This window comes from Podarcis bocagei (genome assembly GCF_964188305.1).
Source record: "Podarcis bocagei genome assembly, chromosome: 8".
Classification (NCBI taxonomy): Eukaryota; Metazoa; Chordata; class Lepidosauria; order Squamata; family Lacertidae; genus Podarcis; species Podarcis bocagei.
Window position 1 is genome coordinate 34133871 of NC_138133.1, and position 53005 is coordinate 34186875.

The 53005-nt window shown below is 41.9% G+C and overlaps 1 protein-coding gene across 6 annotated transcripts; it reads right to left on the reverse strand.

Annotated features, from left to right (window-relative positions):
• Positions 1–2087: 2087 nt before the first annotated feature.
• Positions 2088–52684, reverse strand: KCNG2 (potassium voltage-gated channel modifier subfamily G member 2). 6 transcript variants are annotated; one of them, XM_081205810.1, is made up of 4 exons: positions 51224–51647; positions 50504–50548; positions 15614–16446; positions 2088–4817 (listed from the first exon to the last, which is right to left on the reverse strand). In XM_081205810.1, exons 3-4 carry the CDS (start codon positions 16367–16369, stop codon positions 3993–3995), a joined length of 1581 nt encoding a protein of 526 aa, XP_081061936.1. In that variant the 5' UTR covers positions 16370–16446; positions 50504–50548; positions 51224–51647; the 3' UTR covers positions 2088–3992. The 6 variants fall into 6 exon arrangements, with proteins under 6 accessions (XP_081061936.1, XP_081061937.1, XP_081061940.1 ...); XM_081205811.1 differs by lacking the exon at positions 50504–50548 and adding an exon at positions 50726–50930; XM_081205814.1 differs by lacking the exons at positions 50504–50548; positions 51224–51647 and adding an exon at positions 52664–52684.
• Between the last annotated feature and the right edge of the window lie 321 nt (positions 52685–53005).

The following is a 53005-nucleotide window of genomic DNA, read 5'->3' on the forward strand; positions in this document are numbered from 1 at the left end:
CCTTTGGCGTAGTACTGTGTGGATTAAAGCGGCAGCTGCTGCTATTATGCAGCAAAAAATAAGTATTTTATTAAATTCCTGCAACAGTGAGAGCCTTGTGGAAGCAGGAAAACACGATGCCCAACATTACCAGAACAAAGGAAAATGGGAAGTTACTCCCTCAGTGTCTAAAAGCAAGGAAAACATAATGATCTGAGCCATTAATTGTAGCCTAACTGAATTTCAAGAAGGGGTTTCATGTTTGCAAATTAAGAAAAGCGACAAGGAACAGTTAGGACTGGAATGGGGAAAGATGTTAAGGTTGGAGGCTGAATTCTTAGTGGTAATCTCATGGATGTCATGTGCCAGGGGTAAAAAGGGCTGGAATTGCTGCTTCCACCTTCTTTCTCCCTCCCACAAAAAATTGTTCAGCGTGGCAATCAAATAGGGTTGAGAGAAGGCTCCCATTGGTGTCTATTTGCTCTGTATAGGAGAGGCTGAGGGGCGCTAATAGAAACGTCAATCTTTTTTTTGGCACCCTTCAGACAGGCCTTCCTCAGTGACCAGATGAGCCACCAGAGTGCCCAAAATGGAGGTTGGGGCTGGGACGTACTATTAGCATGGAGTTTAACACCAAGTGCAGTGACACTGTTCCCTTTTGCCTATACTGCCAGACTCTGTGTAGGCTGCTGATCACTTAGTACTCTGATTCAGACCCACAGAAAACATCATGTCTGGAGGTATCCTTACTGTTGAACAAGGAGATGAGACCAGCTGGAGCAAGACTCTCATCTTTTATTATTATAGACACCATGGTATTTAGTAGAGCCCAATTGCATGGAACAACTTAGGCTGCATATAGGTGCATTTCACAAGATGTTTTCTGTTACAGGGTGAAGTCTGCACCTCTATTGTTTGCCTTTCTGCTACATATATCTGGTTCCAGCTCCAGCACTGATTCTTGTCCCTCCTATACCCTCCATGCTTTGTGCAGGCTTTTGGCTAATTTCCTCCCAACCCAGCTTAAACATCTTTGGTTTGTTTAGAATTAACATATAGCTTTGAACATTGTGAAGTGGCCCTTAAAGAAAATATACAGGACAAGGGTTGTGCCAAGGACTAAATTGGCCAGAAACTGGTTGCCTCCTTCACAGACAGTTGCAACCTTATGGATGCTGTTTCTCTCAACTACAGGATGTATGTAAATACAGCAGCCACACGGGATGAGCTGCTCGCTTGTCTACCTATGTTAGCATTCTGGTTTAGTGGGATTTAAAAAAACCACACCCACCCAAAATTGTGCTAATCTCAAAACTGCAAAAGAAGCACCATATTATTTATAAAACCATACAACAAAGAGAATTCCCTAAAGATTGGCTTTCACCCAGTACTTAGGATATGCAGAACTGTCTTACACATTAAATAAAAGCATCTATAGTTCAGGACAAGAAATTGGGAGTTTGGTTTATGCACGATATAGATTGGCTTTCGTAAGTAAAAAAGAAAGCACAATTAGATGGGGGTGCTTCAAGAGAATTTTATTTTCAAATATCTTGGAACAAGTGGTAATGAGAAACAGGAAATATTAATTCAAAGCTATGTTTAAAATAATTGATTATTATTTACTAAGGACAGAAGCATTTTGAAAAACAGTAGCTATTTTGTTAGTAAAAAAAACCTGAAATCAATAGACTTCCATGGTCCTGAATATGATCTGGAATGTCATTTTTCTCACAACCTTGCTGACCACAAATTAACTCATCTGAAGAGAAGCTGAACATGTGCCTTACTAGTTACTACTTTCCTCCACTAGAAACTAAAAAAAAACAAAAAAAAAACCCAAGGCTGATGATGTTCTTATTTTTTTGCTCAGATCTGAAGCACTTGCTTTTGTAGGGTGATGGGGAGAGGCTCATGGCAACTAAGAAGTGTGCCAAACTGCTGCTTGACTGTAGTAGGAAAATAGAGTGCTGACTCCTGTCGCTACTGCTCACTCTGTGTAGGACAGCCATGAAGAAATTGTTTGCATGCTCCACATGTAACCAAGTCTGTGGTGAGAAAGGAGTGTTCTGTTGATTTTGGGGCTGGGGTATTTTGTGTGTGTGTGTGTGTGTGTGTGTGTGTGTGTGTGTGTGTGTGAGAGAGAGAGAGAGAGAGAGAGAGAGAGAGAGAGAGATTTCTCAATCCTACTAGAGCATAACTTCTTTCAGAGTCTTTCTTCTACATCATAACAGCAGCTGTTGCATATTGCTGATACAGGAAGCAAAAAGCCTTGTGCTTCTTCTCTGTGCATCTTCACAATGTCGAAAGTTCAGCTTTTTCATATGCTGTCCTCTGCACCATGAGAACTGTGTGCCCTGTTCAGAAATGGCTCCTCGCTTGTGGAATGCTCTCCCCAGGAAGGCTCACCTGGGACCATCATTACATGTCTTCAGGCACCAGGCAAAAACAATCCTTTATCATTACACCTTTGGCTTTTAATTACCTACGGCTTTTATCTACTTTTTTTAAAAAAACCAATCAGAAAGGTTTTTTAGATTTCTTTTATTAATTTAATGTAGGCATGTGTTCATTTTTTGCTGCAAATTGTTGCTTTGAGTTGCATGGCAAGAAAGCTACTAATAAATTTAATAAATAATAGTGATACTGCATCACTTGTCTTTACTGTTCCTATTACATCGGGGATGGGGAAGCTTTATTTCCCCGAGGGCTGAGCAGGCAACACCAGGGGTTGGAGCCAAAAATGGGGAGAGCCAGCCCATCCGCTTTCCCTCTTGCATCCCTTGCCCTATCCCTATATTCACATCCACATACCTAATCTCTCTCCCCTCCTGCCTCATCCTTCTCTCGTTCTCCCACCAGGTACCCCCCATCCTGGTGGGGCAATTAGGCATTGGAAAAACAGCTCTCATACACACAAATGGGAGTTTTTGGCATGCCCACTGACCTGGGGGGGGGGGATTATGGGCTGCATCCAAATGCACTACAAACTGCCCCTGCTTTACAATTTGTAGTATCACCTCCCTGTTCTTTTTCCTACCTCCTCCCTTATGTTCACTAAGTGTATCTACTGGGGGGGGGAGAGCCCCACCCTGCCTTTTAGTTATTCATGGATGATGGGAGGGAACTAAATGTCCTCCAATCAGACACTGACCTTTCTTAGATATGTTTTCTTCAGTTTTGAAAATCTTGGCACCAACGGGCGCCACATCCTGAGAAGTGCAATAAGATACCAAACGTTGGAAGTAAACAGCATCATTTTAAAACAATATACATTCAAATCTGAGCAAAAAGGAACATATTGTATACGTCTGCCATCCAAGCTAGGATGCAAAAGCTTACTGTGGTAAATCTGCATGTTTTATTAAATAATGCATAAAGAGCTAAAGCACACGTCAGACCTGTCAGCAGGCAGCCAGAATTGTGGTTATTGATTTTCGTTCTATTGAAGAAAAAATTAAACAGAGAGGTAAACTAGGGGTAGCTTTTGTCAGAAATGGCCCTTTGTCCCCATACTTTCAAATTCACCTTTAACCCTTTCTGTGCAATACTCCATGACTTTTTACAAAACCATGAAACCACCTGTGGTACAGGGTTTAGGAAAAAAAATGTTCTTGTGCAATCTATCTCTTGCTCCCAGTCCTATGGCACATGTACTTTACCCTGAATTTGGGGCGCTTATTTAAAAACATACACACAACTGTTTTAGCAGTGTTATTCCCCCCTATGTGCACAGTGGAAACCTGTCTTTTAAACTGTTGTTCCTTCAAGATCACTCTTGAGTGCTGAAAAGTATCTTGTGTTCTAAGGATGCTGCAGATGAATTGTCTTCAGTATTATTTTAAGAAACAGGATTGGTCACTTAAGCCAATGCTTAAAAGGGCAGTCTTTCTCCAACACTGTGTTTGGCTGAGTACCCTGATATGGGCAGTTCAGGGGCTGTTTCAGATATGAGAAATATCTACTCGCCCTCGTTCCCATGGAGTTCCTACAATACTTCAGTTTCACTAGAGTCAGCAACTCTTAGTTCCCTGTTCAGTCTCTGCATGAACCACCTCTGCATCAACCTCTTGTGAACATGTGGCATCTCCTTCATGGGAACTGTCCTCATTCAGAGTTCTGGTGCTTTCTTCCACATGATGGTACTGTCTGCTAGCAGCTCTCTGCTGTTGCTCTTTAAGCTCGATGTACGAGCGGGAAAAAGTGTGGAATATGGACGTGACAGGGAAAGCCATTAGCAAAATGCCACTCAAGATGCTGCTCAGGGCGACCACCTGCCCAGGAATGCTACGAGGTACCATGTCTCCATAGCCAACAGTTGTCATGGATATGACAGCCCACCAGTAACTGCTGGGGACACTGGTGAATTCATGCTTGGCTCCCAATTCACTCTCCGCCAGGTAAACCAGTGGGGAGAAGAGTGCCATAGCGACACAAAGGAAGAGGACCAGGAGCCCAAATTCCCGCGTGCAACGGCGTACAGTAAGCCCCAGGGTCTGCAGCCCCAGTGAATGCCTGGCCAAGCGCATGACATACAGGATACGGAGGGCTCGCAAGGTGCGGAGGACAAGGCCCACTCTCTCCAAGTACTTGTTTCCACCACCGCTGCCACCGCCACTACCCCCAGGTTTGTCAGTGTTTTTGGTAGAGGCTGTATCTATAATCAAAGAGATGTAGAAAGGCAAGATGGCCAAGATGTCTATAATGTTGAGCGGAGTCTTCAAGAAGGCGCATTTGCTCTCTGCCTGGATGGAGCGCAAGACAAACTCAAAGGAAAACCAAGCCACGCAGATCGTCTCCAGAACAAAGATGTCATGGCACTTCTGGGAACATTCACCCTGTGGAGAAGACAGAAACTTAAAGAGTCACGTAGCACAGCAGCAACATTTCCAATTCTATTTTATTGAGTTTCAACGTTTTTAACATATACAAGTATCAAAACATGATGTCATCATTTTTGTCGACGTCCCACCCCTATTTCCCATGGAGTTATTGTTTCTCCCTTCTGCTGCAGCCTATCTTCTATCAAATCATAACCACAATAATATACCGTATTTTTCGCACCATAGGACGCACCGGACAATAGGACGCACCTTGTTTTAGAGGGGGGAGAACAAGAAAAAAAAATTCTCCCCCTCTCTGCCCAGCGCCCCTTCAGCAAAGCGGCAGGAGGCGCTGCGCAGAGAGGGGGAGAATTTCCCCCTCTTGTTTTCCTGCTCTAAAACAAGGTGCCGTTTAAGGTGCGTTCAGGCGGCTACCTTGGAAGCCTGGAGAGCGAGAGGGGTCGGTGTGCACTGACCCCTCTCTCTCTCCAGGCTTCAGGTTCCTTTCGACCTGCTCTTTGGGGCTGGCGGGGGGAAGCCCACCACCAGCCCCAAAGAGGAGGTCAGGGAGCAGCGGAAAGGCGCAGCGGAGAGGCTCCTGCCATAGCCGCGCGTCACCTCTCCAGCCGGGAGAGGGTCGCGGGGCTATGGCGTCTTCGCTCCATAGGACGCACACACATTTCCCCTTCATTTTTGAAGGGGGAAAAGTGCGTCCTATAGAGCGAAAAATACGGTAATCAAATTACTTCTGTTACTCATAGCTCAAATCCTGCTCACAAGTACATCGTACTATAGTATTTCTTTAAACAGTCCAATAAAGGCATCCATTCTTCCATAAAACACTCATGTCAGAGCTGCCCTAGGTCCCAGCTCACAAAGGACCAACGCCACTTCGTTGTTATATACAAAAGTCTTTATTGAAGTTCAGTTTGTCTTTCACATCAGCAGCGTGCAACTCTACGTCTGAAACTCTAGACCGCCGAAGCTCCGTCTGAATCTCCCCCCCCCCTACACCAATTTAAGACTCTAGCCTTGCTCCACCTTTTCCGCTGCTCTTTCCGCCTCTGGCTCCGCCTGTCAGCTGGGGTCTCGCCCTTCCTAGACTCTTCTGACGCTGAATCCCCTGACTCTTCTCCTTGCCTCCGGCGGGCTTTAGGACCTGGTTCCCAATCTGGGTTTTCTGCTGTCCCGCGCGCCCGTACATTTGAACTTGGCGCGCGCGCCCAGCCGGCAACCTTCCTCCTGACCGTTACACTGCTCCTGTCACTGCTTTCCCCTTCGGGGGGGCTAGCTGGACCCGACCTCCCTTCCGTTCCCTCACTCTCCGATGGAGGCGTGGTCAGCCCTGACTCATCTTCTCTCCCTGCTGGAGGAGACGCTGGCCCTGCCCCATGGGACTCTTCTTCCCCCCCACTACGCTCTGGTGGGGAAGCTGGTCCTGATTTCCAGCTGCTGCTTTGGGAGTCCCCGCTGGCCCCTTGTTTCTGGTGTGTGTCCCCCCGGGACCCCCCTTGCCCTGACCATGGGCGCCTCCTTCTGGGAATCTTCTGATTCGCTGGAGAAGCTCATGGAATCTCTCAGGTCACTGTCGTATTCCCCTACGCTGCCCTCAGATTCTTCCCCTTCGCTTTCCCTTTCCTCTCTCCCCTGTACCTCTGCTCCTGAGCCCCTGACAACTCATCATTAGAGTCTGTTAATTTTGCCAGTTCTGCATAGTCCATTATTATTATTATTATTTATCCATTCTTATTTGGTTGGAACAACTTCTTCCTTCCATTTCTGCGCATATAGAATCCTAGCTAGCAACATTATTTGTTGTCAGTTGCTACATTCACAGAGAAGCCCATGCTATGCCAGTGCATATTCATGTTTTTTGAATGTCATACAAAAGTAATTTCCTGTAGAATTAAAACTGTAATTATCTTGAATATGCAATGACCTTGTCGCTAAAGAGATGCTCCACCTTCTTTATTGCAAGCCCTTATTGCAAGCCCTACATTTTCAGGATTTAGTCTTGGTGGCAATGCTTTATTTTCAGAAAAGTTCTACCTGCCTCCATGGGGGGGGGGGGGAGCAGGTGACGTTCTAACCCTTAGTGTTGATAAGACCCCCTGCTGAATCTTTACATATCTTTATAGCAGCTATTTCCCCAGATCAAAATCCCACAGATGAGTGTTAAAGCACTGTCAAAGTAGCACACAGAAATAGTGTGTTTCATGTTCAGGCAAGAGACTGAGCGCAGTTCATGCATGAGTCCTGACCCTCTGCAAAAAAGCTGAGAACAACTATCCTGTACTAAAAAGTGCTGCTGTACTAAAGAGTGCTTCTCTAGGAGAACAGAACTCTATTAGTTCTGTTTTACAGAACAATTTCCCCTCCAATATATAAATTAAAACTAATCACTGCTATTTTATTTTATCTCTGGGGCAAAACCTTGCTTGAATGAGTGATTATCAGTTCCTTACTAGAAGACGAACAATGCCCTCGTTTGAAACGCAACAAACAAACTCACCTTCACAGCACTTAAGCACCAATGAAGAATAATAACGATGATTTTTTTCTGTGATTGCTCTTCCACTTCCAAATATACCTGCAATTCACTGTGAGCTTTTTTGCTATTAACTTCCCTAGGAGTGTTAATCACCTCCAGAAAGTAAATAGATTGTATGACAGATACAGTTTATTAGGATGATAAGCATGAGTTGTTTTCACTTACAAGTTTCACATAATATATTGTAATTCTGCCTCAGGTGAAGAGAGTTGCATGTATTTTAAGAATATAAAATGAGCCCTGCTGGATTGGATGAAATACCTACTTTCATCCTACTTTCACTGCAGCTGATCATGGGAAGCACATCAGCAGGGCATAAGGCCAATAGCAGTTTCAACTCATGGTACCCAGCAATTGGTGTTCAGAGGCATACTACCTTGGATGCTGGAGGTTGTACATCATGAGTTGAAGCCACTAATAGTCTTATCCTCCACAAACAGGGATATCAGGCTGAACTGCAGAGTTAATACTTTCTTGTATCCCTACACTAAAGCTCTCTACCCTGTGGGTGAGCTAAGATGCTGGGGGAGGGCATTACTGGGTGTGCCCAGGGTATGGTGTCTTTGTATGAAGCTGTGGTGTGACTACTCCTGAAAAACATGCTCAGAACTTGATAGGTATTTAACAACTACAGCCAGGTCACAAGCGAGGACAAGGTAGTTGGGAGGGTCATGGAGCCACAGCGGCAGGCATTCCTGGAGAAAACTGATTTGTCTCCAAGATGGTCCAATGCATGTGGCTTTTGAGGCCTTTTTTGATGGCCCTTGGCAACATCTGATGCCCCTTCAGCCCTCATGCTGCCTTTGCAAAGCAGGGGTAAGCGAGGTGCTGGGCTTTGGGAAGGAGGCATGAGGGCTCTGACAGGGTCCTGGAGTCCTTCCTTCCCAAAGCCTATTTAGTACATTCCCAGTTTTGGGAAGGACACAGGATCATTTTAGGACCCTGCCAGAGCCTTGCACCTCCTTCCCAAAGCCCAGCACCTCACTAACCAGCTTTGTAAGCGTGAGGGCTGGGGAAGGTGTCACATTTTTGCCTCCCTCCCGCTGCACAACAAAGCTGTGTACAGCTCACGAGTTCCCGTGGCGAAGTATTGTTGCGGCCCACTTAGAGGTTGGGCCACCCTAATCTAGACCCATCCCAATCTGGGTTCAGACTTAGGTTTGGGACTGAATTGGTCTTGGTTGCCCTGATGAAAGGCCTTTATCAGGAGAGGCCCAGGAGGAGTACAACTCTGTTGCTCTTAGTTCTCTCATCAGCTGTTGATATCATTGACCACAGTGTCCTCCTGTGGGAGATGGGTCATGTTCCTACAGTGGTTCTGGACTTATTTCCAAGGATGGTTCCAGAAGACAGTATTTAGTGTCAGGTGGTTGAAGTCTTTGCCCCCAAAACTCACCACGTGGGGGCAATGGCACCACATATGAATGTACAGATAATACTGTATACAAATAATAATACTAATGCACCCATATCATGGGAGACCTGATATCAAAGGAAATAGTAACCAGTGTATGTTTTGTTTAGCAAGATACTAAAGCCATTTCAATTACCACATGGCCAGGTATCTCTGAATTAACTTGATGTGCTTAGTAGTTGCCAGCAATGTTATTATGTTATTTTTGGGAGCACAGAAGAACAAACTTGACACATATTGCACATAGCTATGTCACAAATATGTCAGCATAAAGGTTTATAACATGCAGCTGTGCCTGCATCATGGTTATGTGCCAAATATCAAGCTCCAAATAAAGTATTAGATTTTACTTACAGAAAAGGTCTTTGAATAACCAAAGTTTGTTTATTTCTATCAGTATAAGAGCTGAAAGTTCTCTATTACCATCCATTTCTCCCAACATCTTTTACTTACAGAGAAGAGGAAAGAATTTGTTCAACTACTGAAAAATATATGGACCCGCAACCACCTGTATCGTATCCTAATTTCAGTTTCATTTCAGGTCAGGTCAGTTGAGGACATATAATAAAATTTCAAAGAAGGGTGGAATTCTCCCCTGCTGAATTAAAGTACAGTGGTACCTCCAGTTATGAATTTAATTCATTCCGGAGGTCCGTTCTTAAGCTGAAACCACATGAGGTGCACTTTCGCTAATGGTGCCTCCCACTGCTGCCGGTGCGTGGCTTCAGCTCGCATCCCGGGGCAAAGTTCGCAACCGGGAGCATCTACTTCTGGGTTAGTGGAGCTTGTAACCCAAAGCATTTGCAAGGAGGACAGTACGTATATTTGTGGAGCTTGGATTTGGAAACCAAATATCCACTTGCCTTACATTCATACTACATTTTATACAAAAGAATTGTGACCTCCTGACTTGGTCGGCCTGAATCTATTCTAAAGCCAGAACTTTCCAAGTGCTTACTCTGAACATTTTACAGGATGCTGGAGTTTGTGTTAATACACAATATTTGTTATCTGATATAACAAACATTTGCTTTAAATTGGAGGATCCTAAACTAGACTCTTGCTGCAGAGGGTTCTGCAAAGGTTAGTGATATTCAGACATCCCCGGAGGCCAACAAAATATATAACAGGAGAGGGATGAAGGGCTAATTACCCGAGGGAGCCCTTACAAAATATAATAAATAGGCAGCTCCAAGCTGAGTTCCAGTTTCTCACTGCCTCAATATAGTATAGCTCTAGTACTCTTGAGATGTCAAACTCATGGACAATGAATGCACCTGGGAGGGTTTTGAGGAGATCCCCTAACCTGTATATGTTCAGAAGAAAGCATGAATGGCGGTGCCTGGTGTTTTTTTTTAATCATTCTTCCTTATGAGAAGATCTGTGGCAGGCATAGCACTTTCTCCATAACGGTGAGATATGTGTACAAATACCACAGAAGTGAATGGGTGCATGCACATGAAAATGGGCAAAATATAGTGAGCAGGGGAAATCTACTCAGATTTCACAAGTCAACACTTGTGTGTGCATAGTCATAACATCTGAAAAATATGCCAGAGCTCTACTGTATATAGGCGTTCTTATATAATGAAAGGACTTGTCAGAGAACACCTCCACATTTTTTTTTGCCTTTGCTTTCTCCCAACAACTATGTTTAATCCTACTCAGAATGTTTTAAGCCACTTGATATTTTTTCCATTTAAACAGCAACACAAGAGCCAATAATATAATGACTGGATACAGCAGTAAAAAAAAATCCCCTTAATCCGTTCAGAGTAAAACGCCTGGTCCTCAATAAAGGTGATACTGAGAGCTGAACAGAGCTCATATACATACTAAAAGTCACCAGTTAAATCCCGAAATATGAAGTTTTCTGATTTCTTTCACAGTAAGTAGAACTGCAGCTGATATAGGAACAAAGAAGATTTTGCTGTGGAGTCTTGTCACCACTCCTCTTTCTCCCTCAAACTAATTGCAGCAATTCTATGATTCTGTGGTCAGCCTGCATAGGTCTCCGCATCAGAAGATGAAAATCTGCTCCTGATAACAGACACAAGGAGGGACAGAATCACTGTGATTTGCCACTATTTGTGCTCCACTTTTTTGGGGGGGGGGGTATGAAACCAGGCACCTTACCAAGAAGTACTAGCCTTTTGTGAGATTCAGTTCGCTCAATAGCACTATGCAGGCATTCCTGATGGTAAGGAGAGCAAGGGCGCATGGGCCATCCCATCCCCAACATCCCCACACATGGCGGCAGCACCCGCTCCAGCACACACGCATGGGGAATTGAGAAAAGGACCAGCCCACATGACCCTGCTCCTCCTACACAGTTGCTCTTTTTGTAACCATTGTCCCTTCCACTGTCACTTCTTCATTATATGGTGTGTGTGTTTTAATTGGCAGGCTTGTACAACGGCACAGGAATTCTAGGCCACTGCAATATTTGTCTGCTAGCGTAAGTTCAGAACATGGCAGCCCCACAATCCCGAAATCTTTCCGTCTCTTCTCAAGCCATAATGACCCGTCTCCAACTCCATTTTTTCCCCAGTCAAAGAAAGATGTATAGGTATATACATCATTTTCACAATTCATGTTTAAAAATTATACTGTGCCATTTTGTATATATGATGAGAAGCATGCAAAAGGAGGAACTCGTCGCCACACTAAGGTGACCCTTCTGTCAGGGCAAATGTTTTGGCTTGCCTGTCAAAAGAATCTCCCACCTCCTCTCCGTGTGTGTCATTCTGATGGTTCTCCCAACACTCCTAGAGTTGATTTTGGGAAGCACATGGGGGAGGAGAGGCGGGGAAAGCCCTGTTGAGCAAGCAGGAGTCCTTGGGCGTGGGTTCTGTCCGACAGGACTCATTAGTTGAATCCTGCTCAAAGATTATATCTGGCCCTGTGAAACTGTGACAAGTGTTGAAGTGGGCACATAATTATGTTCATATTTAAAGGCTTGGACTGAGAAGGAGAATTAGAAAATTGAAGTGAACGCAAGATAGAACTACTGTGAGCATGGTCAACAAACCCATATCAGAAAAACATTTGCTCTCATGGACTTTAGTTCTGTACAGTAAAACCAGTGAAGTGTCCATTTTGCTTTACGCTGATTACCTAGTCCTGCTCTCTTTCAACAAAACTGGACTCAGAAGGATGCTGGTCAAATTTGGCCAACTGTGTAAAAAAGAACACCTAAAAGTTAAATATGCCAAAACTAAGGTTGCCCTATTTGGTAGGAGGGTTACCGAGTCCAAGTGGACATTAGATGGTCATACACTCAAGAAAGTACATAGATTTAAATACCTAGGATTACTTATTGACGAAAAGATTTCAAGGAAACCCTAGCTGGATGCAAATAAGCTATTATCTGTCCCCTCCACTGGACAGCTATACAGGTTCTTCCACTTGAGGGCAGAGAATTTATGGTAATCAATCCAGCCATCAAGATCTACGTGTCAAAGATCATCGCACAAATGCTTTGTGGGGCTGAGATGTGGGGAAGCGGTATCAATCAGTAAAACCACACTCCTGCAATATCTCTCCTGTTAAAATCAAGTTTCCAGTTTCAAGATGGCAAAGTGTCCTGGATATTTGTGGTACCCTCTGTAGTTTAATTTGTATCCAGGAGTGTTTGCTGAAGCCAGAAGGATGAGGCTCTAAGCCATGCTTCCTGCCAATGAACTAGAAGCCTAACACTTCCTCTTAGATACAGTCTGTTTCAAGTGAGTCATCTGGCTCATGAGTGACCTACTGCATGAAACTAAGCAGCAACCAATCATTTTGACTGAAAACATACAACTGGAGCGAGCTTTGGCTTTGGTTCGCTCTTCTGTGCCAATACTGGCAAAGGCATTCCCTCCACCCAGCTCTTCTGTTAGTCCCAGCACTACCATTGAAAGGACACAAATTGACAGGAGCTTTCTCAACAAAGGTTATGAAGCAACCACTTGCCTAAAATGTTAGGCTGTCATTTTCTTTGCAAGGCTGGTTTGACAGAGCTGCTTCCACACTGTGGCAACTGCTTAAATCCATATTAGCCTGGGTGCAGTATTCTCACAAGTCTTCTATGTCCCAGCTATTAGTTGTGGTAAAGGGTACTTTAGCACTTCCTATTATTTTTGTAGGTATGGTCTACCAAAGCAGATGAAGATGGTAGGAATGCACAAATATGCCAACTTCAGTTTCTCATTTTTTGAACCCTAGATTCAATTCTTCACATTTCCGCATCAGTCTGAGATCTTTTTAAAGTCCTCATGAAACTTAACCAGTATTTGCATGAGAATTTATCCCAACATACACTTTTGTATGCAATTTCCCCTAAAATAATGCCTTTTTGCATGTTATTTTCACTAATATACACATTCTTATGGACACTTCACCCCAGTATATGCAGTTCTGTATACATTGTGTGGCTAGAGAACTGCATTAGAGAGCCAAGTCCAGGTTTACTTAGTTAAAGGCAGTTCCACATATTCTTATGACTTACCAGGGCACAGATTTCTGACTTCTTGGATCCTAAAATTATAGCCTAAACTGATTCACTTAGTTACAGTGGATTATATATCAAAATGATATATAAACAACAGAAACCATTTTAGTAAAATTGCCAGTTGGATGTGAAACAAGGTATGTGCTTGTTTTATGAAGCAAAGCTTCTAGTTCCCAATTCTTAAAACAGAGTACTTGTTTTCATATGCATCGCCTACCATGGCTGCTGCACAAAACAGGAAAACAGGAAGTGTAATAAAGTATGTGTAATATAATGCAATAAATAAAGAAATCCGACAGTATCAAGTTCTCTGTATGAGTTATAATGGTTAATACCTACAAATCTTCCTCCTCTAACATAGTGTCCAATTCAAGACTACTGAACCACATATTCCTATTAAAATTTCATTAATTACAACAGTTTTTCACTTGTAAGTTGAGAAAAGAATCTAGCAGCAAGGCTCCTTTAAACAGCATTGTTCCCATTATAATAAACGTTGATATGGGCACACAGTACCTTTCTCTGCATAAGTAATAGGCCAGCTAGGCAGCTTCTTCTTTCTTTCCTTTTTGGCCTTAGTTTGGGGGAGGAATTGGTGAACATTAAATGCAAAGTTTCTTTTGTTAACCAAATTTCTTCTTTCTCCCCGCTATTCAGAACCATATGCAGAGGTCGGTATTTCTTGAAAAGCAACGGGTAATCAAAGCCAAATCATTTTGGTAAAAAAAGATATCAGAACTTGCATATTGAAAAGATGTACTGGACTAGTAAAAAAAACCACCACCAGGCAGACAAATAAATACATTTAATTGCTTGTCAGCTGTGTAAAACAGTGGTCAGGACAGTTAAAAGCAAGCCATTATTACTAATCAAGTGAAGCAGGCAGGAGGTTGCTTAGTTGGTTTAAAGTATTAAGATGTGCCTATCTCTTCTATTAGTTTCCCAGTACCACCTTAAGTATTAGATGGCTGCCAGGGGTCTAAAAAGCAAAGGAGTCTTGCCCCCACTTTCTCAGGACAACAAGCCAATGGTTGCTGCTGAATCTGCAGTTACATGAGATTCTGCCACCAGCTGCCCCTTTACAGCAGAATCAGACCCCTGAAAATCAAACCTTTGTAGTAGGGCAGCAACAGGTTAGGATTTTGATATATGTGGTAAAATGAGGTTCCATTTTATGCTTTGCCCTGGCATATCAATAAGCAGTTTATCACTGCTCTAATTAATTAACTATTTGCCCTTTGTTGCTTGTCACCATCAGTTACAATAATATGCTGCTTCAAGGATATTACATTTTTATACCAGCTTATTATCATAGACAATTTGTTTTATCCTGAAATTACTTTTTGAAACTTTGTCAGCAGTCACTGCCTGAGGACATAATCACCTCTGGAGTGCTTCAGGCTGTATGTGTGGGATAAATCAGCCTCATATAACCAACATGCTTAACACTGATTAATGAATGAAGGGGTTAAGCACCATAGAGCAAGCTGTCCTGCTAGGCTTAGCCAGGTCACATCTGCTCACATTGAGAGGAAGGGCTACCAAACTCTTTGTTCTCCCACTTTCCACCATCCTTCTGCCCTGTGAACCTTACCAGTAAGGAGGTCTAAGCAGAATGCTCCAAGCTTAGACCACTTGGATCAAGCCATCTTTGTGTTTCTATACAAATAATTTAGAAACTCCTACCATTCTGGAACCTAAGCTATACTGCCTGTCTTTTCTTGCTGCTGTATAGGAAAGCCTATGAAATCTGAACTTTGAAGAGTTTGTAAGTAAACCGTTTTAAACTTACCAAACGTGTGGTCTTTTTTGTGCTGAGGGAAGCGGCAAACTTTGTAAGCAATTTAGAAGGGGATATTTTAAAGGTCTAACAGCATATTAAATTTTGTAAGGTTTTAAGTAAGAATTCTGAAAAACAATTCACTTAAAACTTGTCAGAATTTGCAAGTACTCAGTCTCCACTGATTCTAGAATGAACTGTTGTGTGTATGCAGCCTGAGTAGACACATGTTGGATCAAGGAGCAAGTCTCGGTCAACTCTGCTTACATAGACGGCATTTCAATTTCTCAAAGCTCTTTCTGTCACTAGAAGAGAACCTTTTGATCCAACCAAAGGTTGCAATACAACAGCAGCAGCTAGGCAACAGAACTTTGGGAGACATCTGCTCAAACTAATTTTTGAAATTTAGTATCTACGTAATAATGTACTAGGTTTCATCTACAGAAAACAGAAACTGATGCACCAAACATGGACTTATCGGGATGTATGCTGGGGATGAGGTGGAAACTTCACCAGCACTTTATGTTATTTTCAGCATCATTACTTTTTATAAAATGCATTTCTGTTCACTTACCCGGTCTTCTTCTTCTCTGAGATCTGGCATGGTGCTAATACAGAGACTAACTGCAGTGATGGCAACAAAGGAAACGGATATGCAAGCAAAGATCTTTCCAGGGATCCCCGAGTGAGGATTTTCCACCATATCCCTGAGCTTTCTCATGCAGAACTGCAAACGGCTACTGTCCTCGAAGGCACATTGTGGCTCTTCACTAGCTAGCATTTCCTCTTCAAACAGGGCAGCCTCCGCCATCTCTTCCTCTTTTTGCCGCAGCCTTTTTTTACAGCACCACTCCAGGTGTTCCTCTTCTATCCCCCAGTAAACCAGCTCATCTTGGAAAGAGAGGGCACACATTTCTCTCAGGAGCCTGAGCTTCCCAGCCGTCACAAAAGTCATGATGGTCCTGAAGGCACACGGGTTGCGGTCAAAGAAAAACTCGTTGCAATTGACATCATAGTCATCACAGATATCCATGATCTCTTCGTAGTTGTTACACGATTTTAACTTCCCAAGCCTGGTCAAGGGGCAATTCTCTAATGTGGTCCATGGGATTCTGTATTTGATGCCACCTACATTGATGATCACATACGCAGTTCGGTCCTCTCGGTGGGCAAAGCAACACAAGTCTTCCCCAGGACGCAGAAGTGTGGCCTTTTTGTAGAAGAATCCTTTCTTTGCCTGCACTTCGCATAGTGTCTCCAAGTTGTTGTAAGAATATGAGGTGAATTCGGGATCTGTGGGCCCAGGGAGCAATGCCATTTCCTGATACATTTGTTACGTTCATGGGGGTGCCTAGCCTATTCAAAGAAATGGTAGTTTCTTGACTGGTGGGGACACAAAAGGCCAGTCTAAAAATAAAGCAAGAGTGGCAGAGTTAGCATTTTTATATGACAAAACAAATCTCATCTGCATTTCTTAAAACTTTGAGCACCTCTGCTGGGATCATTCTAACTTCCAATTGCCCTTAGAGAAAAGGAAAACAGGATACAATAGACACACTGGACAAACATCTTGGGTTCAAATAGACCACAACTTTATTGATTACAAATGTAAGTAGGCTTTGACACAGGCAGTGGGTATGTACAGTGGGACCTCGGGTTACAACACCTCGGGTTACAAACACTTTGGGTTACAGACTCCACTAACCCAGAAGTAGTACCTCAGGTTAAGAACTTTACCTCAGAATAAGAACAGAAATCTCACGCTGGCAGCGGGAGGCCCCATTAGATAAAATGGTACCTCAGGTTAAGAATGGTTTCAGGTTAAGTTCATAACCAGAGGTACCACTATATCCTGAATCATTCAGCCCGACTGTTGGTTTAATATTTTGCAGGGTCTGTCCTGGGTTAAGAATCGCTATGTGACGTACATCCAATACGGGTGATCCCTCTAAGACCGTCATTCAGCTGGGGGGGGGTGTTTCCATGGCCCATTGGCCTCCTTTGGACATCTGGAGAGCACCTGCACCTGGACCCCTTTAATGGGTTAACCCCAATTACCTGAAGCAGGAGTGGGTGGGCTCCCAGCCCCCCCCTCCTAGATTAAGGCTCCAGCCCAAGGATACCCGCCATGACGTAAGCAAAACTTCCTGATAGGCCCAGTTTGTCTGCAGACAAATTTCTCCCTGGTTCTGAATATGCAACCAACTATTTTCATAGCAAGGTCTTATGAAGGACCTGCCCTCTCACCTTCAGGCAGGACTATATGCTACACAGGATGGGAGGGTAGGGAATCCAGGTCCAACTGAGCTGGTGAGTCTGGGTGATGCTTCTTTATATGCCTCATGAGCAGACCCAAGTGAACGCTAGGGGCTGAAGTCTTCACTCAGGTCCACAATGAAAGCCATGCCCCTTTACTTGCCCATGATAGCTCCATTTAAATACATGCCCCAGCAACCCACATGGCCAGAGGAGAAGGGAGTCTTGCCCCCCCCCAAGGCCATGTGGGATCAAAAGTCTGTCCCTGGCTCGGACTGCGATCATCCTGGGTTGCAGTCACCACTCACCATCAGTAAGTGGTCCTTAAAGCTCATCTACAATGACAAAAGGTACTCTAACCATCCATTAACTAGTGAGATATACTGATGTAAGTTTGTGGAATGTGATTTATTATATAGTGGTACCTCGGGTTACATATGCTTCAGGTTACAGACTCCGCTAACCCGGAAATAGTACCTCGGGTTAAGAACTTTGCTTCAGGATGAGAACAGAAATCGTGCTCCGGCGGCGCAGCAGCAGCAGCAGGAGGCCCCATTAGCTAAAGTGGTGCTTCAGGTTAAGAACAGTTTCAGGTTAAGAACAGACCTCCGGAACGAATTAAGTACTTAACCCGAGGTACCACTGTATTGTGTATTCTTTACTTTAAAAGTATTATTTGTACATGTACTAAAAATATTTTAAGCATTTAAAGTAATTTAATCAAACCATCTAAACAATAATGTTTACCTAAACTTGCTTAAACTACACAAGACGAAATAATGTTTAGTCACTGTGACAACATAAATGTATTAATGAAGAGACAAAAAGCTGCCCTAGACCAATTAAGTCACACAATGCAGAGCACAAGTGGAGTAGAAACAGCAAGTGTCATAACTGCAAAGTGCATGAAGAACAAACAAGTCCAGACAACTTACATTAGGAAAGGGCACTGTCAACACAATTGCATGCTTCGTCTAAGATAAAATATTCAGAGCTAAATATGTGGGTGCCATCTTTCCAATGTATTCCTTGCATTGTATCTCAAGAGTTGAGAAGACCAGAACATGATTTCTTTTTTCCATTTCAGCATACTTAGAACAAGTGTTCATGTATCTAAACACCTAAAAGAATATGTTAAACAATCTTGTTTTGGCATGAATACTGATGTGTGTATATTTTACTTTACAGGTATGTCTGGCTTGCTACTTCCATTCCACAAACAGTGACAATTATAGTCTTTCATTTGTCTATACAAACTTAATGACAAAAATGCATTAGATCTACAGCTGTTTTACATCTTCACTCGACAACCTCAGGCACTTGATAATTTAATTCCCAATATTTTAAAAACACAGGCATGGAGGAAACGCTAAAAAGTTGCTGAAGCACTTGTTGCTGTTATGAATGGAATGTTTCCTGCTGCCAAATATGACTCAAAATACAAAGGTGGGAAGCAAAATTACATCCACTGACCTATGGCCCCAACCTATATTCTCAAGGCAGGGGTAGCCAAGGTAAAGTCCTCCAGATGTTAGCTTACAACTCCCATAATCTCTGACTAATGTAGCCAGTGGTCAGGGAAGATGGAAGTTGCAGTTCAAATCCATCTGGAGGGTACCACATTGGTTCTAAAATACAGGAACTGCTATTTGCCTTTAGCCAGGGATAGCCAGAGAAGATGGGGACTCTCATGGAACTCTGGCCCTTTTTCTTCCTACCAAACAAGTTTCAGTCTTGGAGTACCTATATCTGAAAAAAATAATAATAATCCATTGCATTGCTAACAGATAATTGACCAGTTAAACCACAGAGCCTAGGACTTGCTGATCAGAAGGTCGGTGGTTCGAATCCCCACGGCGGGGTGAGCTCCCGTTGCTTGGTCCCTGCTCCTGCCAACCTAGCAGTTCGAAAGCACGTCAAAGTACAAGTAGATAAATAGGTACTGCTCTGGCGGGAAGGTAAATGGCGTTTCTGTGCGCTGCTCTAGTTTGCCAGAAGTGGATTAGTCATGCTGGCCACATGACCTGGAAGTTGTACGCCGGCTCCCTCGACCAATAAAGCAAGATGAGCGCCGCAACCCCAGAGTCGGTCACGACTGGACCTAATGGTCAGGGGTCCCTTTACCTTTACCTAACATGTTGATTGTACCTTGAAGTTAACTTCTTCATGTTATTTCCCCTTAATCTAGATCAAAAGGAGCATCCAAACAGTTCAGTTGGGCTCAGAGGAACTTTGCAATATGAATACTAATGCAGCACTATATTTATCAGCCACATACATGGAAGCCTGCATTCACATACAAATCTCTTTTGGTAGACCAAGGCAAATGTCTGTGAATAAGAGCCATTCTACTCTTAATATGACACTAACCTAAAACAAGCTTGAAAGTAGATACATAAATTGCAGGTTAACATACAAATACAATTCTTTCTCTAACATCAGAATACATTATACCGTAAGCCTGTTCAAGCTTATGAGCAAGAGTCCCATGGAAGAGAATGCATTTCAAAACACAGTTTATTTTATTGTGATTTAAAGCCACAAACATGAAACATACATAAAAACCAGAATGTGAGGAGTTCTCTCCAGAGAAATAGGAGAGTTCATTCGGAGTATATGGTAGCCTGCAGTGATTAGTGTCATATAACAGCATCAGCTAGGAAACATTATTACTCACAATAAGCAATTTCTATATCACACTGTCATAACATTGATTGATTCATGCCTTAGCACTAGCGAAACATCACAGAAGCTACCGTACTTTTCCATCTATAAGACGATGTTTTTTTACCTTAAAACAACACTTAAAAATTGGGGTAGTCTTAAACATGGGTAGTGCAGAGGGAAATGATTTCTGTCTTGAGTAGTAGATTGTCACTGGTGTTATTGCTGCGACAATGTCTGTTCGTGATTGGGCGCTGCTGCGACAATGTCCGCTTGTGATTAGGTGTTGCTGCGACGATGTCCGCTTGTGATTGGGCTCTGCTGTGACAATGGCTGCTGGTGATTGGGCTCTGCTGCGGCAATTGGGCGTGGGACTGGTGGCTGCTGGTGTCGATCGGAAAAATGATAGGAGGTTTCTACGTTGCGTTCGATTGCAAGCGTTTGGAATTTGGGTGAGCTTTTTTCCGGCATTTCTCCCATTCTGGATAATCTCCCCCCATTTTCTTAATATTGAGTCCCAAAAATTAGGGGGTGTCTTATCCATGGGGATGTCCTATAGACAGAAAAGTACGGTGATTTGAGGACAAACCTTGGGTAGTACTGAAGTTGCATCACTAACCTAAAATGCAAAAGCTTCCAGGTGTATCATATAGGATGCTGCAAATGAAATGGATTACAAGTAGAGATACCTGTACTAATAACATGCCCAGATCTATGCTAGCAGGACTTATTTTATTTTCTGGCACTGCTCCCCAAGATACAGTTGCATCATGGCACCAAATACTACCATACAATAATTCTATCACGCATCACATACAAGAAAAATAACTTTAGAGGTATTCCTACAGTAAACCTCAATCTAGTAATCTGAGCATTAGGGCATTAAATTATTTTATTATGGGTTAGAGCAAGTCTCCACTTTTTGACTTCTCTCAGGGAAAACCTTACTGCTTAGTGAGTTGGTCATCTGTACTGGGCCAATACAATTGGGCCATATTAACAACATGGAAACCCCAGGACTGGTTGACACTTGACGACTGACAGCTGTGATCTCAGTGTGTCTGAGATACAGACCAGGGTTGCCATCTTTTTAACAACCATCTTCTACCTTTTACTGTATAGTGTGGCATACACAAATTAAGCAGGTGAAGCTTTTCCATTAAGTTTATCAATATGCCTCACGAAAAGCCTCACTTGCTTCATTTGTTAGAAGCGCAATGTCACAGCCTCTGAGAAGTCATCAACCATAGTAAACATCTCCACATGCTCACCCACTAAACAACTGCCTGAGAGTGAGTCTTGTAGGCATAAACTACTTCGAAGAAGATGGCACATTAGAAAAATGTGAAGAGGAGGAGGAGGAAAGGAAAGTCTGTGAATGTGATTTTGTAGAGTGGTTTTACAGCAGTCATTCAAAGAGCTTTGTGCCACTGCTATGCCCAGTATAATCCCTTTCCAAAAGGCCACATTTCAACTGCCCTGCAACAGTTGCTGGAGTTGGAACCAGAGGCTAATTAATAATTTGTGGTTGTAACAAGTGAGAAGAGGTCATGGCTGTGTTTCTGCAGACCTCCACAGGCCAAAGGCCAAAACAACATGCTTCAGGCAGACATAGCTAGGCAAATACCTCATTGTTGCAAATGGCGGTAGAACTTCATTCTAGCAACATCAGGGCATAAGTCGGAAGCATGTCATATTCTCCAGGGACCCTTGAAATAGGAAGGTTACCTTGTAACTGATGAGTTTAGAAACAAATCTTCTGGTTCAAGGAATAATCAGGGTCTTTCACAAAACACAAGCTGATTATTCACATTTCACCTATAATTTTCAAGGCTTCATTACTAAAGGGGCATGCCCTCTATACAAAGAGCACTCATCTGTTTGGAAATATTGCCTTCCACTTCCAACTTGGAATGCAATAGGATGGAAGAAAACATCATAATTTCTTCTTTAGAAATAACAAACTGAACCTGTTATAGAGGCCTTTTTTTGTAAAAATCTCTGTGAGTGACAGGGTTTTGTTTCTGTGCATTTATTTTCAGCTGCAAAGAATATGTTGTTTCTCAAAAAGCATATATTGTTCTGCTACACATATTGAAATCACTCTATGTCAGTTCAAAATGCCCCACTTCATGCTTGCCAAGGTTTTTATTCCTCTCACCCCATCAATGGTGTCATGTTTGAAAATCCTATTACAATTGGGGGAAAATAATCTGTGCTTTCAATTCCTTCAAACAAAAAAACCAGCCAAGCACCTTCTTTTGAACAGATGTTACTAAGAGATATGCTGTACCATAATGTGAGACCTAGTTCATGATATAAAAAAGAGATGCATTCAGAGGAATCTGTACCAAAGGCACACACACATCCATTCAGCAACCATGACCTGGAAAATCTTTAAGTACACAAACTCAAAAACTGTCATCTGATCTTAGAGACAGTTCTTCTCCTTCCATGCATGCACATATATCAAGTGTGTTGTCTGAATCAAATGTCTGTAGATGGGAGAAATCAATTTTTTGAGAAAGGTTTTAAATCACAACATAAATGTGTTCAGCTGACCCTAGCAGCAAGAAAGGCTCTCATGAACCTGAAACAGCTTGCATGCAGATTAGGCTGCATGCACAATCCTATTTACAGTGGACCACCAATTATGCAAGGGTTCTCTGTCTCTTGAGAAGAAGCAGTGATGCTACTGGCTAGAGGTAAAGTGAGTGGAAGTGCCCCACCATGCTTTTACTGGCTACCTCACCACTTTCCCCTTTTTGGAAAGGAAAACTCGGAAAGCTCCTACTTCACACCCCTGATAAGCATCAGTTAAGCAGGGAAATGAGCTCTTGAGTTGGAACTAGGGGTGGATAAATTGGTCAATTCTTGTTTCTAATTTTTCCAATCTGGAGATCAGTTCTTCCAAATGTGCACATCAGTATGCATTTTAGGTTTTTTTTAAAAAAAAGTTCTCATGAAAATTCATCAGCACTTTAGGGTGGATTTCTCCTACTGTATCCTTTCTGTGTTCAATTTTACCTAATGCACACATTTTTTCCAAAGCAATTTCCCTTAATATAATGCATTTTTAATGCTATCTTCACTGTGCATTTTTATGCACACTTTAGCATAGTATGTACATTTTTGTACACGTTCTTGCCCCTCCTTTCCTTTATCTAAAGAAAACCTAGGCTGTCCATAAAGTACTGGTAACAAACTACAAAAACAATTCTGCACATTGCCAACAGAGGTGCAGGTTTCCACCCCACCCTACCCCAGTATTTAGCACTGTCCGTCACATATACAGCTATCTCCTTGGTGGGCAGAAGTTCATTGATGTGTCCAAGGTGTAAAGAGATCCTGGCCCCCTTGGTAACAAATTCGCATGGCATGGAGAAAGCGGATAGAGAAAATTCTCTCTCCCACTCTCATAATACCAGAACTTGTGGACATCCAAAGGAAGTACTCATTCATGCAGGGCATAGCTAAACTATTTGCTTTGTAATTGAGACTGCCAGTGTGGTGCAGCGGTTAAGAACGGTGGACTCGTAATCTGGTGAACCGGGTTCGCTTCCCCGCTCCTCCACATGCAGCTGCTGGGTGACCTTGGGCTAGTCACACTGAAGTCTCTCAGCCTCACTCACCTCACAGAGTGTTTGTTGTGGGGGAGGAAGGGAAAGGAGATTGTTAGCCACTTTGAGACTCCTTTGGGTAGTGATAAAGCAGGATATCAAATCCAAACTCTTCTTCTACGGAACTCGCTCTCACAAAAAGGCAGTGATGGCCACCAACCTGGATGGTTTTAAAAGAGGAATGGGCAAATTCATGGAGGACAAGGCTATCAACACTTGCTAGCCACAGTGGCCATGTTCGACCTCCACTGTCAGAAGCAGTATGCCTCTGAATATCAGTTTCTGGGAACTGCAAGTGTTCAGGGTACTGTTGTGCTCATGTCCTGCTTGTAGGCTTCCAAGCAGGCATCTGATTGGCCACTGTCAAAACAGGATGCTGGACTAGATGGGCCATTGGCTTAACGCAGCAGGTTCATTCTGTGGCAGAAGAAGTGCATTGCAAAATTCAGAGAAGCATGAATGTTGAAGGATGGCTATGTTTTAGAAAGTGTGAATTAGGTAGGTTCACCTTTATATGTGAACTGAATCAAAATTTCCCCCCAACCCTAGTTAGGACAAATATCTAAAAACCTAAACAGCGCCTGCAGAAAACTTGCGGCTTTTGCCTAAGGAATGTAAATTATGACACACTTTTAATCCCATTTTTAATAATGAATAATTTTAATTGTAAATTCTATCTTACTGTTGTATAGGCTGATTTTTTTAGATTCTGCTTGCCTCACATGTGTCAGCTCTATTAGCTTAACCTAAAATCTAAGTTACCGATATGGTAACTTAGATTTCCTTTCCATATGCAAGGACAGAAGGAACAAAAGCAGTTAAATGTTGGGCACCCTAATCTTTCACTAAAAACAGCAGAAAAGTACTTAGAGCCCTGTGTGCTGATTCTATATAGTTAGCAGTGCACATTATGACGCTAGCTGACATTGTAAAAACTGAAATGACTTCCTTTTCAAAAAAACAACAACAGGGAGAGATGTGAATGCCTTCCCGTATTTTATGGTTCACGAAACTCCTACAGTAAATTGCTAGCTCTGTGTAGTGCTTATGGGGGCATTTTTGTGGTGGTAAATGATAGCTGCAAGATCTACGAGGGAACCAAAGTGCGAAGAAAATAGTGGATAAAAGTGGATAAGCTTACAATTATTTCAAAAGGGAGTGGGCAGAAAGAGCATTCTGCTAAACCTCTGGTGGTCAACTAAAGAATGCAATCTGGAAGTCTGACATATTATAATAAGCCAAGATCCTTTAGTGGTTAGCAGTGTACTTACAGAAGCTGTCACTATTAGTGGGAAGGGAAACAACAGGCAAGTAATCTCATGAAAAAGTCTAGGAAGCATGCATCAGTGAGGAAAGATGATATACATGAAGAATATGATGTTTGATGGGAAATCAGTAGAGCTTATTTCCTAGTAAAATATATTCATGATTGAGCCATAACAATTAAAGCCTACACCCTATATTGAAGTCAATTGTGAAACTCCAGGGACTGAACCATAACTCTACTAAGATATTTTACAAATTATAACCAACCAGCATTCTTGCGGTTGCCATTTCTCTAATAGGTGATATACTCTCCTTCCCAAGCACACCTCTCAAAGACGGCTGCCGCAGAGGAAGAGATAAGAAGCAGGACAATTCCACTGGCTCTGCTGAGACACTAACGACCTTTGACTCTACCTCTCGCTAAACCGTCACCTAGCAGCAGCCATTCCACCAGGTTACAGAAGAGGTGGACGGTAGGGTTATTTCCCCCTGAAAATGCACAAATCTTACGAATCCGCATTTCATAATGCACAAAGCCATATTTAATAAAGCACAACAGCTTGAATTAAAACCCATTTAACCATTCTAAATAAATCTGAGTAGCTAGACATAAATGCTACACAGGACTGGCTATAAGAATGTTGGTCTTAATCTTAACAGTCCTATGTACTTTTTACATAGTTTAAGAGGCACACGTAACCTCTTAAAACGAGGACTGCACTAGGCACGAGAAATGCATTAAAATTTATCTTTTCCATTCCTGTTTTCTAAACCAAGCTGCAGGCTTGTAAATATCATTATTTATTCAGTAAATGTAAAACATAGAGAAGCAAATAAGCAAGCAGCTCACATTATGTCCAATAGAATATCAGTTGCCAACCTTTGGGCCCATTTCCAAACTGGATAAACTCCCATGAACACTACATTCACCACAACCTATTCTGTTGGCCACAATCAAATGCTTCTTACAAGCCTTCTTTTTTGGACCATAAAGAAGGCTGATCGCCGAAGAATTGATGCTTTTGAATTATGGTGTTGGAGGAGACTCTTGAGAGTCCCATGGAGTGCAAGAAGATCAAACCTCTCCATTCTTAAGGAAATCAGCCCTGAGTGCTCACTGGAGGGACAGATCCTGAAGCTGAGGCTCCAATACTTTGGTTACCTCATGAGAAGACTCCCTGGAAAAGACCCTGATGTTGGGAAAGATTGAGGGCACAAGAAGAAGGGGACGATAGAGGACGAGATGGTTGGACAGTGTTCTTGAAGCTACCAGCATGAGTTTGACCAAACTGCGGGAGGCAGTGAAAGACAGGAGTGCCTGGCATGCTCTGGTCCAGGGGATCACGAAGAGTCAGACATGACTAAACGACTAAACAAGAACAACAACAAGCCTTCTTTCCATTTTCAGCAGGGAGAGGGGGCACAGGGTGTAAGAGAAAGCCTCTACAGGCATCCATAGGTACCATGTTGGCAATCCCTAGAGAAGAATATGAATTTGAGACACTTTGGATATCTGACACAAATACCTTTTAAATGCATGAAAATTGCACAGCACCAGACCTTGCAGGACTGAGACTTTCATCTATATATTTTTGGAGAAATTTAAAAGGGGTTCCTAGGCTGGATATAGACATGTTGAAGAAGTGATTCAGTTAAACGCATTGTAAACTCATACAGGGAAATCTGGTAGGGAAAGACGGGACTCCACAGCGCCATCTGGTACACAGTGTTATATCACATATACAATGCATATAAAACACTTTTTCTTTACCAATCTAGCTGAGTCCCTAGATTGGAAGTATCCCTCACTGGAACCCAAAATAAAGGGATGCATGTTCCAACTGAAAATATAGGCCTTGACTGAAAGACAAATGTGCATAGGTTCAGCCTCAAAAATAAGGAGGCGGTTGCGAAGCAATGTTTCTTATACACTCCCCAAATACACCTGTGATTTCTAATCACCGATCAAAGGATCACAGCAATCTTAGAAGTTGTAACCCAATGTCACCATCCTAAACCTATCAAAACCATTTAGCTCTTCAGAGGAGCCCTCATCATAATATCATCTAATCACATATACTCATTTTTCAGTATCTCTATTAAGATTTTGACTAATTTTCCTCTTCATTAAATATTAACCAATATCCTCTTTCATCTGCCTACAAAACAATTCAAGATTAAGCACAATTGCCTTGCCCATACCGCTCAGAAGTCCCGATTTAAGTGGGACATCCCGAAATTATAGAAGCCAATCCCAGCTTCTAATTGGATCCTGGAATGTCCCATTTTTTGGTCTGGCACTCTGGAACATGTCAGCTGAATGCCAGTCCAGAAAAAAAGTCCATTTTTCAGTACAGCGCTCTGGCACAAGTCAGCTGGCTTGTGCCAGAATGCCGGACTGAAATGTGCTCGTTTTTTCCTCTTGATTTTTGGTCTCGCTCAGGATCTTCCTAATTTTGGTTCCCAGGCTGTTGGGAGGGTATGCATGCCTAGCTGACCCCCCCCCCCCCGGCATGCATACAGTGCTCACTATGGATTCTAATCTTTTCAGTGTTCCGGAACAAACACCCGCTAAATGCAGTACCTGAAAGCAGCTAGTTCTATACTGTAAAAGGTAGGCAGGGGCCTTTCCAATTTAGCTAGGCCATAGGCTCAAAATAAAATGGAATCATCACAACAATGCAGTTTTATGAAATTAATATTTTATCCATCCATGCAAATAGATATACCTACAAAATATTACGGAACAGGGTTTGGTTTTTTGGGGGGGGGAGTGTCCCTACCTACCTACAGAACATTCATTTTATTTACTCAACAGATATTCACATTATTGGGTCCACTTAAAACACTGCATGCTTCCATTCCAATCCTAAATCGGCACTGAAAATACCAAGGATGTTATCTCAAGTGTGAGAGATGAATGCAAAGATGGTGTGTCTACCATCCAGCTCCTAGCTTTCTGCATAGCAGATGCCTCCCATTGGGACACAGGAAGATCTAAAATGTTTTAGGAGGATAGATCTTTTTAAGAAAATCAACTGAAGCAGCAGCTGCACCACAATATGACATACTAGAAGAATCGAAGTCTTTCAGGCAAAAACTCCAGAAATTAAATCCTAGATAAAGAAGGACAAAACCCCAGACTATACACTATTGATTTTTTAAAAGCAATGTAGTAGATAAAAAATAATATCAAAAGAATGCTTAACAAAGAGGTGCTTATACCTCTAGTGTATGATGCTTGACTAAGAAGAGTAACATTGGCAAACATGCACCATGTTCTGTCAAATCACTACTCACCCATTTAACACAGTGCTCATTCACTTCTACATAAACTGTAATAGAAAGCATATTTTGCTGCAGGGTGTGCATCCAAGGGACTGATACTTTCTCTGTATCCTGAGTAAGTTGCAGATGTTTTCTTGTTGGAAGGACCATGAATAGAAAAAAAGTGTGTGTTTTGCTGGCATTCACTTAGGCCTCATTCTACTTTTACACATGGCTGTTGCTCAGATACAGCAGTAATATGTTCTATTCAGGCATGCAGTTATTATTAAATCTAATGAAATGCAGTTTATTTGAGAAATTCAGATAGGAATGGACACCATGAAACAACAGTAGCTGAAATTGTTATTTTAGTCGTGTCCGACTCTTCGTGACCCCATGGACCAGAGCACGCCAGGCACTCCTGTCTTCCACTGCCTCCCGCAGTTTGGTCAAACTCATGTTGGTAGCTTCGAGAACACTGTCCAACCATCTCGTCCTCTGTTGTCCCCTTCTCCTTGTGCCCTCCCTCTTTCCCAACATCAGGGTCTTTTCCAGGGAGTCTTCTCTTCTCATGAGGTGGCCAAAGTATTGGAGCCTCAGCTTCAGGATCTGTCCTTCCAGTGAGCACTCAGGGCTGATTTCCTTCAGAATGGATAGGTCTGATCTTCTTGCAGTCCATGGGACTCTCAAGAGTCTCCTCCAGCACCATAATTCAAAAGCATCAATTCTTCGACGATCAGCCTTCTTTATACAGCTTAGGTCTAAGATAGCATAAAATTTATTCCCAATTTTCTGATACTACTATCTCTTTGTTGTTACAAATAAAAAATGGAGATTAAAAGAAAATCTGGTGCTTTCTCTGCACTGCCATTCTTATCGTTTTAAACAGCCCTGCTTATCATTTTGTGAAATTTCCTCTGCTAAGATCCAGTGCTACTATTTCCCCTTTTCTAACATCAAAGTCTTACTAATTCTCGTATTTGTGCCCCTGAGAACAAAAAATATATAAACTGAATGTGGGCCCAGCGTGCATTCTTATTTACCATCTTAACTTGCCATTAAATATATTTATCTCACATATATATTAGCTGTACAAGTGAAAATGCAACCATTTACAATGAATTATTCCTTACAACAATGAGATGGCAAGGAAGCTACTGTCATATTCAAAGGATAAAGGACAATTGTTACCTACTTAATATTATTAATTTCATGCTGTGTAAGCACTATAGTTAAACATGTCCAAAACCATAAGTTCACTGCTATTCATAAACTACTTCATTACATTTCTCATTTCCTAGTCTTGCTTTTTATTTCTATCAAATATCTGTAAAGCTGCCCCTATCATCACCTTCAGATTTTCTGATGAAGTAATGAGTTATGCTAAATCTGTGGCCCTCCAAATACCAATGAATTCCAGTTTCCATCAGCCCTATCCCAGCATGGCTGATAGGAATAATGCAAGTTGTAGTGCCACAGGTTCTCCAACATTGCCATAAAGCTATATCCTACATATGCACATAACATTTTTATTATTATTGTGGAATAGTAAACAAATGTTTTCAAAAATACTGACACCCCCCCACCCTTTTGGAGCTAAGAGGCAGCTTATTTACTTGAGTTATTTATTGAAGATATTTAGGGCGAAAGCCCTCTCAAAGCAGCTTACCAGATAAAAGCAAACAATAAAACACAACTAATAGATAAAACCAGCAGTAAACCACGAAACAACAGCAGCTCAACAAGAGCATTTCAAGGCCAAGGAGAACAGTGTATCTTCAGAGGTTTCCTAACACTAGCATTAAATACTAAACATGTATTAAAGCAACAACTAAAATATAATAAAATACAAAACACTAAGTCAAGAGAATTGATCGACAGCAGTAAGAACTCTGTACTCTGAACTCAAGTCACACCAAACATCCTCAAAAAACTAAAAAAATTGGAGACAGTCTAATTTCCCTCACCCCACAAGAGGAATTCCTAACGCATTGGTTGAGAAGGTCCAGTTCTGTTAACTCCACAACTGGGGGTAGGGGTAGGCGACCCAAATAAGAGCATCTCAAGGGATCTTAAAATTGAGTATATTCATGTGGGAGAAGACAGTCCTGGACGCAAAACACAGATGGCTACAAAAATCAATGCAGAGTGGAGCTTTCAGGACAGAACTCTTGGAAAGAAATTAAGGGCCCATTCTGAGCAGAATGAGAAGGGGTGCCCCCCAATTTAGCAAGGATGTGAGGAGGCCCTACCAGACATGGTGGCCAGAGATGTGTCATGCAGAGGTACAGTGGGAAGGGAAACAATCCCAAAATATTGCACCCCGTTATGGAAGATTCCCAATTTCAGACTGCTGACTCCCTCTCACTGCAGCCACAAAAACTGCAAAGTTTGGTAGGGATTTTCAAAGGAGCATGGGGGCTACAAAGGGGAGGGGGGAAATCAGTAAAGCCAGCTACTTAGGAAGGGCAGACCCATTAAATCTAGTCCTTGCTGCCTCTCTTCTGCCCCCATTTTTTCCTCTAAAACTTTTGAAAATAGCTGCTCATACCCTGAGCAGCTAGCACAGAGGATTCCTTGCTGCCATTAACCTTGCATGAACACAGTGTAAGTCCGCCTAGAAGCATCCCATCTCTCCCAAGGCCAGACTGTATGGGGGGGGGGGGAATAGCTTTCCCTATGTAAGCATAGGAGGTAGCTGTGCTTTTTTCTGCATAATTCTCTCCGGTAGTGACAGGATGACATCAAGCCTTCTTATTCCCAGGACGACTTGCTCCATGTTCATTCAAGGCAGCTGGCAGTCTTGTAGGCTAGCTGCTCAGGCTGTTGATGGCTGGTAACACGATTTTCAGAATTTTTAAAGGAAAAAAATCAGGGGCGGGTGGGGAGAGACAATGGATGCGTGCAGCTTTATTTGAGAGATCGCCATAACATTTTTGGAAAGTAGCTTCATATAAATAACATCCTGTTTTAGTTTGTATGTCTTGGAGATCGCTAGCTCAAAGGCAATCATTCTGTAAAGAAGAGAAGCTTGTTTTTCTTTCCAGCTTTAATCTCTTGCAAATTCCCTGAAGGATCTTAAGGTCAAACTGGAATCATCATCAGTAATAACCATCTGCAGGTCAAAAGCTGCCTTGCTATTCTCCATATACATCCTTCACGAGGCTTGTACAATCATTTTTCGAGTGGGGTTGCAAAGATATACCTAGGGGCATAATTTCACAAAATTGAACCACACAGCTGGCCTTCCCATAATATACAAGCCATATAGTACCTCACTGCTAAGTGATAAAAGTGTTCTAAGTTTAAAACTTCTGTTTAAGAAACTTTATATACAGCAAATTAGTATATCATGTCTATCTTTGATTTGGAGCCCTCTCAAAGAAGCATCTGAGTCCATCAGTCGTATCAACAAATAATTTTTAACAAGATAATTAAGCCAGCATGGATAACTGATAGGAAACTGAGATTAACTATGATTGCTAAACAATATAAACCAAGGAAATACAGAATTGATATAACAATCCAGATCTTCTTGTTCACCTTGCAGTAGGTTCACAGGTACTTTGGTTGATTTCCAGGGCTTTTTTCCAGCCAGAACTCACCGGAATGCAGGTGGGCGCCATTGCCATTATAAGAGAACTATAAGCACTCTCTATATATATTCCAATAAACTATTCAGTACAAGATCTATAAGGACTTATAAGCTACACCATCAGCAGAACAAGGTAACAAAGGTGTGATATCAGAGTGGACAGCAGGAGGTTGGGCATTTTTAATGCTTCCTCATGTTAACAAAACAAAAAAACCCACCCAAATTCCTTCCTATATGAATTACATATAAAACTATCCGTGTGTGTGTGTGTTATCAAGGCCTAGACAAAAACTCCTGTCTGAGAGCCATCTTTGAATGTGTGCCTTCCAAACCATACATCATCCTGTTATTGTACAGTAATCTAGGAAAGCCATACTACTAATGGAAGGTAGACTCAATAAGGCATTTTAAACTACACTTTAAAAATGCCTTATTGAGCCCATTTTGTAAAAATGGCTTTATTAGCCATTGCTCCAAGGGACACTAGACGGCACACGTAGATGGATCCCTGCCCATCCTCGTTGCCTTCACAAGAAAGATAAGATAAAGCTAAGAGAGAGTTAACTTGGCCCAGTTTGTTCTTGCTCACTGGGGAAATATCTAGAAACTTCTAGCATTTTCATGATTTTGCCAAAATGACAATGGAAACCTATTAACTATTCATGATTATGTTAACAGTAGACCATTTTATGAAGAGAATATAATATAAACACAAGCTTCAGCACATTGCAAGAAATCTGACATAGAACAAGTCTGAAAAGAAACAATAGTCACTCTTCTGAACAGCATATTTGGTAGTTACTATTTAAGAACCTCCGACACTGGCCCAATCTGTCATTTTTTCCATGACTTATTCACAAATTATGGCTTTTCCTTGGGGTTTATCCCTGAAGCCTTTCTCATGCATGAGTATAGGCAGCAGAGGCTTAGGATCAGAGTTTTACTTCTCCTAGATGGGTTACCTTCCCAGGTTGACATCTGTCCCTCATTACTCTCTGCAGCCTTCTTGACCGTTAGACCCACTATTGGTCTCATCTGCTCAATCCAGCATTAGAGGAGAGTACACAATACTTCAGGAATTGATTTACTTTAGAATACAGAAGTCCTTATAAAAAGTTTGTGGCAGATTAATGCATAGCAACAGTCCAACAGGGCCCAGGTTTTATAAAGAATTTTATAAATACAGTATTAGCAGTTTTAAATTTATATCCCTTGTTACACAGATGCAAACTTGCAAAGTTTGCCATCTATGCAGTTTATTTATAAGCAACCAAAAGCAACTAGCCATGTTTAAAAAAGAAAGGAACTCATTATACTCCTTCCTTTATTGTTTAAAGAATATTGCAACAGATGCTGTTTATTGGTAAAGCATACCTTAAGAGTTTGAAAACTGAAATACATGCTACTGTTAAGTAAAGAAGCTGTTGACGCTTTCTTAAAACCTTTTATTCTGAATTTCAGTTCACAGGCTGGGGGCTGAATGTGTCCCTTCTTAGTCCCATTGCTCAGATGTTATGGTTTTGCACATCAGTGAAAGAACTAGGCCAAAACTCAGCTCCATATCAAGCCTGCTTGCTCTTCTGAGACAAGAAACTTTTGACATATGGAGGAAATCAAGACTACAGCTCTCCCACTTCTGTCCTGAAGAAATGTTCAGTGGACTGAATGGCCTTTATATACAAAATGGGAGCATTACCCACATTGCTGTCACATCCAAACAGTACATTTAAAGCAATCTTATACCACTTATGCTACAGTTTCCCCAATACAAACATGGGAACTGTAGTTTGTTAAGTGTCTCCTAACAGCTCTCAGCACCCTTAACAAACTACAGTTCCCAAGAGTCTTTGGGAGAAGCCAGGATTCTTCAAGTAGTATAAGAGTGCTTTGAATGTATATTGTGGTCTGTGTATGTATGTAGCTCACTTCTAAACCAAGTACAGTATAAAGGACAATGTAAGAACATCAGACACCACGATGCAAAGGAAGGTATACCCACTGAAATTAATAAATATGACTAAGTTAGTCTTCTTAATTTCAACAGATCTACTCTGAGTTGAATGCCATTCAGTCAGTCACAGAATAATCGTAGAGAGCAAGGGAGCTAAAAGTTTACACAAATAAGTATATCTGCATACACAATATTTGCAACTGCATCATTTATTCTAAGATTAGCCCTCTTTAGGGAAGTTTTTAATGTCCGACATTTTCTTGTATTTTTAATGTTTTGTTGGAAGCTGCCCAGAGTGGCTGGGGAAACCCAGGCAGATGGGCAGGGTATAAATAATAAATTATTCTTATTTATTTCTTATTCTTATTATTTTCTTGTGGCAAAGAATTTAGACTTCCTATTTTGCAGAACATAGTAATGAAGGAGGAGGAACAGCAACAGCTGAGCCTTGTGTTTTTATATTGTAAACGGCCCTGTGATGATCCTCTGATGAAGGACAGTATAGAAATGTTTTTTAAAAAAAAAATCAAAAAAATCTTTACCATCCTTTTTATAGCACTTCTTGCCAAGGCACAGTATGATAACCTGAACTTCCGAAGGACTGTTAGTTGCATACAGGCCAGGCATTCAACAAAATGAAAAATCTATGTGAATACCAATTTCTGTCTGTCACTGTGAAGTCATCTTTGTGGCTTCGCCTGGGCCTGCTGTCTCTTCTAAGCAGATTTGGTTTAGATTGATGTGGCTTAGCCAAGGAAGGCAGACAGGCAATAACCAGGTTACTGACAAAGGAAAGGAACAAATAGGAAGACTGTTATTAGTTTATTGTAGCTTTTATGGTGAAGTTAACTATAGTGACTAATGTGCAATGGCAGCTACTTTCAGAGACGACTAACAATATGACTGTGAGCTATCTGGAATGTCTTAGAAACAGATATTAAGTTCACACTTGCCAAGCTATTAGCACATGAAAACAATCTATTATGGGTCACCACACTTCTGTGTTCTCCAGAGAGAACAGTGTGTGAACTTGAAAAGAAAAAAATCTGCAAAACTAACCAGGTTTAATGCTTTAATTTCATTTCAGGGTTTTATCAGCTGCTCTTCAATTTCCCTCTTGAGTAGTATTTGTTCCAAAAGCAATTATATTTTCAGAGTTAAATGTTAATATATATGGGGAGGAAAAATGTGTAAATCCTGCCTCCAGCAGCAGCAGCAGCAGTGAATGGCTGCCACTTGCTAACCAGCCAGTACAAAATGGCCTTGGAGCAAAGAATTCTGGACCAAAAAAGGCCGGTGAGGATTTACAGTATCACAAGGGGGCCGCTTGTTCTTGTGCAAGTAATTTTATATGCTTAAATGAAGGGGACACGTAACATTTTTAAATAACTGTAAACCACAGAGTCGTTCACATTTTATCATTATTCTAATTTATTTCTTGCAAATGACTTACAAGAAGGCAATGTGAATTCCTTGTAAATTTGCATCTGGCTGCAGGCCAATTAACACCATCTGTGTATAGATGACTACACAAATTAATCATTCCAATCTATCCATAATTATTTTTCCTGGACATCTTGTATGATTAACCAGAAGAGAGGAATCTGCACAGGTGCCACAGACTGATGTGGGAAGAAAGGGACGGCACAATAATCTCCAACGTTTGGTCTTGCCTGGGAAAAGTCCTTCGGACTATTCTGTTGAAGACATAGAATGAATGATGGTAAAAGTTCAGCCAAGCCAATCTCTCTCACCAAAGAATGTTCAGGGGTTAAGTGACTGTTGTTAACCGGTCTCTGCCAATCCCCCATAACTAACGATTTAAAGCAGGCAATATGATAATTCTATATTTTCTCCCAGACCTTCTGTTTCCATGAGGTCTGTGCCCTTAGATCCTAAACCAAGTTGTATGTTCTGGCTCACTTTCTCTTTTACGTCTTTACATTATTGCTAAATTTGTTAAAAATTATATGTGGGAGCACAAAACATTCTGTCATTTGTTAACAGAGTCCAATGTTATTCTTAACAATATTTTATCTACAAAGTTCTAGTCAGCAAATATGAAGACACAAACCAATTTCCCTTGCAGATGGAAACACTGAGGCAATATATACCCTGCAGCCAGTTTTTGGCATTCACTTTTGTTGTACCTTTAGGAAATAGCTTTTAAATGACTTCTCTTGAAATCTCTGTACATTTTCTATTAAAATATATAACAGTTTTTGATCCAACTTGTGATTTTATTATATTCAGGTAACAGGAAAAAAAATGGTCTTTGTGAGAGAAGAAGATGAAGATCTAGTTACGTAATAGACTTTATTTATATTGTATTGACAGTTTGTATCAAATATGCATGTTGTGGGATTTAAATAAGCATTCTACAGCAAACACTGGATAAATACAATGCTTATTAAAATTATTGGATGGACTTATTGGGATAGGAAAGCTCAGGGGGTTTGAATAATTTACAGCTATGAGACTACAGTAGATAACTATTTTATTATTTCCAAAAAATCTTATTGGAGCTAAAAAAAACACACCATACCATTATGATTTGGTAGAGAATGTTGTGGATGTGCTGACTGCAGAGAATTAGAGAAATAAAATGGGCAAAACAATGTATCTGCTGGTGCTCTATATAAGTTAGGGTGCAACCCTCCCCTTCCAAGGGCAGAGAGGGTGTTCTGCTGCTGGTATTTTCCCTTAACTGGCAGTGGAAAGCTCTGCCACCATGGATGCTCCATTGGCAATGCTCCATAGAGAGGCGAGTTTCAGGAGCATGTCTGGAGCAGATTCAGGGACCCCCAGGACAGGGAAGAAAAGGAGCACTGCCCTGAAGGTGGTGTGGTTATTTCCCTGCCCTTTGGAACCAATATTCTTTGCTATTGCATCTACAAAAATTATTAGATTTGAAGTCTGCATCATGTAATAGCAGCATTAAAGGTAAACATCCTGAACTTTAAAATGCACATTTATATAAATTAGAGAGAAACTTTTAAACTTTTCAGTATGACTGCAATGAGGCCTTCCTAAGTCCTGCTTGTCAACAAACCTGGTTTTGAGGTTCATATGAGGATATGCCAATACCACATAAGAAAAGCCAGTGTAGCAGGTGGGGAATGGAAGAGAGGGCAGATCAAGGTCGTCTATTGCAGAGGGTAAAGGGTATATCAGTAATAACACAGAAATATAACCAGGTATGTAGGTCTTCCTACATTTCACTGATAAAGTTATTATTATTAATGTTCTTGTTAAACACTAGAAGCTGGAAGCCTTTGGCAACTCTAAAAGAAAGCATATTAGATATCAAAATTAAAAGCTAAACAGACTTTAAATTATTCCTCTAAGGACATCCTATCTACTTCCCAAGAGTTAACGTTTATAATATCATCAAAGGCATTTTGTGAAAAGAGACTAACCACTCTTGGGCGAAAGCCAAGTTTTCAGTGTACCTAATATGAAACAAGACAACAGAATCCAAGGCCAAAAAAATTAAGGTTGCACTCCTATTCACAATTAACTGAAATGAAGTTAATTTCAGTTATCCACTGTTGAACATAGTGGATACTCTTTTAAGTAAATATACATAGGTTTGTGCACTTAATCTTAAAATTAAGATTTTAAAGAAGACAAAAGACTTACCGGTAATTCTGCATTTGGATCCCCACCCGTTCTCATTTGCACAATTAACTGTCCCATCTCCACAATAAATAGTCTCTCTCTCACACACATACACCATATACTCGTTCCAGAGGGATACTCTTACTATCACTTGTAAACTGAATTGGAGAAAAGCTAATTGTGTTAATTAGCCTACCAGTGTCAAGATGCCTGGTTACAAACAACAATTATTTGTTTTAATCAATTATCACTGTGAATAGCTTAATAATTTAATTATCGCAATTCCATATACTGTCTGACCTGGTTTTTTTTTTAATAAAAGAAATGTGGCTTTATGCCTGTAAATCTGGCTGATGATGGGCTGTATTTTACCAATGTTTGTTGCTGAAGATTCTTAAGGTGCTGTCACTCTTTCAGCAACTGATGCTATCCTATGATCTAATGTAAGACATTACAAAGACATGATAAAGCTCCAGTGCTCTTTACCCGTGGAACCTCTAACTGTGGAAGATGCAGAAAGCATGGGACAATACAGACTCTGAATAAATCAAGCATTTCTACTTCACAACCTCATAGAATTACCGAAGGAACTCTCTGAAGTCCAACTAGACATTGTTTAGCTTTCCTGTACTCATTCTGCCAAACCCAAAGGATGCAATCCTACACCCAGCACATATGAAGGGTGAAACTCAAGAATTGCCTCTTTATTTCTGTCTCTGGTATACACTAGAGCTATTCAGGTCATGCCACAATACAACCAGGTCATTAAGCCTCCGCCCTGCAATGGTTTTCTTAACAGACCTCTGCAACTTGTGACCAAGAAGAATCCAGCCCACAGGCCATGTAAGGCAAGTTACCGGGGGGGGGGGGGATAACAGAAGAGCTGTGGAGCCCCCAGGAAGCCACAATCCATTGTTAGTTGGCTTTGCTTTGCTTTGTGGAGCCCAAAGTTGCAGCTTTTCTTGACAATCAAGTGGAATATAAATCTTATGGGGGGGGGAGTGCCGGCTTCATGTAGTTGGTCAAGGGAACTGTGGACTCAAAAAGGTTGAAAACCTCTGTGTTAAACTATTACCTTTATCACAAAGTGAAACTGGAAAGGCAACAATGCAAAAGCAATGGCCAATATTCTACTTTTCAGAGAGCATGTAATGGAGAAAGAGGGAAACTGAAAAGACAATGCTGAGACTTAAAAACTAGCTTTACAGGCAACCTTATGAAACACTCAAAGAACCTCTGCTCATCCACATGACTTGCCAACTAGAGACATTTGATGACTCAGAAGATGGTAAAAGTTATATAGATTTGGAATGGCAGTTTTCAGAAAACACACACATTATCTGTTCCTCTCACAAGGTCCCAAAGGAACATGCTCAAGTCTAGGCTGTGCTGAGTAGAGCCAATACTTTTTGATATGCTGTTCGGGGTGGGTGTGTGTAATAAAACATACTTCAGTGGCAGAAGGAAGATACCATTATTATTCAAGACAGGATCTGCACTCTGTGTGTGGTTTATGGCTTGCCACAGAAGTAGGCATAAGGTACAAGAGCAATATGCTCCCTGTGGGCTGTGAGCCAGTTAAGATAAGTCCCAGGGCAGCTTGTTAAGTATTACTGGGTTATCAGAGCACAAACAAATAATAGATCAGATGTCCTGCATTTGCCTGAATATGATACTCTGATTGATTTGTGGAGATGAATTTGATACAGGTTGGAATACAGGAGTTCATGCCATAGTAAATGTGTTAAGTTTAAGGTGCCACAAAAGTGTTGATTTTGCTACTGTAAACTAACTTGAACCCTCTTCTGGTTGGATTCTGGAATTCAGAAAAGGTTCTCCATCAAGGCAATAACAGGTCATAATCAGACTACTAAATCAAACTGGTATGGTTCTAGAAACCTGATGCAATTCAATAGCGTCTGCTTGTTCAATAGTCTGCTTCAAAAAGGAAAGGCTGGCGATAGGGCCACAGTTGGCAAGACTAGTTTTTTGAGCCAGAGCTGAATTGCAAAGCTGACCTCCTCCTTTCTCTTAATGAGGCATTAACAACCCCAGACAGCAAAGAACCCAGTCTCCATTAAGTTGCACATGTTGTTGTTGTTTAGTCGTTTAGTCGTGTCCAACTCTTCGTGACCCCATGGACCAGAGCACGCCAGGCACTCCTTTCCTCCACTGCCTCCTGCAGTTTGGTCAAGCCCATGCTGGTAGCTTTGAGAACACTATCCAACCATCTCGTCCTCTGTCGTCCCCTTCTCCTTGTGCCCTCCATCTTTCCCAACATCAGGGTCTTTTCCAGGAAGTCTTCTCTTCTCATGAGGTGGCCAAAGCATTGGAGCCTCAGCTTCAGGATCTGTCCTTCCAGTGAGCACTCAGGGCACATACTACCCCACAATCGAGTCTGCTTCAGGAAGAGAGAGGCAGACTGGAAATGATCCAAAAGAACAGGACAAAACTGAACATTCAAACTCTGCATCCTAACTTGGGACTCCCAAGCTGAAATGAATTCAAAAGATTTTGCCTGCACCATCAACAGCAAATTCATTCCAGAAAACAGATGATGACTCAACGTTCAGATGAAGAGTGCTGGGTCTTACCAGGTCATGCACCAACTGGAAAAAGCAAACACAATGACAAAGCTTCAAGGTGGTACTGAAAAAAATATATATAAAAATTTAGTGAAACAGCAAGATGTCCAATGTTAAACACCCTATTTTTCCATATTATTCTGAGGTATTGTCTTTTGCTGCTGTTGTCTGCTCTGTTTACATTTGGTCTGCTCTCTCTCTTTCATTTACCAACTAAAACAGCTCTACTGTACAAGACTTTGCAGACACATTGGCAGCCAAGAAGGGAAGTTACTTTGCAGCCACGACTGCCACAGCATAGTCTTTCGAAAATGATATATTTAGCAATTGGCCAGCTTCAGAGAAAGATGAGAACTACTTGTGCTCTAGTTGTCTTTCTTCCTGCTTCAGCTGTCTCCGTCAAGGGAGACATGTTCTGACAAAGTGTGAAAGGGCATCTCAAAATGATTGTGCCAGTGAACTAAGACAGCCTTTCCCAACCTGGTGCCCTCTAGATGTTCTGAAATACAGCTCCCACCAGGCCCAGCCGCCACAGCTGATGGGCACAACATCAAGGAAGGCTGATCTATTTTACCAGTAAACTAATCTGTCAAGAAGTACTATCAAGGTTAATAGAGGTCTCTACCAGAGAGTCCTGCAGATGTTGGATTCATGGGTTATTCTAAGTCAGCTACCGCCCCAACATAAAAAGATACTCATCTGTAACCTTCTGAATATGATATGGCAACAGTGTTCGATTACAACTGGAGAGGATTGCTCTTAATAACAAGAAAAGTTTTCAAAACCAAACAGAAAAAGAATGAAACTCTTGAAAACAACTCTCCCCCCCCCAATATATTGCGTCATTTTAAAAAGAAACCATCCTGTAGTACAACATAAAACATTTTCTTAAGGAACTAAAAACCAAAAATGCAAAAATACCGGTATCTATAGTAGAGTAATTCTCAAGCTGGGTCTAGAAACCTCAAGAATTATAAGGAACGGTTGATAGAACTGGGTATGTTTAGCCTGGTAAAGAGAAGACTGAGAGGTGATATGATAACCATCTTCAAATATCTAAAGGGCTGTCACACGGAGGATGGAGCAAGCTTGTTTTCAAGTTACAAGAAAGGAGATTCCGAGTAAACATCAGGAAGAACCTTCTGACAGTAAGAGCTCTTAAAATGCGCAACAGTCTCCCTCAGGAGGTTGTGGACTTGCCTTCATTGGAGGTTTTAAAGCCAAGGTTAGATGGTCATCTGTCATGGGTGCTTTAGCTGAGATTCTTGCATTGCAGGGGGTTGGACTAGATGACCCTTGAGGTACCTTCCAACTCTACAATTCTATGATTCAGCAATACTGATTACACTTTTGGTAAGAAATTATCAGATTACTTATTCTGGAACAGCCTCGCAAAAGCCTCACAGTACTGTTAATAAGGTGGGGGGGGGGGAGGTAAAGGACCCCTAGACGGTTTAGTCCAGTCAAAGGCAACTGGACTATGGGGTTGCGGCGCTCATCTCACTTTCAGGCCGAGGGAGCCTGAGTTTGTCCACAGTTTTCTGGGTCCTGTGGCCAGCATAACTAAACCACTACTGGCGCACGGAAACGCCATTTACATTGCTGCCCCTATTTAGGGGTCCCTATTTATAGCGGTCCCTATTTATTCACTTGCACAGGCATGCTTTTGAACTGCTAAGAAGTAGCAGTATTTGTCAGGGGAGGGGGGGGGGATCATACTCTAAAATCTCTGGCTGATGCCAAGAATTGTAATGTCCATCAAATTCAAGAAGGGTCAACTTTGGATATTCTTAACTTTTTGAGGAAATTGGTTGGTAATGATTGCAATGCTAGATAGTTTTGCAAACTATACTGGAAACATACTGCAATTTTTGGTCATCCTAAACAAAAGGATGAACCCTTACAACATAGTGACATGAATTTGTGATACATATGCCCCGTCTCAACATTTATTTTCTGGAGCTCTGTGTTTTAGTATTATTTTCCCATTGCTGATTAGCATCTTTCCTCAAAAGGTCAGCCTAGGACAAAGTAACATTTAAAGTCATCAGAGGCAATCATCTTGATTGCTATACTTTAAATAAAAATGTTCAACTAAGAAATGTCCATTGAATATCACTTCAATTTATGACCTCATTAAGTAAATAATCTTCTCAGTTCAAAGCCATGCTTTAGTCTGCAACATTGGCATTAGGCCTAAAAGGTCATGAGGGTTGTTTCAGTTGCAGGACCTTGATGATGAAGAATTGAGCAATATATATAGGAAATGACATCTACAGCAGGGATTGGGAAACTCTGACCCTCAAGATGTTGGTAGATTACAAATCTCTGATCAGTAGCCATGTTGGCTTGGGCCAATGAAATATGGAGTCTACCAACATCTCGAGGGTCACAGGTTCCCCTTCTCCAGTCCAGCGGTTCTCAAGCTTTTTTTCCTAGGCCACACTTTCAGAATAAAATTTTGCTCATGTCACACCTTTTTTTATTGATAAGAAAGAAATACATTGGAAAACAAACAACTCCTATAACTTCTTGATTTATAACATAGAACACAACTACTTTATAATATGATCACGGGACACCCAGAAAGTATAAACCCAAACAGCTACAAAAGAACATGTATCATTCCCCAAATATAATTATAAACAAACCTCTTACCTACATACCTTATGTATATAAATCCCATGAGAGGTGTGAGCTTACTTTTGCCAGGTAATCTTATTTATATTAGGTCTAATTTGAGACAAAGAAACTCTCATCTCATCAATATAAAGAAGGCTTTCTCTTTTCTCATCTTTCATATTTGTCAGAGTTAAAAAACCCTGTTCACAACAATATTTCATGGAGAACTGTAGACTAGCTCACACTCTTGAAGAGAGGCATGGATACTGTTTCTGGTTGTATAGCCAAAAAATATGAGTTTCTTTGATTGTCGTTGAATCTCCCTGCCACTTGGCATCCTCTCCTGCCACACTTGGCAAATTGCTTAAGAATAGTCATTGTGGCTAGTGCTTTACAGGGTCCTGCAATCCCAGTGTAGGCAACACCCTCATGAGATAGGTCCTACTCTAAATTGTTTCCCTGGGGCCATCTGTTCAGCCTCAATGTGTTGCCTTTTATGTGTATTTTTTGTTCTCTTCTCTTTGCATAACAAGGGATTGGTAGCAGCCTGTGCATGGCCGTATAGTGTATCAGCACTTCTCTGAAGCAACTGCCTTGTTCTTCACCATCTGAGCTTTCCTCAGAAATAATTAAGTCTCTAGATGCTACGATGGTGGAGAAAACTTCAGAAATGTAAACCAAACATAACTATATGCAGCAATTTATGTGTAAAACTTTATATAGCCTTAAACTATTAATACACTCAGTGTACCCCAGAGATATGTTATACCGTTTATACTGGAGAGAGGTTAACTTAAAAGCTGGAAGTATTTCTTAAAAAAAGAAGAAGAAAGAAACACACAAATAGAATACATGCAGAACTTTTTTTTAGGTGGAATTTGGGAGATCATCTGTTCTCTTTCTCTCTGATGTAGATTCAAGTACTGTAGATACTACTGGACAGGAAGAACATAAAAGATTCATACCTGCACCATAGTGGTTCACAGATTACTGGGGCAACTCTTGAGATACAAACGACAAAAATTAATATATAAAGACATCCTTTATAGGAACAGATCCTCTGCTTATCCTGATTTACAGCAAGCTGTGTCTTCCTCCTCCACTAGCCAGGGTGAACAAAAATAAATCTTCAATGATAAATAAACAACAATTTAAAAACAAATAAATCTTTTTAAAACACGCTAGATCAGATTTTTTTTTTACTTTTAAAATTCTATCAAGTTGCCACAGGATGCAGATATGAATTCTGCAGTGCAAATACATAAATTCTGCAGATATAAATATTCTGTAGTGGATAATATAACATCTCTATTTAGTTGCAAGCAGATAAGTTTTACTTGTTATGGCAAGCAATATGTATACATTAGGATACCCTACTCAGTACAAAAATATAAATCAGAAATCTGGAAACTTGATTTCAATCAGAACTTTAAACTCTCCCATTTTCTTTGGGATTTAAGTCAATAACTTAAACTCCCCTGATTTAAATCAATATAACCTGATACTAGTTTCCCATAAATCAACACTGAGAATGGCCATGATGACAGGGCAAGGACAGGCTCAATAACAAGAATAATACAGGAAATAAAACAAAAGCAAAAAAAAAAAAAATGTTTTTCAAAGCACCCGATTGTCCTCCCATTTAGCAAACAGTAAACTGAGAGCAGATCAAGCCTGCCATCTGGATATTACTCTTATTATTTCCATCAGGCAGCTCTCATTAATTTTCTAAACCCATTCTGTCATACTCAAACATTAACAAGTGGGTTCCTTTCTCTTTGGGGCTTTCACCTTTTTAACCTGCCCTTAATTTTCCAGTAAGCAGCACACTCTAGATGCAGCAGAATCCTGTGTAGTTCTACTCAGAAGTAAGCCCCACTTAAGTTCAATGGGACTTGCTGCTAGGTAAAGATGCACAGGACTATATTCTTAAGACTCCAGTCCTACACACACATATCTGGAACTCACCAATGAATAGACCATGCCTAAAACTGCATTGGCAATTGCAAGTAACGATCTATTTTAAGACTGCATATATTTAAGCTAATTAATATTTAAGTTAATTAATGTGTGCAAAAAAGCAGCAGGCTGAGACTCTTGAAGAGATTGCAGTTGGCTTCCTGAGTTCAACACCCTTCTGGAGGAGCCAGAAGGACAGAGCTACCACCTGACTGTTCAATCTTTTCTATTCTACCTTGGTTAGGTTTGCAAATAACACTGTTAACAAATGCTAATGTTAATTAATGCAAGAATAGTATTTTTCTCCTTTTTCATAGAATCATAGAGTTGGAAGAGACCACAAGGGCCATCGAGTCCAGCCCCCTGCCAAGCAGGAAACACCATCAGAGCACTCCTGACATATGGTTGTCAAGCCTCTGCTTAAAGACCTCCAAAGTAGGAGACTCCACCACACTCCTTGGCAGCAAATTCCACTGTCGAACAGCTCTTACTGTCAGGAAGTTCTTCCTAATGTTTAGGTGGAATCTTCTTTCTTGTAGTTTGGATCCATTGCTCCGTGTCCGCTTCTCTGGAGCAGCAGAAAACAACCTTTCTCCCTCCTCTATGTGACATCCTTTTATATATTTGAACATGGCTATCATATCACCCCTTAACCTCCTCTTCTCCAGGCTAAACATGCCCAGCTCTCTTAGCCGTTCCTCATCGTTTCCAGGCCTTTGACCATTTTGGTTGCCCTCCTCTGGACATGTTCCACTTTGTCAGTGTCCTTCTTGAACTGTGGTCCCCAGAACTGGACACAGTACTCCAGGTGAGGTCTGACCAGAGCAGAATACAGTGGCACTATTACTTCCCTTGATCTAGATGCTATACTCCTATTGATGCAGCCCAGAATTGCATTGGCTTTTTTAGCTGCCGCGTCACACTGTTGGCTCATGTCTAGTTTGTGGTCAACCAAGACTCCTAGATCCTTTTCACATGTACTGCTCTCAAGCAAGGTGTCACCCATCTTGTATTTGTGCCTCTCATTTTTTTTTGCCCAAGTGCAATACTTTACATTTCTCCCTGTTAAAATTCATCTTGTTTGTTTTTGCCCAGTTCTCTAATCTGTCAAGGTCGTTTTGAAGTGTGATCCTGTCCTCTGGGGTGTTAGCCACCCCTCCCAGTTTGGTGTCATCTGCAAATTTGATCAGGATGCCCTTGAGTCCATCATCCAAGTCGTTGATAAAGATGTTGAATAAGACCGGGCCCAAGACAGAACCCTGTGACACCCCACTAGTCACTCTTCTCCAGGATGAAGAGGAACCATTGATGAGCACCCTTTGGGTTCGGTCAGTCAGCCAGTTACAAATCCACTGAGTGGTAGCATAGTCAAGACCGCATTTTACCAGCTTCTTTACAAGAATATCATGGGGCACCTTGTCAAATGCCTTGCTGAAATCAAGGTAAGCTACATCCACTGCGTTCCCCTTTTTAATTTGCTGTTGTAGCTGGAAAGCAACTAACCTCAACTGATGCTATAGGCACTAACCAATAATGTCCCCAATACTCCTACAATGCTCACTGAGGCAATGGATGAGCCAACAAACAAAACTGCACCTTTTCAGGAGCTCAATACTGTGGGCTGGATGCTACAAAACTACAGACCTGCTACAGGACTATGGTATCTGGAACGCACCACAAAAACTGTAAATTATTACATCTACCCCCACTCCAGGGGCCTCAAGAAACTAGACAATATAAGAAGACCCTGAGACATCAATCAAAGATGAACTGGGATTTTATGTCACAACAATCCTACATCATCTAGTCAGAAGCAATCCTCGTTTTCAGTGAGCTTACTCCAAGTTTATAGAATTACAGTCTAAATGCCCATCTTCAAAGGTTATATGAAACACAAGGAAAAACTAATTTCCTGATCTTGCATGAAAGTAATTCTTTCCCTCTCATCATTCCACTTACCTTGTAAATAGGGGCAGGGAACCTGTGGCCCTCCAGATGTTATTGGACAACAACTCCCATCATCACTGACCATTGGCCATGTTGGCTGGGACTGATGGAAATGGGAGTCTTGAGGACAATAAGTTATCCACCCCCATTCTAAAGTATTGCTAACTTTTTTGGGGAGGGGAACAATACCACTGTGTTCCCGTTGCTGTTATATTTAAAATTATATTACATGCTTGTTTATTTGATGCAGTCTTTCAATCTTATATTTTACTGCATTCAGATTTTTAAGCCATATTCAGTTCTGAAAAATGAAAGGTTTACCTTTAAAAAAAAAAGTAATGAAAAGCTCATTCTTGATACAAAACATATCAAGTGAGAATATTCTGTCTCAAGGTGTTGTGAGCTCCATGTTTTCTCATCTGAAATGTACTGGTATGAAAAAGAAAACCAATTGAAAAAAGTGAAAAAAACCACCTGAATAAAATTGTTTTTTCCATTCCACATGATTAGGCACAGTGTGTGTAAACTCTGGTGCATGTTCTCTCATTTCTGCTGTCATTCGTTGGCATTTCCACCATATAAAATGCATTAACAGTGCAAGGGTAGACTACCAAAGGTAGCTGAACCACTGCAATCCAATGAACTTATCATCCTTGCAGGATGGAAGTGAGGTCAGGGGACCATCCTTTTCTGTTTATTGTGTGGATGCTGGTGGTGGGACTGTTAACAATTTTCCTCCCACTGGGAACAAGAGGGAAATAAAATATGCCAGTTCCTGGGCTGGCATAGTTTCATCTCTTGTTTGGTTCTGTGTCTTTTGATCCAAGCCTTCTCCTGGTGTGTCCTTAGAATACCCCAATGTAAGTAGAAAAAGACCCATGCATGTTTCCGCAGCGGTAGGTAGAGAACATCTAATATCAGGTCTCTCTCTCCAAACTTGGAGAAGGAGAAGCTTTCTATGGATGCTGGATTATCATATCAGGGGCTACAGGACTGCAGGATCTGGCTAAAATCCTGTATCCACATTCTGGGAGGAAGGCTCATTGAACTTAAGAGGGTTTCTTTTTGAGTAGACATGTACAAGATTGCTCTGTGAATCATACTCAGGACTTTGCAGAATAATAATAAAATACATAAATGGAGAGCTAGTGTGGTGTCACCAGAAGTCTGAATGATCGCACACAGAGTGTTGGATCAGGCTGGGATCTGCTCAGCCACGAAGATTGCAATGACACTTTGAGCAAGGCACCATGTTTCATCCTAACCTACAGTGGGAAAAGAAACATAAAATAAAATTATGCCCACTGGCCTGGGCTTCTTGGGAGAAAGAGGGAGATAACTGGGAATAAAAAAATGAATAAATAAATTTTGAATAATTTTCCATAAAAGGAAAATGCCATTTGCCAATAGATCGACAACTGTGAAAATACATTGGCTGAGGTAATAAACAGAAATTACCAAATGAAAGATGTTTTGTATCATAACATGGAAAACATTTCCCCCATATACTACAGAAGGGGATAGATCTCTTTGTGAGATCCAACATACTCGACAAGCAAAGTCTGTGGAAACATCAAGGAGCGTGAAAATGGAGATGCAGGTACAAAGTCAAGATTGCTTGCTATAAAAGAACCCTTTTATAGCAGGGGGTCTTGGGGGAGGGGGATATGCATTAAAAAAACTTGGAGAAACTCTTAGCGTAAAATGGCCCGTGAAGTCAGATGGAAGTCAACTGCTTTCTCGCAGCTAATTTTAATCTCATCTTTGAAACTGAGTCTAGACTCATTTCCAGTTACACCATTGTCAAATCAGAATGTGTCATAAATGATTAAACAGGCAAACTTATGCCGCAGTCCTTTACACTCTTACCTAGCCCTATGCACGTTACTTCTGAGTAGACCTGCATAGGACTGAGCAGCCAGGATCTTTTTTTTATGATAGTGGTATGAGTTTGGGATGAGGGGAGTAGGCTGTATGCTGGCAACCCTTCTACTCTCTGGATCCAGCAAGAGTTACAAGTGTTAAAATATAAGAAAGGATTCAAATTCCTGGTGAGGGTATATAGCCTAGGAAAGGAAGTGGCTTAGCACCAGAGGGCAAATGGGTAGGCCCCCTCCCTCCATCAACTTGTTGGTAGTTAGGTAAAGGTAAAGGGACCCCTGACCATTAGGTCCAGTCGTGACCAACTCTGGGGTTGCGGAGCTCATCTCATTTTATTGGCCAAGGGAGCCGGCGTACAGCTTCCGGGTCATGTGGCCAGCATGACTAAGCCGCTTCTGGCGAACCAGAGCAGCACACAGAAATGCTGTTTACCTTCCCGCCGGAGCGGTACCTATTTATCTACTTGCGCTTTGATGTGCTTTCGAACTGCTAGGTGGGCAGGAGCTGGGACCGAGCAATGGGAGCTCACCCCATCGTGGGGATTCGAACCGCTGACCTTCTGATCGGCAAGTCCTAGGCTCTGTGGTTTGACCCACAGTGCCACCCGCTTCCCTTGTTGGTAGTTAGAAACACATAAGCCAGAGTGGAGAGTTAAGTGATAGGAGCTAAAAAGGAGTGGGGACAACAAGCTGGGAAGCCAGAGAGATGTTTGATTTCTGTTTGAATCCAAAGCTGTGACTATGGGGGCAGCAAGGCCCTCTTGGGGTGTTAATACTGTGATCCCCTCCATCACAGGTTGGATATACAGTGATACTGCACATTAAGAACTTAATTCATTCTGGAGGTCCGTTCTTAGCCTGAAACTGTTCTTAACCTGAGGTACCACTTTAGCTAATGGGGCCTCCCACTGCCACTGCACGATAACCCGAGGTACTATTTCTGGGTTAGTGGAGTCTGTGACCTGAAGCGTCTGCAACCTGAAGTGTCTGCAATCCGAGGTACCACTGTATGTGTAAATAAACCATGTATCATAAAGAGACCATCTCCACTGACCCTCATTCTGAAGGAAACATAATCCCTGTGTAAGCACCTAGAACCTGGAATATTGCACCACTCAAGAGTTTGGGGTGGCGTGCAAGTATATATATATGTCATAATGACACTGCTTGCCTCTGCAGGTGGCAACCTCATGCAGGGAACAAACTCTAAGAAGCTGCTCTAAAACATAAACCAAGTTAAGGTCTCCCTTAACTTTACCTGGGCTGGACCAAGACAAAAAAAGGACTGTGTCTCATGTACACATACACCAATGTACAGAATAACTGAAACAAGTTTATCCTGAATATAAATAAGCAGCTGACTTTATGCTTTCAGCTCTTGAAAGATTAGCTCTTACCATTTACAAGGCTCTCTCAAACAAAACAAGTTCAAGTCCTCTTTGTCACTTAAATTTCAAATGAGACCTTAAACAATGGACACAAGGGAGCTGAACTACAAGCATTAGATTCCCCACAGAGATGAAATCTTAAATTATATTGTTACACACAGTACAGTGAACACAGTGCATGCAACCAGAAAGTATATTCCATAAATACTAAGCATAATATGCACAGTATTTTGGCATCTAGTTTTTAAGTGAAAACACCATAACCCCTTGTTGAAAAACATACTGAGCTCTTCAGATCTAAGGACGACTGATTTCTTCTAAATTTGATAAAAGTGAAGCTTTACTCTTAAGGGTCACTTGGTTCATCCATGTTCATCCATACATTATAAAATGCAGAAGCAGATTCACTTTAGAAAAACAAAAAGGCACTTTGATGACAACCAAGCCCAATTATCTGAAAGCCAAAACAGTGATGATCAATTATAGCTTACACACATAGCGTTCTCCTTCTAAAAATAAAATCCACTAATTTTTCATCATGCAACCTTTTTTAAAAAACTAATCTTTGATGCATATCACACTTATAAATTATATTTAAATTTATTTACCTATCACAGTTCCAGGAAAACCTACTTTCATATGGGGGTAAAGTGGGTGCCATTTCCCATGCGGGCAGTTACTAGTACCAATAATTTATCTTATGGATGGAGGAGGTGATGAGAACCTGACAGCAACTTGGCTCTGGGTCCCAGAAACTACAAGTCACCACCCATCCCATACGAATTCAAGACCACACTAAACATACCATGCAAGACACGATTATCTATTCTAAACGACACACACCTTGGTCCTGCCACTGAGCAGATTTTGAGTAAAGTGAGGTCTGGACTTCGGAGGAAAAAAAGAGAAAGTAAGCAATCTCGCTTTTTGGTTCTCTTTTGTTTTATGCCCTTGTTTATTAAGCCAGAATGCAAAATATCAACTATAGCAGTGCCTGAAGTTTGCTTTCTTCCTGCCTAACGAGGAACGGAGGCCAGGCATTGAGAAGAAAGAAAGGAGACTCACTCGACTTATTACATGTGATGACCCATTAGGCTGATAACAGGCGATGCACCACAGCGTTCCATTTCAGCAGGAATCTCAGGAGTTCAAGAGAGGAAAAATAGCAGAGAAAGTCCCTGCCAACGCCTTTACAGACAATCTACGCCACCCAGTTCCTTGCACCCAGCAAGAAGGGAGCACTTGAGGGTTTTCTTAGAATCTTGGTAACCTAAAAAAAGCAGGAGGCGTTTAGATGCTGCAACTGGTTCTCTCTTTGAAATCAAGTTGGACCGGATCTCATGCACATAGCTAGCCCGTTTAGCTAAGCTACGGCGCTATCCCCGCGCTTTAAGGCTGCAATGCTACGAGGTCTTCGCCGGGAACAAGCGGGACTTGCACCCGAGGAATCACGCCGCAAGGCTTGGGCTGCGCGCGGAGCCCTTTTTTTAACGGATCTGACCAATTCGCAGCTCCTACCCAAACTTCCCGCACGCCTCGGCGCCGGCTCCTTGGCTCGCTCACCTCCACTTTCCAGCAACTCTCCTGCTTCGCTCCTTCCCTCGCGCTGCGAAGCGGCTCGCCAAGCTCCGGCAGCAACCAAACGCGGACTTTCCCCTCTCTCTCCTTTTGCCCCGCGGATGGATAGGAAGGAAGGGACGAGGCTGCGCGCTCCCCAGCCCAGGCTCCTTGCGACGCTTCAAGCCCCGGCAAGCTGCACCCTCTCGGCGGCGCGCTGCAGGTGCTTCCCCAATCCCGTCCGGGCACTAATAGGAGGAAGCCGCCCTGCCGGCTCGGAGGAGGCAGCCCAGAAACGGGGCGGGGGAGCAGGACGCCGCCCCGCGCCACCTCGCCTCAGGCGCCGCCTTCTGCGCGCACACTCGCTTGCCGCTAGAAGCCCCGCGGAAAAGGCCGTCGGGTGCAGGAGCGGCGCCTCGCCCGGCATTGCCGCGCGTTTGGGCGGGCTGCGGAGGGCGCGAGCGCTGCGTGCGCCCCAGGAGGCCGGCGAGGGCGGGAAAGCGGGCGGCTCGCTCCTCCCGCGCCCCCTGAAGGGGCTTTTGTGGCGCTTCCCCAGCTGCTACGAAGTCCTAAGCAACGAGAAGGAAAGCGCCTCGTGAGCCTAGCACTGGAGGGTCTGAACTTTTCTGGACGAGCACTCAACGTGTTGCAGATATTGAGCATAAGAAACGGCTCCTCATTGTCCACACCCATAAAAATATTCAAACTTTTACTGGCAGAACTCATTGAAATAAAGCAGAAACATCAAATGAAACGAGTCCCAAATACAATGTCCAGCATAGGCTCAGCATCTTACAAAATAGGAAAATGATCCAAGCTGATCTAAAAGCGAAGGTCTCTCTCTCTCCCCACAGCCTGCATACCAGCCTCCAGACTGTTTACCCTCCCTTCAGGAGAGCTGCTTTTACACATTCATTGAGTTTGGGAGAAAAGACTCAAAAGGCAATTCTCTGCAAAATGGAGATTTTGCAACCCTGTACCTCTCACATGATGTCGGGTTACAACACTCACATGTTAGTTACCAGAGAAACAACCATCAGTTAGTTTATCATTAACCTAATGAGATTTCAAAGTGCTCTCCTCGCTTTCAATATAGCCCCATGGGGGAAAAAACCTATGCTGAACCTTTTCCCCAAAATACATTTAGTCATTTTTCATTTCTGTGTCAATTAAACCATTATACAGTACTTAACGCTTGCCCAAATAAAGAAAAGCAGCCACAACATGACCATATACCTTCGCCCTGCCACATTGAACAGGAAGCCATGACCAATTTCCTTCAACCTCTTATTTCAACCTGGCCACGATCCTGTAGCTTTTTGTTTTAACCCCTGAGCCTGACAGGCCCCACCCCATCCCCAATGTAGCGAGTAGTTCTACAGGTCTCCTGCAGATTTTAAATAGACTTTTCTTTCATAAGAGACTGAATAAAACAATTAGTCTCACTTGATGCCGTTATGTTCTCGCCTTCGTGTCACAAACGCGGTGGCCCCAGGCTCCGCAGCTCTCTCAACTGCTTTCCCACCACTCTCAAAGTCAGCTTATACAACATACCTGGAGAGTTCGTGCTGCTGTGAGACACATTCCTCTGAGAGTTCAAGCGGTTGCAGGGCATTATCTAACAAGCAAGAGACTGGCTCTGCGTGTTTTTCAATCGTTTATGAAATGCTAAGTAGGTGCCTATGACCTTTCGAGGTATTACAATTGGCATTCCAGTTCTAGCTAAAAGGAGTCAGCTTTTTGTACCATTCAACAGGAACAACTCCCCCCGTTGCTCTGGTGAACCAT

What these genes read in the sequence shown, in the direction of transcription:
- KCNG2 (XM_081205814.1), bottom strand. Translation starts at nt 16,369, where the DNA reads ATGTATCAGGAAATGGCATTGCTCCCTGGGCCCACAGATCCCGAATTC. An exon ending in TCAGAGAAGAAGAAGACCGG is followed by an intron (nt 4,818 to 15,613) that starts GTAAGTGAACAG and finishes TCTTCTCCACAG; the next exon opens with GGTGAATGTTCCCAGAAGTG.